This window comes from Paramisgurnus dabryanus, chromosome 19 (assembly GCF_030506205.2).
Source record: "Paramisgurnus dabryanus chromosome 19, PD_genome_1.1, whole genome shotgun sequence".
NCBI lineage: Eukaryota > Metazoa > Chordata > Actinopteri > Cypriniformes > Cobitidae > Paramisgurnus > Paramisgurnus dabryanus.
The window spans coordinates 20071991-20143976 of record NC_133355.1 but is presented as its reverse complement, the minus strand read 5'-3'; the positions used below and the strand labels follow the sequence as shown (position 1 = coordinate 20143976).

At 37.9% G+C, this 71986-nt stretch overlaps 1 protein-coding gene and 1 long non-coding RNA gene across 3 annotated transcripts; one reads left to right on the top strand and one right to left on the bottom strand.

Moving 5' to 3' along the window:
- The first annotated feature begins 13251 nt into the window (after positions 1-13251).
- Positions 13252-16022, top strand: LOC135772754 (uncharacterized). 2 transcript variants are annotated; one of them, XR_010543253.2, is made up of 5 exons: positions 13252-13874; positions 14076-14160; positions 14562-14642; positions 15265-15322; positions 15420-16022. It is a non-coding gene; the product is annotated as an uncharacterized lncRNA (long non-coding RNA). The 2 variants fall into 2 exon arrangements; XR_012335490.1 differs by having other exon boundaries at positions 14562-14837.
- A 21886-nt stretch (positions 16023-37908) lies between these two features.
- On the bottom strand, positions 37909-48810 carry trappc3 (trafficking protein particle complex subunit 3). The gene is made up of 5 exons (XM_065292442.2): positions 48649-48810; positions 45803-45900; positions 44585-44684; positions 41012-41194; positions 37909-40928 (listed from the first exon to the last, which is right to left on the bottom strand). Exons 1-5 carry the CDS (start codon positions 48688-48690, stop codon positions 40809-40811), a joined length of 543 nt encoding a protein of 180 aa, XP_065148514.1. The 5' UTR covers positions 48691-48810; the 3' UTR covers positions 37909-40808.
- Between the last annotated feature and the right edge of the window lie 23176 nt (positions 48811-71986).

Below are 71986 nucleotides of genomic sequence, written 5' to 3'. Positions count from 1 at the left end.
CGGCGCTAAGGTATTCTCAAGTTGGCGTCGCAGTAGCGCCGCCCCTTACACACGACCTGATAGAAACCATCAGGTATGTCAGGCACTGGAGGTGGAGGCATTGTTTACCGAAAGCACTCGGGAGGCCAATGAGGAGACATCCAGATTATAAAACCTAGCAAAGGTGTTCTGAGACGACCAGCCAGCAGCCAAGCATAAATCCTGAATAGATGCGCCTTTATACCAAGCCCATGACGATGCAATAGCTCTCGTAGAATGGGCTCTAATATTCAAAGGGCATCGCACTCCTTGGCTAGAGTATGCCAGTGAAATAGCATCAACCACCCAGTGCGAAAGTCTTTGCTTGGAAACTGGGCGTCCTTTGGTGCTGCCTCCAAAACAAACAAACAGCTGTTCCGCTGCCCGGAACGGTGCCGAGCGATCAATATAAGCTTTTAGCGCTCTTACCGGGCAAAGCTCCCTCTGGACGATCGCGTTAGTAGTCGCCGCGTCATCCGAGGAGAAGGCGGGGATAGAAATAACCTGCGCTCTAAATGGCGTGGATAGCGATTTAGGCACATAACCCGCTTTGGGTTTCAACGTGACATTACAGTCTCCTGGTCCAAATTGTAAGCATTCAGCGTTCACAGAGAGAGCATGCAGATCTCCTATGCGCTTAGCTGAAGCCAAAGCCAGCAGAAGCACAGTTTTTAGAGAAAGCTCCTTCAAACCTACCGTTAGAATAGGCTCAAACGGAGGAAGAGTTAGTGCTTTCAGGACCAAGGCCAGGTCCCAAGACGGTACGGTGGGAGGGCGAGAAGGTCTGAGGCGCCGTGCACCCCGTAAAAACTTCGTTATGAGCTCGTGTTTGCCCACAGAGCGCCCCCCAATATTAGCATGAAAAGCTGCGATAGCAGCAACATACACTTTAAGGGTGGAGGGCATGCTTCCCGTATCCATTCTGTGCTGTAGAAAGGATAGAATAGCTGACACGGAGCAGTTCACCGGGTCAAACTCTTTTTCTTTGCACCACGCAGCGAATACCGACCACTTAAGGGCATATAACCGTCTTGTAGCGGGGGCACGCGACTGCATCAGCGTATCGAGCACACTCTGCGGCAGCGCCGCGTCTGTCAGCGGTTCCCACACACCTTCCACGCGTGAAGTTTCCACTTCTCGGGGCTGGGGTGCCAGATTGATCCGTTCGCCTGAGAGAGCAGGTCTCGTCTCAACGGGATCGGCCACGGGGGAGCCGTTGACAGTTCCAACAGCTCGGGAAACCACGGCTGGTTCGGCCAGTACGGGGCGATTAGTGTCACTGTTGCTTTTTCCTCTCTGATCTTGTGTAAAACTGACGGCAGCAGTTTTATGGGGGGAAACGCATATTTGCTGGCTCTCGGCCACGGCAACGACAGCGCTTCTCCGCCCAGAGGAGAGCTCGTCAACGAGAAGAACAGCGGGCAGTGTGTGTTTTCCTCGGACGCAAACAGATCCACTTCTGCTTTCCCGAACTGACTCCAGATCAGCTCGATAGATAGGGGGTTCAATCTCCATTCCCCTTGGGGAATGCCGTTCCTCGACAGCATATCCGCTCCGCAGTTCATGCTGCCCGGTACATGCGTCGCTTTTATTGAAAGGAGATGACGATCCGCCCACAACAGTATCGCTTCTGCCTGCCTGAACAGCGGCCTGGAGCGCACTCCTCCCTGGCGATTTATGTATGAAACCACCGTAGTGTTGTCCGTCCGGACAAGAACATGATGGCCCCCGATCAGCGTCGCAAAGCTCTGCAGTGCTAAAAAGACGGCTTTGAGCTCTAGACGGTTTATATGCCATAACCGCTCCGACTCCGGCCAGGAGCCCGAAGCCGGGACGCCATCGCACAGGGCTCCCCAGCCCGTTAACGACGCGTCCGTTGTGACTACTTTCCGTCTCGTAACCAGCCCGAGTGGGGCACCCCCGCTGAACAGGTTGGGATCGAACCAGGGTCTCAGCGCTCGCATACATCCGTTCGTAACTGTAATGCGCGCTCGTCCCGATATCCACGCCCTGTTGGGCACTCTGGATCGTAACCATAGTTGCAACGGGCGCATATACAGCAGACCGAGTGGGCAAACCGGTGAGGCTGCCGCCATCAAGCCTAAAAGTCTCTGAAACCGTTTCAGTGGCACAGTGCCTCCGTGGCTGAATACATTCAGAGCAGACGTCAGATCCCGTTTGCGCTCCTCTGATAAGAAAGCCTTCATTGAGACTGAGTCGAGACGCACGCCTAGAAACGCGATCTCCTGCGTTGGAGATAGAGCGCTCTTCTGCAAATTCACACGTAGACCGAGGCTGTCTAAATGCGAAAGTACTGCGTCCCTGTGGCTGATGAGCACCTCTCTGGATTGTGCTAAAATCAGCCAATCGTCCAAATAATTCAGGATGCGAATGCCGCTCGCTCTCAGCGGGGACAGCGCCTGCGTCTATACATTTCGTGAATGTGCGCGGGGCGAGCGCCAGACCGAACGGGAGGACCGTGAACTGGTATGCAGCATCCTTGAATGCAAATCTCAGAAAGCGCCTGTGGTGCGGGGCGATCTGAATGTGAAAATAAGCATCCTTTAGGTCCACTGAAATAAACCAGTCCCCGGGCCGAATGTGGGCGAGGATCTGTTTCAGTGTAGTCATTTTGAAAGCACGTTTGTGTAATGCTTTGTTGATTTGTCTCAAATCCAAGATCGGTCTGAGACCGCCGTCTTTTTTCGGGACGACAAAGTACCGGCTGTAAAAACCGCTCTCTCTCTCTTGCATCGGAACTGACTCTATCGCTTGTTTGGCGAGGAGATTGCAGATTTCCTGATACAAAATCGACTCGTCCTGAGCCCGGACCGTTGACGCTATCACGCCGTTGAAACGGGGAGGTCTGCGTCGAAACTGTAGAGAATATCCTTTCTGAATAATGTTCAGCATCCATTCCGATATGTTGGGAATGGCACGCCATGCATCTAAGCGCAGTGATAGCGGTTGAATGACAGGATGACCTGACCGCTCGTTGCCGCCGAGCGTCTCGTGCGTGACGGGTAGCTCGGTTCTGGGGGGCTGCGCGTTGCTCGCCGGATCGCTGCTCGGGGGCGAGTGACCCAGCGGGACTAATGAAGACCTCTCCGCTCTGTGCAGCGTGTGTGTTACGGGCACAAGAGAGGACGGCCGGGGGGCGGCTGACGCCGCGATAGACAACGGGCTTTTGTGCGGCTCGCTGAGACCGTGCATTAACCCTTCCCGTCCCCGCTTTCTCTGCGACCCGCGCGTCGCGGGGGGGTTCGAAAGCAGGGAGGGTGCGCTGTGCGTGTCTATATGAGGGTGGGAGCTGCCCTGGGGCGAGCGACCCGAAACCAGATAAAGAGGAAAAAGCTCTTTTTGTGAAAAAGTAACATTTTTTATTTCATTCAACACAAAAACATTTAAAGAGACAGTCTCTGCGTCGCCCGCAACAGCCAGGGGGACGCTTGACGAGACTTTCGTTCTCTTGGCGGCGGGCTCGCCGCTCGGCGTTCTCTCTCTCACACCACTCACGTCAGGAACGCGGCTTTGCTCCGGACTGCGGTCCCCCTGGACCCGGTTTCTTGCGACGCTTCCTGGTGGATTCGTGCCAGGGGCTCTTGTGACGCACCACCGGTTCAGGTCTCACTGTCGGGGGCGTCGCCGCGGGGGGTTGCGCTGCCGGCCGGCGTGGCGCAGACTCGGAGCGGTGTCTCGGCGGCGGCGGTCCCGCCGGCGCATGAGACATAGGGCGGCGAGGAAGAAAGTGACTCATGGCTTTAGAACTCTTCACCGCCTCCGAGAATCGCTCCGTGATGGTACCCACGGCGTCACCGAACAGGCCAGATGGGGAAACGGGAGCGTTAAGCAGCGTCTTCCTGTCGGCCTCCTTGAGATCTGTGAGGTTTAACCACAGCTGGCGCTGCATCACCACCATGAAGCCCATGCTGCGTCCGATAGCCTGCGCCGACTTTTTGGTGGCTTTCAGCGCGAAGTCCGTTGCCGCCCTCAGATCCCTGAAGGTACTCAGGTCCGTGCTGCCCTCGTCCAGCGCCTTTAGAGCCCGCGCCTGGAAAATCTGGAGGACCGCCATGGTGTGTAGCGACGACAGAGCCTCCCCTGACGCGGCGTAGGCTTTATCAGCCAGGTGCGCCGTCATGCGGCACGCCTTAGAGGGTAGTGAAGCCTCACCACCCAAGGAGGAGGACGACGGGCAGAGATGGGCCGCCACGGCTTCCTCGACGGGGGGGATATGCAGGTATCCACGAGCCTCCGCCCCGTCCACTTTAGAAAACAGCTCAGACCCGCCGGCGCGAGCGCGGACGCCCTGGGGGGTCGCCCACGCTTTGGTGACCTCATCGTGCAGGTCTGGGAGGAAAGGGGCACTTTTCCTCGGAGCGGCGGCGCGGCGGCCCGAGTCAAAGTACCACGAATCGAGCTTGCTCCTTTGGGGTTCTTGCGGGGAACTCCACTCGATCTCTAAATCCTGCACGGCCTTAGAGAGAATGCGCACCAGCTCTTCGTGAAAGGAGGGGGGGTGGGCGTCAGCCTCCGACGCGGCAGGCGGAGATTGGTCCCAATCTCCGTCAGACGCCGTCAGTGACATCTCATCCTCCTCTGCGGGGACCCCAAAGGAGACAGACTCGGCAGCTCCCGGTTCAGGACGCAGGCTCTCGGCGACGAACTGAACCGGAGAGCGACGGGGAGGGGAAGCGCGGCGTTCCGGCACGCGCTCGCTCTCCGTCGGTGGCTGAGCCCCCACCAGCGGCACCTTGGCGGCAGTGGGAGGCTGCAGCGAGGAGCTTTCGAGAGCGATGTTGAGCCGAGTCCTGAGCACCCTCATTGTGAGCTCATCACAATGAGGGCACTCCGACCCAACCAACGCCGTCTCTGCGTGGAGAAGCCCCAGACATACTATACACAGTTTGTGCGAATCGGGCGGGTCGATAGGACCTCCGCACCGTGAGCACATTCGCGACATCTGGATCGCTAAGAGGGACGTCCGTCTTATCCGCGTACTCAACAGATGTCTTCGTTGCAGGGTAAAACTTGCTCGTGAAGGAGAAAATACTGAAGATATTCGCTCAGGACGGCTGCTATTATAGTGAGAAGGCCACGCCCTCTTTTGCCGTCTTGAGCGTCATTGGCCAGCGCGAGTTTCAACTGCACTGGCGTTGTGCAATAAGGCTTCAGGGTTATCGTGATTGAAGGATCAATCCCCATAGCGTCAGCTAACTGACGCAATGTCGAGAGAACGTTCTCGACAGGGAACCATTTTTACCTTGTGTTGAATAATGGTAGTCTACCCGCATTCACGGACATACAAAAAGTGCTAGACATGCTAAACAGCTCAGTCTCATAGAAATTTCTCTTTTAGAAATGTCAGCCAGAAAACGGCCCAATCTGAAAAACTGATGCTTATGACATCACAGGCATCTAACTGCCCCTCCACTTTAAAATAATTGGCTACATTTTTTGAGTGGCAGCAAAGTCAGCCAATCAGTAATGAGATTGCAAGTTAAGCCAGTAGGGGGAGCCAAATAGGAGCAAAACCACTTGTTTAAAATCCCCCACCCTAATATAGCCTGGTCCAACCAGACTCTCGTACATTCTAGGGATGTGCATCGATGCATCGCGCTCCCATTAAAAAGACCTGTCTGAAATCGATTCTGAATCGTAAGGCTCCGATTCAGTGTTTCATGCACAGCTTGTGCATGTACTACGGCTCTGTGATCAGTAGGAAGTCCTTATCAATCTAAAATCACTACAAGTTTGACTCGTTTATAACGTGCATTTAAAAAAGCAACACTCGTCAAACACAATCATTTAAAATATTCTTTATTATCATGAAAATACCTGAAACAATCTGAAGAACAGCGATATAAATATTCCTTTAGACATTTCCTGGAATAGTGTTTGGTATACTACTTCTTCTGTGGCACAAATGGTGTTTCTAAGCGAGAGCGCCCCCTGGCTTTTGGATGTGCCTGCATTTCACCGTAATTCATTCAAATTCATTCATTGAGAAAATGCGCATTTGCCCGATTAATTGTCACAACCCTAGTACATTCATTTCATTTGTACAGAGAGTCTGGCCACGCTCCATTGCAAAGCGTTACTTCCGTTAAGGAGGGTCCATTGTTGAAGTTTAAAACTATTGGATCTGCCCAGAGTCACTCAGGATCTGCCATAGCCAATCGCTAACGTGTGGTCGTGACGTATATCATGCACCGAAACCGGACGGAAACAACAAGTCAGAATAATCAGACAAACAAAGCTTAGCAAACCTGGTTCTTGCTCCGGCTTTAACTTCTGTATATTCGGCAGTTTTGCAACAACGAACCGAATAGCTTTTCTCACGTCTTTCTCTGCTGCCATTACTGAACTACAACTCAAACTGACGCACGACCTAAACGTCATCGTTCTTAGCCACCCCCCATCTGTTCGCTGATTGGTCCTGCAGATTTTTGCAGGAGAAAACGAAACTCTATAGAGCCATCCCAGACGTACTGCTGAAGCGAAATGAAAATTAAGCGGAAGCACGTAGGAGGGCGGAGCCAGGCTAACCCTAATAGAGCTATCTGAGAGAGGTTTTTAGGAAGCTTCTAAGGCATTACAGACCCAAACAAAATTTTTTTTGTCTACATGTCACATCACAGAACAAGGATAAATACCCGTTCAATCATTCTTTGTCACATTTAAGCTGGGTTTTTACAGGCAAGGTCACGTGTTTCATTTAAACAAGACAAGACACGGTTTTCCACCTTTTTGCGTGAACATGTCACGCATTTCTGTTTACATGTCACTGCCACTGACCTATTTTCTTATCATTGTCGCTTCAGTTTAGGGTTAGATTTACATAAAAAGACATCCCAACCCAACTCTTACCCTAACGCCAGGTGACAATGGTTTAAAAATCATAAAAAATAAATCATGAAAAAAGGTATAAACCAATACTTAAAGTGACATCCTAACGCAAACACAAAATCTAACCCTAAACCGAAGTGTCAATGATTTGAAAATAGGACAAAACAGTAACAAATATGTGACATATTCATGCAAAAAGGCGGAAAGCCATGTCAGTGTCACGCTTAAGACTCACAAATTTACGTGACTATAGGTACATAATTTCGTGATACAGGGTTACCATGCTATATGTCTTCATACAATATACAGTTTACCAAATGTGCACATGAAAAGGTAATGCTAATGTCATATCATGGTGATTCTGACCTTATAATAAAATTAACTACAGGTACAAAACATTGAACAATTTCATTTGATCTGTGACTTTTAGGTAATCAAATTGATCTTGATCTATATTTTCACAATTCATAAATCCCTTTTTTATTGCATAGGGTTGAGTTTGCATTTAACCTTGTGAACATCCTTAAGAGTCTGTTTTTCTTCTAAGAAAAAGTATAAGCAGACCAAAACAGAGAAAATAAATGTTTTCTCCTTTTCCTGAGGCTTTGACAATCATTTGCACACAAATGTCATAGCCTCTCTTTTCCCTTTCTTGTAATGTAGAAACACTGAGCTAATGCCAAAGGCTTGCAGGCTCTGCTAACAGCTCATGCATGTCAATCTTTTATAGATGCCACTGACCTCTAAATAAATCATCGAACATCGAGCGGAGTACAGGAAACCGAAGCAAAAATCATCACAAGATGATAATGATGGACTCCCAGAGGCTTCATACTGGGACTATAGTACATGTTTCATGTCTGCTCCCATGGTTACTCATGTAAGCCCCCATAAAAACTGAGAATGATCCGTCTAAAAGAATTCAGAGTGGTCTTATACTGCAGAGTGATTTATTCAGCAGACTTTAATGTGAATTGTTTTATTGTTGATCCGTGCTTGCGTTCAGGAGTCTGGTTGTATATTGCATGCTGTACATCAATAACACGAGACCTTTAAACAAGTAAACATGCTTTTTACAGGGCTGATTAATTAAAAGAGCCGAAATATGTTATATGTTCTGCAGCCGCATGGGTCAGTTTAGTGTCACTGACCGATAATGATAAGAAATAAATGTACAAAAACTGTCCCTGGGGTGGTAACCTTGTAAAAAGTTCACCTTTGTACCTAACAAGTGCATATTAGTTCGTCAACTTCAAAGAAACATACAGTACTGGAACCTCAAAAGTACCTAACTGATACATATTAGGACCTTTTAAAGGGTAGCGTCCCGGTGTGGACAAGGTTTGTATCTTTATTTGTATATGTACATTGAATGTTATTATAAAGCAGATATTGCAATCCATAAAAGGTTATCTAAAGTGTTGAGCCCATGAGGTTTTTGTTCACAAAGGTTGAGGATCCAAAAGCTTTGCTTGATGGTCAAAAGGTCACCAAGAGGGATATGTGCCCTTTTGTGGTGCTTTGTTTGAGGATGAGTGCCTAAATACACAGTTCTCTACAAAAGTCAACATTTTTTTACTAAATAAATACAATAAAAACAGGACTATTTTAATGGTGTGGAAAAACATGATTCCAACTCTTAAACATAAAGCAGTTAATCATCCGATGATTCTCTCTGGACATTTATTGAACTTTCCACCGATATTCAATTACTCAATGACATCTGCCAATAACGATACATACCAAAAGTTTTGTTTTTACTTCTTGTTTCATATTATTATGTTGTGAACAGTGCAGAGCATACAAGCTAAAATTTTGTTGTCATTGTTACACAGTTCAAAATGATTAGACAGCGTGAGTTCAGTTGATACCAGGATAGTACCTGCCCTGCACTCTAAAAATGGCTGTTTTTTTAACCCATAATGGGTAAATATTGGACAGAACATACCCTGGGTTAAAACTGACCTAATGTTGGGTTGTTTTAACCCAACTGCTGTGTTATTGTACCCCATGGTTGCATAACAACAACCCAACATTGGGTCATTTTTAACCCAGCATGTGTTCTGTCCAATATTTACCCATTATAGGTAAAAAAACCCAGCCATTTTTAGAGTGTGATCATAAGCTTTTTTAAACAGTCGGTCAATGTCCGATAGTGTGAATATTTTCTTTTATCCGCTGATACCGATTATAGGCCTATGGTGCATCCCTAATTGTTATAAATAAATAATCCTTAAAATTTTGAACAGGCATTTCTCAGCAATAGCTTTGGAAAATCATAAGAGATCATCTCTCCAGACACATTTGCAATTGCAAACATTTGTCTGGTATGTCTTTATGACACGCTGGCCCCTGTGGATCTCCCAACAGCAGCACTGGGACTCCCACATTACAGTGAATAATCATTAGTGTCTCTTGGTCCATCTTTCAGCTACGCTAAAAATAAAGGGAGCCGTCTGCACTGTTGTCTGGTCTGGCTGACTCAGACACAGTTGTGTTTGGATACCTGATAAAATATTAGCACAAGGAATTGTGGAGGTTATGATGCAAGAAGGGAATAGCTGTTTTTATGGTACATGGATGTACACATTTATCTGTGCTTACTGGCGCAACATTCAGCTGTTGTCCAGATGTGCAGATTGAACAAAAAGGTTTTACTGGCATGTACACTGTAAATAATTAGCTGTAATTATGCAGCTGGTTACTAGTAACTTACTGTAGAAGCTAAAGACTGAAAATGTTTCATGTTCATTTAACTTTGAACAAACTGTTGCCACTTGCCAGTAAATGACATAAATTTTAAATCTACTTTAAGTTACTAGCAGCTAGTTGCCAGTAAAACCCATTAATACTGTAATTTCTACAGAAATATTTTACAGTGTACTTCACTGACAGCACAGGCATGCCGGCAACCAAATACAGTATATATGACATCAGATACACATACAGTCTTGTTCAAAATAATAGCAGTACAATGTGACTAACCAGAATAATCAAGGTTTTTAGTATATTTTTTATTGCTACGTGGCAAACAAGTTACCAGTAGGTTCAGTAGATTCTCAGAAAACAAACAAGACCCATCATTCATGATATGCACGCTCTTAAGGCTGTGCAATTGGGAAATTAGTTGAAAGGAGTGTGTTCAAAAAAATAGCAGTGTCTACCTTTGACTGTACAAACTCAAAACTATTTTGTACAAACATTTTTTTTTTCTGGGATTTAGCAATCCTGTGAATCACTTAACTAATATTTAGTTGTATGACCACAGTTTTTTAAAACTGCTTGACATCTGTGTGGCATGGAGTCAACCAACTTGTGGCACCTCTCAGCTGTTATTCCACTCCATGATTCTTTAACAACATTCCACAATTCATTCACATTTCTTGGTTTTGCTTCAGAAACAGCATTTTTGATATCACCCCACAAGTTCTCAATTGGATTAAGGTCTGGCCACTCCATAACATTAATTTTGTTGGTTTGGAACCAAGACTTTGCCCGTTTACTAGTGTGTTTTGGGTCATTGTCTTGTTGAAACAACTATTTCAAGGGCATGTCCTCTTCAGCATAGGGCAACATGACCTCTTCAAGTATTTTAACATATGCAAACTGATCCATGATCCCTGGTATGCGATAAATAGGCCCAACACCATAGTAGGAGAAACATGCCCATATCATGATGCTTGCACCTCCATGCTTCACTGTGTACTGTGGCTTGAATTCAGAGTTTGGGGGTCGTCTCACAAACTGCCTGTGGCCCTTGGACCCAAAAAGAAACATTTTACTCTCATCAGTCCACAAAATATTCCTCCATTTCTCTTTAGGCCAGTTGATGTGTTCTTTGGCAAATTGTAACCTCTTCTGCACATGCCTTTTTTTTTAACAGAGGGACTTTGCGGGGGATTCTTGAAAATAGATTAGCTTCACACAGACGTCTTCTAACTGTCACAGTACTTACAGGTAACTCCAGACTGTCTTTGATCATCCTGGAGGTGATCATTGGCTGAGCCTTTGCCATTCTGGTTTTTCTTCTATCCATTTTGATGGTTGTCTTCCGTTTTCTTCCACGTCTCTCTGGTTTTGCTCTCCATTTTAAGGCATTGGAGATCCTTTTAGCTGAACAGCCTATCATTTTTTGCACCTCTTTATAGGTTTTCCCCTCTCCAATCAACTTTTTAATCAAAGTACGCTGTTCTTCTGAACAATGTCTTGAACGACCCATTTTCCTCAGCTTTCAAATGCATGTTCAACAAGTGTTGGCTTCATCCTTAAATAGGGGCCACCTGATTCACACCTGTTTCTTCACAAAATTGATGACCTCAGTGATTGAATGCCACACTGCTATTTTTTTGAACACACCCCTTTCAACTAATTCAACTACTTGCCCAATTGCACAGCCTTAAGAGCGTGCATATCATGAATGCTGGGTCTCATTTGTTTTCTGAGAATCTACTGAACCTACTGGTAACTTGTTTGCCACGTAGCAATAAAAAAATATACTAAAAACCTTGATTATTCTGGTTAGTCACATTGTACTGCTATTATTTTGAACAAGACTGTACATGTATGCTGTATATACGAAAAGCTCAGATACGAAGCCTCTAACAAAAATGAGATGATATTAACCAAATGCTCTCTCCACATATTATACATTCATCAAATATATTCGCTTCAAATTTGCTTAACCGAGGCCTCAGGCCAATTAGAAATACCGCTTTGTTGGCAGAATCCGTTAAACACCACAACAATATTTGAACGACAAATAAGGAATTTGACGAATGACTGTATCCGGTTAAAGGAGGTTTACAGAATATATTAGGATATTGAATTTAGCCTTTAACATTTATTCAGAAAGGACAGTGAAAAGTGACTGGGGACTTTTTTATAAGTGGAATTATTTTGTGTACTTAGAGGCTTTTGCAGAGAAAGTCAGATAGATTTGTTACCAATGAAATGACTGAATTGCCATTTCAATTACTGACTATTAACACTTTCCTTGCCATTGTGAAATGACTGAACCTGCATAAGAGCCTGAGAAAAAAATGCCCATTTACAAGAAATCATGTCAGATGCACTTTGAGGGTTTTGCATCTGAACTCTTCATATCTAAATTCAGTATTATTATCTGAATGAATTCTTAGAAACTACATCATTGAAAAATCTTAAAAAGGCATGTGAAACAATATTATTATTCACAATAAGTGTTATTTTTCAAATTGTTAAAAACTTCTGAGGTCCATTTGGCTTATTTGATTTCAATGTTTCAGAAGAAAATAAATGTTAATACTTTTATACATTTATAAACAATCAAAGTGTAACAGTTTCAAAATAAGGAAGATAATGAGTTTCAAGCTATATTCAATAGACTGTATTTATTTACGTTTCCATTTTTTAAATCGTATTTAAATCGTGTTCAAAAATTAATATTAATGAAAAATAGCCTACATCAGGTCTCTCTGGTATATGTTGACACAGATTAGCAAATGTTTAAATGTACAAAGAAAGCAACGGATTTAGATTTGCTACTTTTTAAAACAAATACCTTAGTGTCCCAGGTCAAAAAGACGTAGTATTTAATGTATTAAAAATATACTTAAAATACAAATAGTATGTTTATAATACATTTGTATTTCCAACATACTTATTTGAAGTGTATTAAAAATACGTTAAATTGCATTTAAACATATTTTTTAAAAGTATACTAGAAGTACACTGGTAATAAATATATACTTAAGTACATTTTTAAGAAATATGCTAAACTTAAGAATATTTTTAATGTATTTATATTAAGTGTACTAGAAGTACATTGGTAATAAATATATACTTAATTACATTTTAAAGAAATATGCTAAACTTAAGAATATTTTTAATGTATTTGTATTAAGTGTACTAGAAGTACATTGGTAATAAATATATGCTTTATTACATTTTTAAGAAATATGCTAAACTTAAGAATATTTTTAATGTATTTATATTAAGTGTACTAAAAGTATGCTGGTAATAAATATATGCATAATTACATTTTTAAGAAATATGCTTAACATAAATGTACTTCTAGTGAAGTTTTAGTATATTTGGATAAAACATATTTTTTTCAAAACATGATTCATTAATTGTAATAAGCTAACATTGAACTTTCCTCAAGCATTTCAACATTATATCATTCCGATTGCATAATAAACTATTTTTTCAAAGATTTGCTTAAAATCTTACGTTTGCTAGTGTTTATGTTCAAACAACACACGTGACACACGTGACTAAACCTGATTGGTTGTTGTCATAGTAACACGTCACGGTGCTATTTGAAAGCAGGGCTGCGTTCAGCCCCGACAAAACGTTGCACAACGTTTATTAAACAGAAACGTTATGCATTGAACACCCTGTTGTGATGACGCAAGAGTTGCAACTACGGTAGCTGAGAGGCCATTCTTTGTGTTCTTTTTTAAATGTTTCTGAAGCCTGATGAAATCGTTATAAATGTGTGTTTAATACTGTAAAATACCCTCGATGTTACAGTCACTGACCTTGCCGTCTAGAATGAAAGACAACATTCCAACTTGAACCCATTGAGAGAGCTGTCTCTTTACTGTCGCGTGGTTTTATACATCTTGCCGCTGATTGGGCTGACATTTCTGACACACCCACCAAACAAGAGAAAACGCTTCTAAAACCTGTTGCATTCCGTTGCACATCGTTTCAAGGAAACATGTCGTTCAACCCGGAAACCGTAGCAAAACGTTGTGCACCGGTGTGAGATTGAACGTGCCCCTGTAGTTGTTCAGTGAGTTCAGTTCACGAGGTGCATGTGGTTGCTTGCGTTAAACGTATAAACTGTTAAATTAGATGGCGACTCTGCATTAAACGTATTTATTTAATTAATCGGCGATCGTATTTCACCAGAGGACTAAGATAAAACAACTCGATTTAAAATATGAGCAGTTTTAGTGGATCTGACGTCGAGGGAAAAAGTATTTCGCTTTTTGTTTGGAGATGAACGAGACAACACGAGGGTAAGTGATGACAGATTTTCGCATTTCTTTATTAAGTTAACTATTAAATAAGTAAACATTAAATTACATTTAACCCAGCTTCTTTATGTAACGTTATGTCTGTGTTACGTGTGGTAATTTGAACATGTTTATTTTCTGACTAAAGTTAGGCATTTCTCTTAAGCATTTCAGAAATCATTAAAACCTTTCGGTTTTTTTTAGCACAGCGACATAAATATGACCAACCAGATCCCAAGTAGACAGGAACAAATGAAGATATAGCGCATAGAAAGACTTATTCTTGGTGGTAAGTTTGTTGTTGCTATTTGTTTTCACGTTTAAGTTTTTCTAATGTTTCTCTTGCAACGCTAACGTTAGTTTAAAATGAATGTTTGAGCTGTCTTACCTGAAAATACCATGATATGACCATATGGTTATTATAACTCCAGTAATGTTCAATGACTAATGTTTATATCAGTTCAATCTTGACAACCTTATTGTCTTTTTGTTTATTTTTAAATGTATTTCTAATTACATATGGACACAAAAATGACATTGTAAGAAGGGATACTTTTATGAGAGATTGTAAAACAGCCTAGGCTGGGTTTGATTATATTATATTGTCTTAAATATATTGTACTCGGGGTAAATAATTCTTAAAACGAAAACAAATCATTAATCATCATTTACCTGCCTGTTGTTTTTCAGATCAACTGCTATTGACATTTTTGAATTGGGACAATTGTGGAGTGATTCGGAAGAAAAACGTTTGCAACACATCCATTCCAGGTGGCTAATTTCTGTCCTTTTGAATTATTCTTGTAAAAACCGTTTGTTTTTATTGTAAAGCTGTAAGGGACTTGGCCTAGTCATCCTTGCATATACCATTTGGCAGGGCACCAGACTAACTTTTTTTACTAGGAGCACAGTGGCCCCCAACTGAAAATTTTAGGGGCGCAACCAGAAAATTAAGGGGCACACACGGTAAAACAACATGCTAACCAAATATTCACATGTCTACTAATTTATACTGTATTACTAATAAATACTTTAATTATAGATTCAGAAAGTACAATGTACTTTTTCAAATTCAGTGTCATATCACAAAATAAAGGTCAAATTTGCTGGTCGCACATGTGCGACCGGATGTAAAATTCAGTGGCACACTCTCAAATTTTGGTGGCCACCATTTGATAGCAGTCTGGAGCCCTGTTTGGCATCATTTCTGATTTCCTTAAATCTCCTTAAACAGAGGTGAAGCTTAAGTTTGCAAGACCACAATAGACAAACAATGGAAAATGATCTAGGTTCAAATAAAACACAATTATCAATGTAAAACATGTCCTGTAATACACACAGGTTGCTTTATTTCATGAGCCTGTTCTAATCCTATCTTCATTCCCACTTTTAGACTGCTCTGACAGATAAAACTGACACACTTGATGAGGACACAGTCAAAGCTTTAAAAGGTAAACTGAGAAGTTAACAAAACTTCCATACATGCATATCTATGCCAATTATTCATTCATTATTGGTTAATTGGTATATTCTGTTTCCTTTTCACAGACCGTGTGATAAAGCAGTCTTCAATTACTACGGTGTCTGAATTGCAAGAAGAAATGACCCTCCACTTAAACATGTGACATCTAAACTGTTTTGTGTTTTAGTTCAGCTTTTTATAGGTTTATCTTAAGTTGGTTAAAGGCGGAGTGCACTATTTTTGAAAGCCAATGTTAACATTTGAAATTACCTAAACAAACATGCCTCTACCCCAATAGAATCTGGACCTTCTTTTGATAGAGCCACCACACACATACGCAACCCCGGCAAGGATGTCGGTTAGTAGACACACCCCTTACTGCTGGTTGGCTACAAGTGTGTTTTGGTAGTCGGCCCAATTTCCTTTTCCAAAGCGTTTTTCAAACATTGTGCACTCAGTCTTTAAATTGCACTTAAAACATTTTTTTTCAGTAACTTTTTATGCAGAGAATTACATTATGATTATTATATAATCATTGCTTATGAATATTTAGTGATTGCATATTCATAGTGTACTTTTCATTAATACATTTAATGTTAATGTTGTACAATTTGATAGAAGTAGCTCTGTAATTGCATTTCTCTGATATTTGTTTTATATGTTTCTCTTTGGTCAAGAGATTATGTATGTCTCTGTGCTTGATTAATTTAATTTAGGTATTTTTGTAATGTACACAACACAATATGAAGTATATTAAATTGTTCTGTATTCAAAATCTGTGTATGTGTCTTAATATTTAATGATTTTAATATAACATTTTAAATATTAAAAACAGCTTTATAATAAAATAGTAGTATAATGCTAATACATTTCTATTAATGTAATGCTAGTATATTTCTAATATGCTGAAGTACTATTAAAGTGTTCTTAAAGCACAGTTAAATTAAGCTTTAAATGTATTCTAACTGTATTTTTAAGTGTATGAGAAGTGCATTTCAAATGAATTTTAAAGAAGTACACTTAAATTGCACTAAATATATTTGAAGTTGTTCCAATTTAACACAATTTCAATATATTAAATATAATGCAAATAGATTAAAATTGACTTTAAATATATATTGAAATGCATTTAATATATTTGAAGTGGGTTCAATATAATACATTTAATATGCATTTAGTATAGTAGCTTTTAAATATATTAAGTATGTCCCAAAAAAAATACTATTTAAATATATTTCTTTTTCACCTGGGGTACTTGAAAGGGAAATAAAGATATCTTTCTTCCACATGTAACTCGAATGCAAGAACGAAAAAACAGACTCGGTTTGATAAACATCTAGTAGTATAATTATCCATCCCTGTTTAGGTCGGCAAAATGACTACGACTGGCTACAGTCCCTCCGCAATCATTATCTGGCAAATAACAGCAGGTTACCTATCAGCAATCCTATCTTCAACAGTTGCCCAGTGGATCATTTAGATAAATGTGATTATAAAAAAATTGAGGAAGCTCATTAACGTTCTGATTTCCGACCTTACTAGATTTCATAGCTTCCAGTTCAGAAGGAAGACACATAACTCTAAAGTCTCTCCTAAAATAACAACTGCAGTTTTCTCCTGGGTCGCTTTGGGATTTAGATAACTGACGTACGTACTTCGAGTGAATGAAGTCATGTGGAGAATGTATTACGACACAACCAGGCACATGCCTGATCGTGAATAAATGAATCAACGGGACTCTACCAATTACAGTCATCAATCCAACAGCACCGCCCTCGGGTGATGTCATTCTTCACTTAATGTTCTCATGCTTACATTGCCTAAGTAAGCTACTGAGACCATATTTCTCCACAAACGAGTCGTCTGTTGACTCCAGATATCATGCTTTTTTCCATAAACAGAAACACAAACCGAAAGCAGAAAAGATTATAAAAACATAAACATTTGTCAACCCTCTAGTTGACAAATTTGCCTTGTTTGCCAAGTGCTTAGCATACAACTTGGGAAAAGTAATAAATCACCAGAAAATAACATTAAATAAAAATAAAAAAAAACTTTATGCTTAATACAATAACATATTCACACTACCATTGCATGGCCAATGCTACATTACAAGTTGTTCTTTATACAGTAAAAACTGTAATGATATTTAATAAATCAAATGAGAAATAAATTCACAAGCATAACCATAAGGCAACATACCTAAGTAAAATCAAGATAACTTTTTTCATGCAAATGTTTTTCTCTTAATTGACGAGATAACTCAAGATAACTCGTCAATAGCGGGGAAAGAGTTTAGAAGATAGTATTTTTGTTAATATATTGAACAGGAGATCAGAAGCTTAATAAAGATTTTTTACAGTCTTCTTGGCTCATTGCACTGCACATACACATTAAGATGTACATTCAATACTCGCATTACATTTTCCACAGCCTTACTGTACCTGCTTTATAGCTCACACATGTAATGAATTATGAAATAAAAATAAAACATTCAAAGTATGTAGGTGGCCTAAGCACATGGGTAAAACATTTACTGGATGCATGGTTTGAATTTAATGACATTCGAGGGATTTGCTTTTTAAGACATTCCATTTTGGGGTTATATGATCTGTGATCAAATAGACTTTTTATATCCTGTATTCTAATGAAGTTTAAATGAAGAAAGAATTAATGACTGATCACATTCACTTTAGGCTAATAGGCACGCGGGCTGTAATTTTAACAGCACTCTTCTAAAGCATGCCAAAAAGTTCAGAATGAAAACACGACAGCAATAAAAACTCTTGAAATAGAGTCTAATAAAGTGCATTGTCTGTAATCTGTAAAACTTCAAAGTGCAGAAATACTTCAGTCACTGAATGTGTATCATCTTGCAATCTGAGGCCTTTATGTGATTAAATAAAATCAGTTCACAGTCTGCCCAATGAACATCTGGAGGAGCGCCTTGATGTATTGGTTCCAGCAAGCGTGTTAAAATAGTCCATTTTCAATTTTCACGTCACACTTAAGATATTTTCATTCATAAGAGCAACAGTGTTTACGCGGACACAGTGGTAATTGCATTCGTATGCGACTCAAGGGAGAGATGTTATATGTGTTTCCACATGTTTAACATCTGATACTTCAGAATAATCAAATGGATGATGCTATTTCACACGTCCTGATATCAGAATTTAAATGCACGGGCAGGCGTGAGATTTTTTTTCCAAATTGTTCCCATCTGCGGACAGTGGCTCGGTCCAATCGGTGCTTTTATCCCTTCAGTTTCACGGAAAATCTCTTTCATTTTTAAGAGATGCAATTTCACACAAGAGTGCTGGTATGAATATCAACCAAACTGTGATTAGGCTACTTGTAATCCAAGATGTGCAGCTGTTTAGTCCAAAAGTATTATTTTTCAATGAAATTTTATTACTTTGATAGATGTAATAGTGCAACGTGATCTCATGAGAATACGTGTGTATTTTTACGTTTCAGTGTGGTTGTACAATACGTACATTAACTTACGCTTAAAACACACTGAAACGTACAATATCAATGTTTTGACAGGACTAATACGTAAGTTATTTACGTATTTACAGCTTTAAAAACGTACAAATTTGTACGTAAGTTATTCATATTCATAAATATTAAAATCGCGGGTATTGGCGTTTCTTACTCATAATAATGACATGTTTTCAGTCATATTTTCTGACTTATTTATTTAAGACAGTTTACCCATTTACCTAATGAAATGATTATGATATTCAGAGAATTTTACAATATTTAACATTTTAAAACTTTAAAATGAATACAATTTATGTATTTAGTTTTGCCATGACACACAAAAATGCGTTTTCTCCAATGCTGTCTTCTATGCAATACGTTATTTTTGCTACTAAGCAATAATTACACCAAAATACAACATAAATAAAAAAAATATTTTTACTTTTATTCATTTGCTGTAATCCACATCTTTAAAATTCATACGACTGCAAGGAACAGATCCAAATTCAGCCCTTTATACAGCGATCTTCATCCGAGTTCTCATCAGCAATTGTAAAGTCAGATCGCGCGTTAATTAATGTGAATTCAAATATCGCGCCTCAAGAAGCTTTACGACACATTGCTTTACGGCAGTGATATCAAAAGCTCATTGGCTTTTTAAGTGCCACGTGACATATTTGCATCATTTCCATTTCCGTTGGTGAAATTAAATAAATAAAACGACAAAAAAGATGCGCAGTTTAAGTGAAAGAGAAGGACTGGCATATTATATGCACGCCAAATTGGAATTTGGCGTATGTATTGCACGATTTTCACACTTTGTGCTATTTATACGCATCTACATGAGACTGGGTAGGAACCCTCCATACATGAACGATTTGGTTAAAATTTCAGAGAACAACTGTATAAAAGTCTACAATCACTTTAAGATATCCGCATAAGTATGTCAGAATAAAATAAAGCAATACAGACAATAAGAATACAGGCAGTGGAAATGTTCACCAGTTCTTTTGTTGGTAAGGCATGCAGAAGGTATGTTGTTTCCTCAAGACAAGTTAGACAAGACAGGCCACCTCACAGAGGAAAGCCGGAGTCTCCACAGGACCATGTGTAAAAAAGAATCCAGGCCAGAATGAAAAGAGGTAACACAAGCCTCCGAGGTGGCCTGATAGAAGTCAGGGGCCTTTTCCCCATCCACACCCACTTTGTGTTGTGTTGAGTGCAAGGAAGAAACTTCTCTGCTCAGAGCCAAGATAAGCAAATATAATGGTGCCACACATTAGGTTACTGTAGGGAAGGAGAAAGAGAGGGAGTGAGTGAGCGAGAAGGTGAAAGAGAGAGTGTGTCTTAGCTTTATCAGCAGTCCAATCGGCTCCTCCTTTACTTGGCATTTAAGAATAGGGAGTCATGCGATAAGGAGATTTCTCAAGCTGAAGTAGCACTAGAGACTGTTTGTTTAAACCATACAGTATCTGTGTCCTATCACATTTAAGAATAACTATACAATAAATAAGCATGGGTTATCACTGAAATACAGATTTACCTCCATAACAAAATCTAAATGGCTATAAGATCACATCACCATAGATATTAGATTAAGTCCACAGAGGCCACAGTTTTAAAATGTTGGGTTGTTTGTTGGGGAAAATATGGACAAACCCAACCATTGGGTTTAATTAAAATAGAAAACATGGACATTTGACCAGGTAACGGGTTGAAGAATTCCAGCATAGTAAAATTTTGTTTTGTGGATCTGTCCTGGAGTCAGTGGCACAATAATGATTTTATTTTGTTTAAACAGTTGTCAAGTACTAATATACTGCTTTTAAATGTTCGCCATGTTACACTGTAACTTTTATATTCAAATCATCACTCATCTGTTTTTTAAACTGTTGACATTTACTTAATTTATTTAGCAGGTGGTTTTATCCAGCTTGACTTAAAATGAGATTAAACTGTTAAAGCAATTCAGAGGCATACTGTATACCAGCCAGTGGTCCAACTTCAGGAAAGGAATTAAGTTGTAAATCTATTCTGGAAATGTATATCTGTGTCAGCCACATGTTCAGGCAAACAAAGGCCCATAAAGATTGGCAGACAAACTGGGTTGAAATAATAGACGTAAATATTAGGATGTGCACATGAGGCTGTATCCTGTTGAGGAAAGGCATCTCAAACTGGTATCATTATCTGACCTGTGGACACAGGGTGAGAAGCAACAATGCACTACTGACCCAGGATGAGCTGTCAATATTTACTTGATGTAGCACAAATGACTTTCCCACTGACTTCCTTTCTCATGACATATATAGAAATATATACAGTACTGTGCAAAAGTCTTAGGCCACCATGCTAGATTGGTTGTTTTTGCAATGTTATAGTGATCATGTATAATTATTTCTCAGTCTCTTTATTAGAATACAACCAGAAAATACAGGAAATGTGTATGTAGTAATAAAAACAGTATAAAAGTATAAGAAGTGTCAAGTATTTAAGGTAAACTCCCCTTTAACTTGAGCAAAAACAGGCAACTGGAGGATCTCTTAAACCTTAATTAAATTAAATCCTAATTTCTATTTCTAATCAAATGACTTCAGGACTTCAAAAAAGCTCAAGATGTGTTTCGTGCCAAAAGAGGTCAACACTAAATACTGACTGATGCCTGAAGAAGATTTTAGTTCTGAAAATGTATTTGTTTTTAATTTTCTGTACATATTTTCTGTATTTTCTGTTTGTATCTTAATAAAAAGAGTGAAAAATAAATATGGATGGACATTAAAACTTTGCTAAAACTGGTGATGGTGGCCTAAGACTTTTGCACAGTACGATACTGAAAGAATGCCACTCTGTGTTTTTTTTTTTTATGTGACATTAACTGATCTAATCCGACAATTCAACATCTCAAAGTAAAAAAAACCTTCACATCTGCAGATTGAATAACTTGCATTAGGTTTACATTGCCAGAAATCCCTGTGCTTTATAACATAAAACTGCCGCATAGTTTTTACAATGAGAAAATCTGAATAGATTACATCACAATAAAACAAAATATTTAGACTTTCTTTGTTTTCTGATCAATTCATAAACTCTCTGTCTCATATTTCAAAACGGGATATAAGTTTACTATCACAAATATCTTCTTTCTTTAAAAAGAAATATAAACCAAAATGATCATCTGGTCTACACGTGAAGAAATGTACCGTCTGCTTGAATTATATTACATATGACCACTTGTATTTTTACTGCAGCAGTATGGTGCCTGGTTGGGTTGTCTGGGAGACATACGTGAAAAATCACAACCTTGTTTTTAGCATGGTTAGGTAACTTTACACTTCCTGCCCAGCATCTCTACAAGAGTTCCCTCAGGTCTATGTAACATGTTCTAGGGTAGACTATAGGGACGGTTGAAACAAGTCATATTTTTTCAATCAGAAACATGCTAAGGTGATGATATTCATACCTTCAAAATTTATTGAGAAAATGTTGCAGAGGCATGCAAGTAAAAAAATTTCATGAACCAGATTTTTGACATACAGCCTTGGGGCCTCACGTATAAAGCATTGTAAAGATTTCATCCTTAAAATGTGCGTATTCACTGAGTGTTTATACGGTGTGCACACATTTATGTTAAGTGTACTTTTATTAATTCTGATACGTGGGTGGAAAATTGCATAAACACATTTTAGTGCCCATTTATGTATGTGTACACATCATTTATGCATCACCCTCCTTGTATTTTTAATTATTCAAAACTTAAAAATCAAAACTTTGAATCATTGTGTTGTTGACTTCTAGTAACACGGTTAACAAGTGTCCAATTCTGCATGCCTAACACATGATGTTTTGGCCAACTTAGGGTTGTTTTCGTTTTGTCATGACACTCAAGGTCACCTTACAAATAATCATAAAACATCACAAATACAGTAAACAGTTAATATGTATACTAGGACTGATAACAATAAAACATTACTCAACACATACTGTCATAAGTAAGTCTTCCTACACTCTAAAAAAACAAACGGTGCTATATAGCACCAAAACAATTGCTTTGGATCGTAACGATAGAAGAACCATTTTAGTGCCATATAGCACCGGTGAAGAACCAGTGAAGCACCAGTGAAGCACCAGTGAAGCACCAGTGAAGCACCAGTGTAGAACCATATAGGGGCCATATAGCACCACATATGGTTCTACATAGCACTATATGGTTCTACACAGGTGCTTCACTGGTGCTTCACTGGTGCTTCACTGGTTCTTCACCGGTGCTATATGGCACTAAAAATGGTTCTTCTATCGTTACGATCCAAAGCAACTGTTTTGGTGCTATATAGCACCGTTTGTTTTTTAGAGTGATAAGCACGGTTTTAGTCTCGATCTGAGTTTTTGGCAGATCTGGCAATCTGGCATGTTCCATTACACCATGCAGACCAATCAAGACTAGAAGACAAACAGTGACTACCTTATGATCCTCCTGAACCGACAAAACATGCCACAAAAAAGACAAAGACAATCAGCTACAAAGAAAAATTGGATCAAGAAATAACTATAAACAGAGTTTATGATCTTATGCTTTAAAAGCTTGCTTTCTATGGCAATTGCCTATTACACCTTTAATCCTACAGTATGTTATACACATAAACAATGAAAACTCTAAGATACTCAATATGAAGACATAAAAGCAAGTACTAAATCCTTTAGCTCTGCATTGTAGGAAAGGGTGGATATTTCTCCCAATATCGATTTCACCTTCTTGTTCCATCACCATTTTCAGACTGAAATATGCAAGTGCAATAGTCAAGTAAATGAGAACAAGAAGTTTATGAAGGAAAATGGCCTCAGCAAGGTTATGTCAGTTTTTTTTTTTTGAGTTATGGAATCTCCTGCTATATTGGCAGGGCTATCTGCCAAACTCACCCATGGAATGAGAGAATGCATCTACAGCTTTCCTGTGGTTTCTCCTCATCTGCAAGTCATAATTAGACCCTGATAGGGTCTCGGCTCCTTGCCCTCTCTTTTCACTGCCAAGTGCACGGCACAGAAAAACATTCACTACCTCTATTTTGCCATGTCCTTCTTGTTCGATGCAGTTAACATTTACTCAGCATGGTGGAGAAAGATCATTCAAAATTTCCAAATGGAAACAAGTGCGGTAAACACATATAGACACACTGTCTTTAGGCAGTGAAGTCATTCTGGCCTAGATCAGCACTGCTAAGAGGATGAGATTTACAACAAATATCATATAATCCAATTGGTGAAGTACCCATGACTCAGATCTGGTTAAGCTGGAGAGGAAATGGTTACTGTTTCATTGACAAAAACTGTTTTTATACCATTAGAGTATAAAGAGTAGAGTAAACTTACTTTTAAGCAAGACATAGGATCAACTGTTTATGTACAAGCTTAAAGCATTATTTCTCATTTCTATAAAATGAACAATTCAGATGTCTTTGTTTTCTCTGAAAGCACCTTAACAGTGGAATCTCAATGTGGCACTGACTTGAATTTCTGCCAAAAGCAGTTGTGAGATTGATAGCCAAAGTTCACTGCTTCTCTTTGACAGCTTTGTTTGTCCTTACTCTTCCAAAATTAGGATAATAGAAGCCAATTATTCCAAACCAGTGACCTTTAAATGTCGGTCTCAACTCAACAGCCATTACCCATCAATTACCACTGACCGATATTTGCTAAGCACACAAGGTCGTGGAGCAGTCTGCCATGAGGGAAACTGAGACCTTATCTGTTTACAAACACTCTTTTCATACAGGTCCTCAAAAATGTGTAAAGCAATGTAAACAAACACAACACTGTTTGAATGATGTGGGTGTATAGTCACAGAAAGACAATTAGGCATCAAAGAAATGACAGGAAAAGAAACCTATGTTGGAGGGGAAAAGCTTACTTCCTCAGTTTAAGGACAACTACACCTGTGAAGTCCACCCATCTTTTCCTGTATGCCATGAGCTGGGTAACACAGGTGCCATTATCAGACAAGAACCCTTGAGATCTCAGAGGAAAGATGAAGCACACTGTCCTGGATATGGGTGGCTCCATACTTTGTCCACTTTATATTAAACAATACTGATAAGTCGGTATATGTTTTCACTAGCAAACCAGCACCAAAACACAACATATGCTGGTCTTGCTGGTATGCTGTTTTTTTCAGCAGGGGGGACCTTAAAATGTCCCCACGAGGTCACAAATTTACTGGTATTCCTATCTCTTTGGGGACAATTGGTCCCCACAACGTGATATTTACCAGGTACACACACACGCACGCACACATGCACGCACGCACGCACGCACGCACACACACACGCACACAGTAGGCAACTACAAAATTATAGGTATAACAAAATGTAGATTTTTTCCAGATCCTACTCTACAAAATGTTAATGGAGATATATTCTTGGAGAATCAAATACCCTTTTAGACTGCCCTGTGAAACCACACTCTACAGTCTGCTTTTCTTCCTTCAGCCTTTCCAGCTCTGTCACTTTATAAAGTTTGCTTAATCTCATGTGGCACAACTGGATTCTAAATTGTCTTACCAGCAGGCCTCAAGTGGTGAAATTTGGCAAAAAAGCAACTCTCCAAATCACTTCAGTAACATTGAAAGGTTTTTGACAAGGGGCACTGTATAGTACAGCAACACCATCATGCAATATAAAAATGCACTGCAATGGGTTGTCACCTCAGCACAAATGATCAGAAGATGTGATCTGACATCAATTGGTACTATCTATTTCATTCACTGCCAAAACAAAGCCAAACATATTTCAGAAATCCTTCTGCTGTCTCAGACAACAACATCTTTGACCTGTGTCAGCCATTGCAGCTTCTCTATGTGCTACGAAAGGGGTGGACTGAGCCATGGTAGCAATTTGCAACCTCACAACTAGATGTCGCTAAAAATTACACATTGCAACTTTACTATTTGTATTGTGTGGTAACTAAAAGGCCAGTGATGTATCGTGAATACTGTAAGTCACAGCTAAAGGGTTTGGTCAAAATATGCACCCCGCCTATATCCTTTAAAAAGGTCCTAATATGTACCATTAGGTACAGATACATATACATCTGGTACTTATATGTACCTTTGAGCTCTAATAAGCTCTCTTTGGTACCAATTAATGATTCACGAGGAATGGGACCCAAGTGCAGGTAAATGTTGAACTCAAAAAAGGGTTTATTTTACACAAAGTAAAACAAAAGTCCACGTGGGGGAAAATGACATAACAAACAGATGATGAGATAACTTGACTTTGACTCAACAATGACAGACTAGTCAAACAAACTAACAGACCAATCAAACCAAAACGATTCAGCAAAGGACAGATCACACTGAGGCCTTAAATAGAAAAAACTACACAAGATAACAAGGAAAGGTCAGGTGAGGGGAGTTAACCAATAATGAATAATTAACAAGAAACAAGGGGGCGGGGCAGAAACAAGACACGGAAGCACACAGCCCAAACAAAAGGCCATGTGCTACCCTACAGAACATGGGTACTGCCACAATCCTGACACATGAATTATGAAGGACTGTGACAGGCTAGCAGGATCATGACAAATTATGTAGCTCTGAGGGTACTACTATGAACACTTTAGGTGCAATGTTGTATTTTTTAAAAGGGTAGAGACCCAGTGACATCTAGGGTACATATTTTGACACTTTTTCTGACAGTGTACTTAAAAAAATGAATATGGTATACTGGTATCCTAAAGCAATAAGCCCCAATAAAGCAGAGGGTTAACCAGTGCATTTTATAACAGCTAAGGAGCGTTCGCGGAGTGCCTTAAACCCCCTTAGCTGTTATAAAATGCACTTTAACACCACTGCTTCGCGAGGCTTATTTATTGCTTTTATAAAACGGTTACTTCATATGCTGATATGCATAGCAGGATTTCATAAAATAAAACACAAATAAGTTGTAATTATATTAGTACAAATGTTTATCTTCCACCAAACAAAGTAGTTCCTCAGAGTCAAGTGTGACTGAAACAAAGCGCAGTTCCCAGGCAACACAGACGTAGCAAAGACACAATGAATTGTAATGTAATTTACACATTAACATTTATATCGTGCAACTGTTGAAGTGATGATCAAATATGCTTGGAAGCATACTGTACATAAATTTCCCCGTCAGCGTTTTCAAAAAAGTTGCCACCCAGTTTTAGTTGAATGCCTTTTAGAAAAATTATCTTGTTTAAATAAACATATATCAAACAAAAGAACAGAACCTCTGCTTTCAAACAAACAAATAGAAAAAAACTTTCATCCTACCTTAATTTGTTCTCTTATCACCTCTCAAATGAGCTAAAAGCTGAGATAATTCCAGTTTTGTGAAGGACTTTTGTAAGAGATCAGATTCGGAACGATCCTCGGAATTTACACAGTGTTTTTTAGTGTTGAGTGAATGCGTCAGTGTTTAAGTTGGGTAAGATCGCCACCTAGTGGATAATAGCGGAAATGTGGATTTGAGGTTTAAGAACTCCTCAGGGAAGCGTTTTCTCAACAATATTTATTGACATTTATCTGGATATCACCATTAATTGTGCAATTGTAGAAAAATTTAAAATATGATTAAAGACTGTGGTGTTTATTTTCATAAATCAAAACGTAGAAGCTGAACCGAGGGGTGACCGGGTTTTTTTTATCACGGCTTAGAACGCGTATCAACCAATCAGAATCAGAATGAAGGGCCAGAACTGCCCGTTTTATAATGTAAAATATAACCTCAATAAAACTTCACGTCTTTATAGTCTGCCTACAGGAAACATTAAAAGTGTTACTTACAAAAGCAAAATCAAACATGGTGACAATTTTATGTACAATCAACCAATGTGTCTGTGTTTAGGTATCCACCTGCAGCATTCTGTTCAGGTAATAATTGTTTTTTTTTCTGTTTATTTTTCATAAAACTTTCTTGAGCTATCAGGCCAAAGCTAAATGTGTGAATTAAAGCTTTCCAGACAATTCAGGAAATGAATTCATACAGTGTGAGAGGTGGTCTGGGGATAAGGCCAGAATAAGCTCTCTTTGGCATTTAATCCCAGACTGCAAACTGTGCAGGTTGGTCTGTTTCAAAAGTTAAGTGGCCTGTCATCTCATCTCTGTGATAGGGTGGATAGAATATCAGCAAAACACTTTACAATGTTTATTCTCATGAACTGTTACAAAAGTGAATAAACTGACATATTTCACTCTTTCATTCATGTGAGAAAGGATGGATACCTCTCCCAAAGTTTTTGGTGTTTGTTTGTCATTGGGAAACAATGTTAATCTGTTTTGTTGATTCAAACAGTGTTACATTATATACAGTATAGTTGCTGACGGTGAAAACATGTTTATCCATGTTGGAACTTTCAACTTCCAACTTCCAGGCGGTACCATCAAATCAATGTTTTGTCAGCTGCTTATAAAACTCCTCATGCATCTTTTGCCTGACATTTATATGTCCTTAATTTAAACATCGCCAACATTTTCTAAGCCATTGAGATGAACCCTTGTAAAACTGGTGGGTGATGAATTTGTGGCTTGCGCCGTCTTGACATCAAAAGTGGCGTGCATTACTTAGCCAAACGATTACCACAGTAGGAGAATAGTTATAAAACATGTCTAGTGTTCAAGATAAAAAACAACTCAAGGCCCAAACAGCTGAAGAGAGAGGAAAAATAATGTGCACACCGACTGCATTTTGAATACGCTGACACATGAACTTCACCAGAGGGAATTCAATTATTCCTTGGTATCCAACAATCTTTCAAGTCCTTTCTGAAATTTTAAATCGTGCTTGCCATCTTCCTTGTGGAAAATGCTTTGTTTTGAGCAAACACGAAAGAATGCTCTCCGTGTCAACTTGAGAGGACAATAAGGTTAAAAGCAGTAACTGGTGGGATTGTAAAAGCACCAAAGCAAGCAATAGTAGAACCAAAGAAACAGCATAAACGAAACAATATGGAGATGAAATGATAAATGTAGACTCATCAAAATCTCCCTGAAATGTTTTCCAAATAAACAAAACGTTTCTTGCCATTGGAAAAGGTTGGAGATTTAGAATGCAATGTGCAAGATAAGGATTGGAAGTCTGATCAGAACAGTACAGCACAGTATAGTTTACCATGGTAAAAAGTACAATATCCATATATTGTAGATGCTCGACCACCTAAAGTTAGTGTAGAGACATAGTTGAGAGATATAACTTTAAAAAGTATAAAATGTTGTTATAACTGCATGATTTTTGTGTTAAATGTGTTGCATTAGTCACATTAGTGCCTGATGTTGTTCATACAGTACTACAGAGCGCATGTAAACACAGAGCACACTATTGTTTGCATACTGTTTATATTGCAGTATCTATAGGTGCTGCCCAAGGTGTGGGAGGACTAATGAAGCCCGAAAAAACATTTCCAGATTCACAGTACATGGTATAAATGGTCATAAAAACAGTAAAAGCTGCCAACACTTCATTATCACCATAGTCAAAATGAGACGTTTCAGAATTGCACGCCTAAAAGTTCAGCCAGCGCTGTGAAACGACCTCGAGTTTTAACCATGATGTTGTGTTCCACTCAAGTTAGCATTTTTATAACATCCCACTCTTTGCATGAAACACCAAAGTGTTTGAATAAACATGCTAAATAGGCAATTTCTAATGCTGATTGTCAAAACCTAGTGCGCTACCTACTGAGACAGGATTTAAGGCATTATAGGAGTGCTTGAATTGAATGTATCTTAATGCAGAACACAATCCCATAATGCATTGCTGAGATCAAAGTTTTTCAAAAGATTGACAAGGTAAATGTTTCATGCTGCACTGTCAGAAAAAAATGGTAAAAAATGGCCCCTGGGACAGTACCTTTTCAAAAAGCATCTCTGCACATACAAATTCATTTTTACAGGGTTCCCACATCTTAGTTAACTTCAAATTTAGGGACTTTTCAAGGACTTTCTGGGTCCAATAACCTCAAATGCAAGGACTAAATGTGGGGCACACTTCAAGTGAGAGCAAGGTTACATTGTGTTACCTTTTAAGATACATTGTTACAGTTCCCTTCCGAGGGAACTCGCGCTGCGTCACTGCGGTGACACTTTGGGGACGCCTCCAAGGTTAAGTGCGTCTGAATGTGTATATCAAATTCAACCAATGGTGAGGCTTAACGACAAATACAGGGTGACGTGGGAGCCAGGAAGTATATCGATATCTGAAATATTTCCAAAGACGGCGTTACAGGGACGCAGGAAGTATAGCAAGGGAGACGCAGCATCTCGTTCCCTTCTCAGGGAACAACAGTTACATACATAACCCGAGACATTTTCATGTGTGAAACACAACTATGCAAAAATGCATTTTGGTATGAATCAACATTCGCATACAGAAGATATAAGCATTTAAAGCGAACAGTTTAGCACGTGTGCTTAAAAGTCTAGAATTTTTATGATATTATCCTACACTACACAGGGAATAATATGGATTTTTTTCCAGAAAACTTCTTGTATAAAATAGATTCAAGCACTTTCAATGACCTGTATCTGTGTATGTATATTTTCAAAAACTTCCCAGGGCCTTGAATTTTTCCCCACGATTCACAAACCTTCAAGGATTTCAAGGACCCATGGGAACCCTGTTTTTAGTACATCAGAGGTACATAATGGTACCTTAAATGTATTAAAAACAGCTTTATCTAAAAGGTACATAGTAGGACTTTTTTAGGGTACTGCCCCAGTGTCAGCTTGGGACCATTTATGACCATTTTTTTCTGACAGTGTGACAATATTACTAAACACTGTTGAATGAATCCATATGCATTATAATAAATTCAGGGACATGAAATGCATACACGTAATGTAAATGTGTGAGAGAGCCACTCTTACAGTACAAATGCTTTGTTCATGTCATCTCAGTAAGGTGGCGAAAGGACCCTGCAGGACTTCACAGTATGGGAACCTTTTTCTAATTAGAAATATGACTGGGCCAAGAGTCATGAGATCAAATTGAACTCAGACATAACATTTAGATTTAGCACAGAGAGTTTCTGCAGGATATGAGCCAACATTTTTTGTATTTTTGGACTGTCTCTGGCGCTCTGTAGTAAGGGTCAGTGTGTTTGTGCTCCTTACTGTCATCACTCACACAAATGTCTCCCTACAATAATCGGACAATGGCACAGACATATGGTTCATATGGTTTAGGAAAAGATATATAATACATATAATACAAAATATTACAGAGACTTCAAATAAAGCTCCTAATCTATAATGCAATATTAAGCAAAACAGTTTTGTTCAGGCTCCCTGCCTTCAATTCAAACACAGAAAACGTTCAATTTGTACATTACTGTTTGTGAAATCAAAGGCTAATCGATGTTTCTTGGTGGCCGACGCATTATTCTCTCATAATGTGTAGCCATTTCTGCACACAATAAAACATAAAGAGATCTTTCAGATGAAGCAGTGCTTCATATAGTAACATCCTCCTGTGAGGGGTCTTTAATGGCATACACGGCGAAAGAATTTGTGCTGCTTACACAAAGGGTCCATCGACTCATTTTACGAATCATTAAACTTAATGGAGCAAAAGTGTATTTAAATAAATATCTCTATAGGCTGTGTTTTCAGCATAGAGAGAACGAAACAAAGATCAAACCGCCATGAATCCAAACATCTCATTTCTATACACAACAAAAATCTGCTCTTCCAAAGAAAGCATTTCAGTGTGCCCATATTTGTGTAAAAAATTTGCCCATTTTAAAAACAGTCACAAAGAATTGTCCTTTCTCAGTTGGCTTGGCACACATGGCACGATGTGTACCCACAAGTTACCCTTAAACTTTTCGACTGTTTCCATAGTGACTCATTCATGGGTCTGCTTGAGCATTCCTTTTCCTTATGACAAAAACCACTTTGGTCTATACAACCCATCCTCTGTTCCAGAACTCTCTTTCGGATTCACTCGGGACACACAAAATCACAAGCAAATTAGTGTTGAGAGGGGAAAACAAGAAACTGAACGCCACTTCCTGCAATTTGGAGATTTGGCCAGTTTGACTGGAAGTTTCGTAATTGTTTTATACATGTATAAAAATGAAGAAATGGTCCCTTCAGCAAATTGTTTGTTTGGAAAATTAATATATGTATGAAAAAGCTGTTTTGTGATTCTTTAAACAAGCTTACAGAAATACGGCTAGGCCTCCAGCCATTGAGTGTATTACAGTGAAAGACTAGGCTCTTAGGAGCTATATAACCTCATTAACTTTCGCAATGGGTTAAAAGGGTGGGCCGGGACCAGGTTTATTACACAATAAAGAATTTAAAACATAGCTGCCTGCTCAAGTGGAACAACCAGCTTTGACATGGGGGAGTATTCATGTCAAGCAGTCTGGTAATGACATCACCAGAAAGCCACGTTTCGGGTGATGGAGTGCTGTGTCACATTTTGTTTGGTTTTTCAACAGAAGTCGTATTCTTCAAAACAGAGACTTTGAGAAAAACACAATTATGTACTCAAAAATGTCATTCTCTGGAAAGCTCCATAAGCGGTAATTAGTTTAGAACACAGTTTGGTTTTCATAGCACTGCACAGTTTGCAGTGTCAATATACAAAAAAGTTGTATGCGTTTCACAAATTAATGCAGCTTTGTACAGATCTGTGTGAGCTAATAGTACGCTGTCGGAGTGCTAAAAAGAGTTGAAGGACTGTACACTAAGCTGACATATTTCGTATGGAAACATAATCGACAATGGACCATTGAATTACATTGAATGGACCTTGGGTGTGCATAAACCATTTCAACCAGAGAATTCTGGCACTTTACTATGGTTACCAAATGCATGTGTGGTCATCTTCATCATACATTTTTAAGGTTTTCATTTCTAGATATTTCTCACAAGGTTTTACAAAAAATTTCAGTTGATTTAGAAAAGTTTAGCTACTCTCAGAAGTAAAAGTGGTACAAAAGTTGTCACTGGGGTGGTACCTTTTCATAAAGTACACTTTTGTACCTAAAAGGTGCATATTGGTGCCAAAATTGTATATATTAGGACCATTTTAAAGGGTACCATCTCAGTGACAACTTTTGTATCTTTTCTGAGTGTGTATGAATGTAGTATATATAAGTGTATATTCACTCAAAAAATTTTACTTTCACTTTTGTCAATTTTACTTTTATAAATATGTATAAAATATTGTATATTTTCAAAAACCTAGCAGGGCCTTGAATTTTTTTCACCCAGATTCACAAACTTTCAAGGATTTCAAGAACCCGTGGGAACCATGGTTGTGATTTCTTAAAAAAATTTAATCAAGTTCATTGAACAAAAAATGTGTCTTGTCATATTTAAAAATTATTTGTTCAGCCAACATAACATTGTTGCATAAAACTAAGTAACAGATTAATAAAACCAATACAGACTTGCATATCATTGGCTGAGGATTTTGCAGTGCAATTGTTCTGGCACCCTCTTGCAAAAGTGTAGCACCATTAGATAGGTGCGTGAGTAAGAAGTTGCCAAGTATGAGTCAATAAACCTGTTCTGCTATATTTTAGAACAAAACAAACAAATAAACAAAAGGTTTGTCATAAATGACATATATTTGCAATTACAGAAAGGTAAATTTGGAACATGCACACTGTAAATATTGATGTGATCAGCAAGTTATAACTAAACATACAGTATTGTGCAAAAGTCTTTAGTTCACCACCAGCGTTGCTGTTTTAGGAAAGTTTAAGTAATCATCCGTTTTTTTATTTTTCGCTCTCTGTATTATACCAACAGAAATATGTGAATAATGTACACAACATTTTAAATAATAATAATTTTCAGTACAAAATGGCTTCTTCAGGCAAATGCCAGTATTTAACGTGACCTCTTTTGGTACTAAGGAAATCTTGACCTCTTTTGAGGAGACTGAAGTCTTGCAGTCATTAGAAATCAAGAGAACCTGCAGGTTCCTGCTATTAATAGGTATGATGACAAAATTTTCAAAACCCCCAAAGCTTAAAATTGATCACATGACTAGACAGAGCAGACATTCACATTTACAAAGATACATGGATTGTGATCCGTTGAGGATTGAGAAAGTTACGATACTTTTAATATTAGAAATCAGAGGGAAAAGTTATATATGGATGTCAATTGACATTGTTATTATTAATTCCATCAGATATTTGCATGAATCTTAACAGAAGGTCGAATTTTGTAAGTTCTTTCAAATGAATCATGAAAATTTACTGTTTTAGTTGAAATGGGCCATTTAGTTGGAAAGAGTTTGTCATATTCAGACTCAGACCCATGGTTTTTAGAACGACGCCTGCAGTTCTGACAGAACGTTCGCTAATCTACCACCACAAACGTGACTACCAAATTTCCAAAATTTTATTTAAATACCTTCTCCTTCATAAGTTTCTATATCATTTCGTCAGTACCAAGATAAAAGATATACATTTTGTCACCTCTACCTTACAGTTGTCCCCCGAGTCTAGCAGAAGCACACCGACTGGTTGAAAGTTACACAAATTTTCAAACAGTTGCTATAAAATAAAAACACCTCAGGACTGAAAGCTCAAAATATCAAACCCTTCTGGTGGTTCTTCTTCACGTATTTATTTTAGTATTTACTAAAAAAATACTACAACCATGTGGCGAGAAGTGGATATTGCATAACAGGCATTATAAAGTAACATGCTGGTTTTTCACCCAGAAATTCGATGCGCGTGCCTGCGATGTCAGCATTGCTACTATCAAGTATAAGGGGAGGTCACACTAGATAATACTTTAGTTTATAATTTTGTAGACTATTTTAAAAATGTTACAGTCCCATTCTGTCTTCCCTTTGTTTTTCCCCAGTCATCTCCCTTTGAATTCAGTTCTTCTTTTGATTTTATAGCAGGCTGCGAACCAACTTCAAAGGGCCATACCGCTACCTACTGTAGTTTCCCATAATCCTTCATTCTCCATCACCTGATCATCTTTGCTCATCATCAGCACCTGCCAAAGATTATCATCATCCAATACTCTCTATTTATAATACTGACTCTTTGTATTTATTGGGGTCTGTTCTCATTAATGTTATGTGTTGTTGCTGCTGCTCCTCGTCTTTCTGTTTATTGTTTAATTCGAATTAAAGTTTATTATTATTATTTATACTCCTCATTGTTTCATCTCAGTCACATACCGTGACAAATAAAGCTTACTAAGTTCCTGGTTGCAATTCAATAAAGCAGTGGTCTTCACTATTTTTTCATGAGAGCCACACTGATCAGTCAATAGGAGAGCCGCTTTTACTCCAAAGTATCAAAAGTTACATCCAGTCATAAATAGCATGTCTGCTTATCAATCTGTTGCAATGCAATAGATAAGAGGGTGAATCATTCTTTGAGACAACTGAGACGAGATGATTTCCATTAATGACAAAAAACAGGTTGTTAATGCTAGCATTCTTATAATATGTGTATGCAGTGCCCCTCCGATCCACTAGGGGGCCTTTCTCTTAATTTTATGCGGTGCTGCACAGAACAATTGGCGAGTGAAATGACTGTGCTGCAAGAGCAATAACAAAGCATAACAAACAGTCTGATCTCACGGTACTTTAATGTCATATGACAATCGCTCTGTGCAAGCGCTGCATGCGATTGAACACGTTTATCGACGTGCATCTTGATATAATGGCTATGGTTTTCTAACAAAGTTAGCGTCTGAAGCAGAAAAGACAGAAAAAGCGCATGTCTGCATGATCATATCACCGTATTATTTACTGCCATGCAAGCCACAAATGAAAGCTTGCCGAGTTGCACAATGAGTAACACTGCAATAAAGACTAAATAAAGGCCTGGGTTCATAGCCAAGGCATAGCTAAAGCCAGGACTAAGCTTAGTTAAATCAAGTTGTTAAAGCATCTATTAAAACATGCTTTAAAGGGACAGTAAGTAGGGTTTTAAGTGTTTTATTAATCAATATCAATGTCTTTATTAATATGTCGTTGTTGGTGTCAAATGACCTCTGCCAGTGATCTGACTTTTCTTTGTAAGCTTAGAATTTCTTCTCTTTACTTACATTGAATGGGTAAGTCCAAGGAGGCTTCCATGTCGTTCCGCCGTATTGATTAACTATAATAGCAGAGAGGGACAAAAAGCACTAGCCTACCAATGTGTTTCCACAACGCGTTTTCATTCAGAACACTTGAAGCAGCTGCAACGGACAAGGAGATTAGTGATTACATGACGGCTACCGTAGTTGCAACACGCATTTGGAAAGGCGAGGTGCTAGAGAGCACTGTTCGTTTGAATGCAAAATACAATTTCACCACTAGATGGGGTAAATCCTACTTATTGTCCCTTTAAAAAGGTTAATGCTATACACTGTAAAAAAATTCCGTAGAAATTACAATGTTATTGCAGCTGGGTTGCCGGTAATTTACCGTAGATTTACATTTATGTTATTTACTGGCAAGAGTTTGTTCAAAGTTAAATAAATGTTAAATATTAACAAGTCTTTATCTTTATAGAATAAAACTATACAATAACAGCCTCATGCAAAGCATTCTGGGAACCAGAATTCATCATAAACCTTTTTCTATTTTTTGCTTCAGATTTTGTTTCCCAGAATGTTTTGCTTGATGCTGTTTTTTTTAGTTTTACTCTGTAAAGACAAAGACTTGTAAATGTTTAATGTTCATTTAACTTTGAACAAAATGTTGCCAGTAAAACAAATAAATTTAAATCTACGGTAAATTACCGGCAACCCAGCTGCAATTTCTACGGAATTTTTTTACAGTGTATCTTCTCAAGACAAATCAATGACACTGGCTTATTTTAAAATCTGTCAGTGCAAGTTTTTTTTCAGTTACGACAGCTAAAACGCGCCTTAGTCTAGGACTAGCCTTAAGCCTTTTCTGTGAAACCAGGGGTAACTGTATTTTTTGTATTTGGTATGCGTCCAGCTTTTGCTTTGTTGACAGCATGGACTCCAGATGGCATGGATCTCCATCAGCAGACTCAGTAAAGCATTTCTTTATGGCCCTTACTTTGTACACAGGGGCATTGTCACGCTGAAACAGTAAAAGGCCCTCCTCTAATGTAAATGTTTTTCTAAGCAGATTGCATGTACGCTTAATTTTAAGCACCTGTAAGTAATGCTTGTTGCTGAAATTGCCAAACACGTGATCGGGGGTGTCTGCATACATTTAACCACATATTATGTGTAAATGTACAGAAACACACATTACTGTAAAGGAATAAGAACGTATAACTAAAAGTGAAGTAGTTGGATTATTCCCATCATGTTCTCTATTGGACCGGAGATTAAATGGAAAAAGATGGCCTTTCAAGAACTATTTGAACACATTGGCAACAGGTCCAGAGGTTTCTGAGTGAGATACAGAAGTTATGCTCCATTTGTCCCAGATGTGTTTAATTCAGATCAGCATTCTGGTAATCATGGGAAACTGGAGGTAGCACATTTTACATGTTATTAAAGTGATGACTTATTGGTAATTTAAAAAAAAAAAAGGTTGATAAATCACATAATACAAGGTAGTTAAGATCGTGACTTTCTTGATTTTACAAACAAACTGTTTAAGGAACAATGAGAAAACATCAGTTTGACATGTGGCATTCCTCAAGGACCTAATTTAAATCTTTTCTCGACGTCTCCGAGGTACATCAGCCATGAGAGCTTGTTGTATTTCCTTAGCAGATCCTTTCATTTACTGTTTCTGATTTAATGTTGATCCTTACTGGAAACCGTGCACGTGCTGCCGATGCCGCAAGCCAGAGAACATCGTCCGTTCGTGTGCCATTCCCTCATTGGTCCAGAACAGCTGTGGGAGACTTGGACACCAAGTGATGGCTCTCCAATGGCAGGTCAAATTCTCTGTGCTCTGGGACATGTTTGTTGTTCCCACAAGATGTTTTTGAAATGCATTAGATCCCGGCCCACTCCATTTCATTTCGGTGACCTCAATCTCTCCCTCTGCCAATCCTTTCACCCTGGCAAGGCTTGAAAGTGGGGAAACCAGGGAGAAAGAGAAAAGCGAAAGACGGAAGAGTGGATGAGTGGGATTCAATAACGGTGAGCCAGCAGCATGCCATGGACAGAATTTTATTGTTTCGGCGTGCCATTCATCATTTGCTTTTGATACAGACCACATGGTTGTGCTTAGGGGGTTCAAATGAGATGCAATGTCTCACTTGTAGCACACCTTTACTGCTTGTATGCAAGATACCATCCTTATAATAATTGGGAAACACTTTACAATAAGGTTGGATTAGGAAATGGATTAACTAACATGAACAATGGACAATTCAGCATTTATTAATTCTTGTGCATGTTAGTTAACGTCAGCAGTTATTCATGTTTGTCCATGCTGCATTAACTAATGTTACAATGTTTGATTTTAATAATGTGTAAATGCCAAAATTAACACTAAGATTAAAAATTTTGTAGAAGTATAGTTCATTATGTTAGCTAATTAACTAATTGTTAACAAATATAACCTTATTGTAAAGTGTTAGCAATAAATGTACATTTCACCCGAAAACGGGATTCGGATGACAATGAGGTGAGTAATTGATGACAAAAGCTTAATTTTAGGGCATGGGTCTTCAACAGAGGGTCCGGGGCCTATTGGGGGTCCGTGGTGGTATTACTGGGGGTCCTCTAAATATAATTTGAAATCAAAATAATTTTTTTGGAAAAATGAATTAATATGCTAATAACAGAAATATATTATAAAATTTTACTAAAATGTATCAATTTAAAATGTAATTGTTATGTGTCTATTTATACAAAAAATATATACAATTGTATGTATTTGTAACATAACCATCATAACAAGATTTTAAATCCAGTTTTAATTTGATACATGTACTGGGGGTCCCTGGTTCTCCTCTCTATCTATTAAGGGGTCCTTGGCCTGAAAAAGGTTAAAAACCTCTGCCTTAGGGTGAATATAAATATGGGCCAGAGGCAAACCCTAAACAAATTTCTCTCATTTGTTGTCGTTGACCTTTTTTATAGACATGTAGGAAAAGAAGAAACAAAAATGGCTATAAAAAGCAATCCCTTATTGTACAGAAAAGCACAGAGCACATGAGTCTCCAAACTCTCCATCAGCAATTTTAGTATTGACTTGGCATGGTGATCACACGGATGTAAGTAGCTCATAGAAATAAGGATGAATGAATACGGAAAAAGACAAGGGGGAGGTCATATTATAGTCTGGAGTCCGTCCTTATGCTCATACTGTATTGGTTGATAATGTATGCTGAACCAGAAGGATACTAAAGGAGAAAACGTTAAATTGTATTGCATTGTTATGGAGAACAAACAGGGAATCAAGACATTCCTGAGTACATATGGTGGAGTGATACAGATTTTCACGCAGTACACAATCCCAGCTGTATGCACAGGTCTAAATGATTTACATTTAGTGTCCGTATAAAACCATTTCCTCCTCTCTTTCCAATATACACATCACGAAATCACATTGTATGCATAATGTACAGAAAACGTGCTTTTTTCCACTCTTATCTTGATTCAAGTGGGTGAAGAATTTATTCGCTAAATAATTTCCCAACCCCCGAGAAACAGAAACAGTTGATACGCCCCATAAGCAATCAAATACCGAATTAAAGAGAGACACTAAAAATCCATGAGAAAGAGAAGTGAAAACAGACCACAATGCTCAGAGCTACCTCTAGTGACTTGATGTCATAAAACAATTACAAAATTAATGTATTTTTCCAAAAGCAAGCTTTGAAAAAAGTTAATGTTTATAAAACTAGGTGCATAAGCTAATTCTCATAACCTGATGGGAGAAACTGCATTTCCAATTGTGATTGACGAGGTGTGGAATACTGGGAAAAGATTCCAGATCATGAATTGTCAACGTGACGTAAGGCTATTAACAGGTGTCAGGAATGGAGTTCGAGTCGTGCGGAGAAATTAATGTATTATAGCGAACGACCTTCTCGTTGCACGCTCGGTCTGCACGACCGTGAACTCCTCGGTTAGACCATTAAAACCTACGAGCTCCTAAAACAGTCCCGTCCTGCACACGCACGGGTGAACCCTCAGGTCCTGATTGCTTCCATGTTGCTTGAGTAAACATCTGAGACGAATTAGGCCCTTGTTATTGTTGTTTAACTTTAACCGCATGGTGCTGCTGCTCTGTAGAAATAACAGTTCCACCACAACGCAAAGGGCTAGTATGCGACAGCCCGCGGATGACGATTGGGGTCGGCGTGACACTTCATTACATACGTGTAGTGGGACCTGCACACACAGGTTCCATTATCTACATACTTAGACCCTTCCCAGGCTCCCCTTAACACCACCAAAACACGTGCGTCTCCCACCGCGGCATGCAAGACTGCGGCTCTGTTAGTGTTGAACATGGGGCCCTTTCTTTAAATGTTGGTTTTAGATTAGCAATCTAAAACATGTTTTCGACACAAGCGTAAAAGGCATGAAAACTCAGCGGTGATACGGTTTGCGCTAATGAGTGCTTTACTGCAACTGTACGACAATATTATTCTATGTCAAAGGCCCATTGAGTGGAAAAATGAGGGACAGGGTCACGCTTGTTTGTAGTTAATGATTTATTCAATCTTATTATGATTTGCGGCTAAATAAATTAGGTCTTGTGAAACATATGTCCATAAAAAGTACAAAAAAAAGATACAAATGTTGTGTTGCAAATCATGAAAGTAAAATCATGGACCAGGTGGTGAAAGGACCACAACATCCTTGGTAAAGGGGGAAAACCATGAAGTAAATGAGTGGATACCTACCAGCTCCAGGAGCAGAGAAAACCTTCATCATTGCAAACTCCAGACAGCTTTCCCATTGCCATATTTTATTGTATTTTAAAAATGGTGTTGGTTTAAATGCTATTGTTGTTCTGTTCTAAATCACAATGGTTTCTGGTTCCCACCCCAAGTCTATAAAGTTGAAGAGTCCAATGTCTCTTAGCTTAACCACCTCATTCATCCCCAGCTGGCAGGTTCTCCTCGATCCTTTTGATGAACTTCATGCGAATTTCTGTTACATTGTCACCTCTCAAAGTATCCTGCGCGAATCGCACATCCACCGCCATTTGCACCTGCAACAGTCGAAAGAATGAGGTTGAACGGCGACTGAGGGTCACACACTTTATCTTACAAACTCTCAAAACATACTTCTCACCATTTCAAGAGCTCCTCTTAGCACACCGCACAGAAGGCTGGAGTACACCAGGTTACTGTGGTTATCAGGAATTTCTACAAAGTCCACCAGAGGGTTGCTTTCAAGAATAAGAGAAAACTCATCTCCAGCAGGACTCCAGTTGGTTACGCTTGGGGTCACACCCAGGTACATCTTGAAGGCTACCTGTTAAGGCAAAAAGGCGTTTGTGAATTTGCTAACCCTTGATATCAAGGTCACATTAACCTCCTAAGACCTGGATGTCAACAATTTTTGCACCATAATACTTAATTCTGTGTAACTGGAACCTGTTGTACACAAAACATGGTCAAATACACGTCTTCATGTTCTAAGAAAAAAATATGTGGTTATTGTATTTATTGGTTGTTCCTAACTCCAAAATAGCTGGTAGAAATCTGAAAAATAAAAGACAAACCAAATCTCTGGTGTTCGGAGGTTAAGTGATTTTGCAAAGTTGAGAGATTCCTTTAAAGGGCACAGAGAATGAAAAACCATTTTTACCTTGTCTTTGTTGAATAATGGTAGTCTACCCACATTCACGAACATACAAAAAGTGCTAAATATGCTTAACATCTGAGTCTCATAGAAATTCCTCTTTTAGAAATGTCAGCCAGAAAACGGCCCAATCTGAAAAACTGATGCTTATGACATCACAGGCATCTCACTGCCCCTCCACTTTAAAATAATTGGCTACATTTTTTGAGTGGCAGCAAAGTCAGCCAATCAGTAATGAGATTGCAAGTTAAGCCAGTAGGGGGAGCCAAATAGGTGCAAAAGCGCTTGTTTAATATCCCCCACCCTAATAGAGCTATCTGAGAGAGGTTTTTAGGAAGCTTCTAAGGCATTAAAGACCCAAACAAAACATTTTTTTGTCTACATGTCACATCAAAGAACAAGGATAAATACCCCGTTCAATCATTCTATGTCACTTTTAAAGGACTGTCAACTTTTTGACAATGAAATGAAATCAGTGCACAGTTTCAAGACTTTCTAAGCTTGGATTCTGATCAGGAACTAGGTGCTGTCATCAGTCATCATTGATTCACCGTCACGTCCTTCCAAATCTGTTTGGCTTACTTTCTTATTTGGGACACAGGTGGAGGAACTCCATGCTGATCAAGAAATTGAGTCGGTGAACTGATCTCAAAACCAGAGAACTGAGTTTGATTCGTAAATGAACAATCACTTAAACTGGTTTTGTGAAAATAATTGGTTTAATCACAAATTGGAAATCGGCGCTATGAAGGTGCTAAGGAAAGCTATGATGGATGTAGGACTGGGCACACATCTTATCAGTAAAGCCGGTTTGGTGATTGGTAGTAAATCGCCATCACCTGCTTTTAGATGAAGCTGCATTTACTACACAGAGCTGTAGTTCTCTGACAAGCGATTAGGGATGGGTAACGAACATCGATACTTTTATGGTATCGAACGAAAAACTCAGATCCTATTAGTATCAAAAAATGATTTTTGTTTTGGTGCCAAATTTCGGTTTCAAATGCCAAGCGGAGAGCATGGTGAGCCTGTACTTGCATGTAAGGACCAAAACCAGGATTTGTTTTGATTAAGGTAAAAAATCAAAGGATTAAGGTATCAAAATTGGCACTGGATCGAAAGATTTTAAACAATACCCACCCCTACAAGCTATGCAATATCGCATTCATTAAGGCAGGTGATTCGTCCACAATTGTAAATGCGGCTCTGTATAGTTCGTGTATGCGCATAACAATCTCATCCGATATCATGCCCAGCCCTACACTGTAAAAAATGCATTTCTTACTAGTATTAGTGTTTTTGTCTTGTTTTCAGTAGAAATATCTAAAAGTTCTTAAATCAAGATTTATTTCTTGATAAGCAAAATGACCTAAGGAAATAAGTCTACAAAAAATATACAATTTAAGTGAAACTGTGATTAAAACAAGCAAAACTATCTGCCAATGGGGTGAGGAAATTTTTCTTGAATTAAGTGTTTAAGAAAAAAAGTTCTCTCACCCCATTGGCAGATATTTTTGCTTGTTTTAACCACAATTTCACTTAAATTGTATATTTTTTTGTCTAAAACTAAATTTATGTCAGAGCCAATGGTTTAGGGGGCAGCGCTCCGACATGTGGTGCTTTCGCACTTTCGGCTACCCCAGTTCGTTTCCCGGCTTATGGTCATTTGCCGATCCCATGCCTCTCTGTCCTCCCTGTACTTTACTTTCCTGTCCTCTTCTCATTCACTGGTAATAAAGGAAAGAAAATGTAAAAAAAAAGAGATTTATTTTCTTTGGTCATTTTGTTAATCAAGAAAATGCATCTTAATTTAAGATTTTTTAGATATTTGTACTGAAAACAAGACCAAAATACTAAGTATCAAAGTCATTTTTGGTGTGTAGGTGGATGTTAAGATTTTCAGATAACACCACCAGCAACTAGCAACTGTTGAAGAACGTGATCCTGTTTATTTCAATAAAAGCATGGAGACTTTCAGCATTGCGGGCGACCCAAAGTGGGCGTGTCCAGCTATGTGACAAAGTTGAGAACAGTTCAACTTTATGCAAATGACGAGTGACTTTCAGGTGACTACCAATGAAGCAGTGAAGTTTACGTCTTCCGTCTTTTGTCATTTAATGAAAAGACGGTTACTCATTTGTTTGTAGTTGTTACTAGGATAACCAGCATTAGGAACGCCTCCTAACGACCTCATTGAAAGAAACTAGTGACACACAGCAACAAAGTTGCTGCATGCACATTAACAAGTGACATGGATCACTTGAATGGTGCTGTTGAAACCTCTTTAAAACTTTAAAGCTCTAGTTTGAATCCTTTTACATTTATGCATTGGCAAACTCTTTAATCCAAAGTGACTTACATGGCATGACGTCTATACATTTTTTGGCAGCATTTGTGGATTACACCCATGATCTTTGTGTTGCTATTGCAGTGCTCCACCAATTGAACTAAAGGAGCCACTCATCATAATTGCATGGTAAAGATAAATCAACACAGCCTTTTTTGTTCCCTAAAAAGAAAGAGAGTCATTTGGGTTTGAAAAGATTTAAGAATAAGTAAATGCAATCAGTTTTGTGTGAACCATTCCTTTAACTTCAGACAATGTCACGCACATGCTGGAAAGTGAGGAATGACAGAATGAGAAAACTGAGTTATACACACACAGACAGAGAGAGAAAAAGAGAGCATGCATACGAGTACAGGTAACAGACAGAGAGAAAAAGGCCAATTCTGCCAATTCTGTCTGTGTGAACGCTACGCTCAGGATGAGATGCAGTGTTTCGTAAAAAGCACAGTCTGTTTCTCTACTAGACCAAAGAAAACAACCACAGATGAACACTTTGTGTCTGTGGGCCAATTGGCGTTGCGGTAGCATAGCGTGCACGTTTCTAAAGCTGTGGGGCTCTGAAAAATGGTGGAAAAATCTCAAAATCTTAAAGTAAGTGGGCTTCTGCAGGCTGAGGATTAACATTGCGCATTAACATGCTTGCCCACTTCCCAAATCTCTTTTTTTGGCCTGAGGGAGGTCTCTGCACACATTTCAATAAGTACTCATGTTACCTTTGCGATGACATCAGCTGTTTCTCGAAAATCGTGACATCTCCCAACGCTCGACCGAGCCAGGAAGTCTTCAATCAGGCGAACTCCGATATTGTATCCCCTTCGAAGGATAGAAAAACACAGAAAAAACGTCACTGATCAACTAAGTTCTCATCAAAGTGCGAGTATTTTATTCACCCCTATTTCATCCATCGGCAAACCCAATAGCACTATAATCGCTTTTACTTTCAAGGTCTTAGCTTAAAGCTTCCAAATTCAGCTTTCATGACTAAATTCCAAAAGAGAGAAACGAAGTGGACTTGTTTGGCCTGAGAGAATCAAATCTTGCTTTTTCTCGTATCGTTTTTGATTCAATCTTGAAAAGATTGTATTTCAGTAGTGTTGCCAAACCCAGTGTCAGTGAGACTACTGGATTAGTTCAAGGCATGGTTAAAATGATAAGACCACTCAGCCAAAGATTACATGCTGCACACTGATTTTCTAAACCACAAACAACCAGCATATCAGATTTCCAGCATCCACACACTGCTTTTCCTACCATATAAAAAAAAGACTGCTTGAAAGAATACTTATATTATAACACCTCAGTTATCGTCTTCATCTGAATCTACTATAAGAGGGCGAGAGGGCTTGAGAACCGTGGAACATAATCATGTTCGTGATAAACTAGGGGTGTAACCTACAGCTGCACTGTTCATTGAGGAAAGCAGGGTGGGGAGGGAGGCCATTTATTTAAAAAAATCCAGAATGGCACATTTTATGTTCTCAATACCACACAAACTGGATGACGCAGTGCAATCACCACACCTACTATACTAACAGCCCGAATATAGAAAAACTAAAGTTGGTGATTTATGGAAAACCTGGACAAAATTACCACTACACTTTTCAAGAGAAAAATATAGCCATTAAAAGTAGCATTTTATTAGCCTGTTTTACCTTGCTTTACAATCTGCATTTAAAACATAAATCTGAGTCTAGTAAATGTCGACTTGACAAGACACAAGAGTGGCCTACATTGTTGTATACTATACTCCCATCTGAAGGTAATTTAACAGTACTTTTCTAATTAATATGCTTCAAGTTTTATTACCTCATATTAATTGACTACAATGAAATGGCCATTTCGTACTTTGAAAAATGAATGTGTCACAGAATGTATCATAATAATTAATATAATACATTTAAAAATAATATGAGCAGGTGAGGGAGACTTACATTTTATCCAGTTGTTTGTTCACCTCCTCATCATTTTCATAGTCCTTACACAGTTGAGTGACAAGGGCTCCATATGTCAAAGTGAATAACTCTGAATTCTGTTTAATAGACAGACAAGCACGACATTTATCACATAGCACGTGCATATGATCTGATAACCTGATAAAGAATGACATTGAATTGTAAAAAAAAAATTAAGTAAAAAATGTGGGTCAATAGCAATAAAACAAAACCTTCTGTAATCCAGAAACATATTTTTGGAAGCTACGTTGCTGATAACATTTAAAAGGAACATCGTGTTACTAGGGGTGCACCGATAAATGACGATATACACTAAAAATATGTGGCTGTTAATTATTCTGAATCGCACAGCCAATAATATTCACAGCTGTTTCATGTACTACAGCTTTTGATCAGCAAGTCCTTATCGATCTGAAATCACTGATAATTTAAGTTGTTTATAGCATGCATTTGAAAAAGCAACACTCGTCAAACATACTCATTATACATATTCTTTATTAATATCTATGGTCATAGCTACGTGTATATGGTTCTTCATCTGCAGCGCATATATTGAGTTTCTGCATGATAGCGCCCTCTGGCTTTTGGATGTAGTGGCATTTCACCGTAATTCTTTGAGAAGCATAGCAAGCATCGTTGGGCGATATATTGGTGCACCCCTATGTGTTACCTATAGATTTCTTAATTCATAAGCTTTTTCGTAAATTAAATGTTATGCATAGAAATTCAGCTTTGAAATTGAGAAAATAACAGTACACAGATATGTTTACATGTTCATATTAGGTGCAAAATAAACAAGACATTAGGGATGCTCCAATTGATCGGCCGCTGATCGGCATCGGCCGACAACGGCATTAAGAGATGTGTGTATTTTCTATGAGAACGCACTCCGGTCCTAACAGCGTGACACGTCTTCACATCCCCATCAAACAGCGTATACAACACACATCTGTAGCGGACAACTGAATCCTCATGCCAAATTGTATTATTTGCATGCGTTTAAAAGTTTGGACAATTTAAACTTTAATTTCCTCACAGCTGCTCTTGTCTGCATACACCTGACGTGCGCGCACACAGCAACCTGTCATCAGTGCACATCTTAAAGCTACAGTAACCTAATTCATCTCTTAATAAAATCACTCTCTGCTCTTGACTGAAGTACTGTTGTACTTCATACAAATGCGTGTATATTTAATTCATACAGTGAAGACTGTGAAGTGTTTTATTTTCATTACTTTTAACATACATCTATTAATTAAAACAATAAAATACCGAATTACTGCAAGTAATATAACAAAGGCAACATCTGTCATATTACTTTATCTAGAAAAATATTAACAGTTACAGTCATCAAAGAGCTTGCATATCAGCTTGAAGAATTGGTATCAGCATTGGTATCGGCCGACCACAAAGACATCAAATCGGTATCGGCTGCAAAAATCCTGATCGGAGCATCCCTACAAGACATCTGTTATTCATAAACTGTGGTAGAAAGATTCACTGTTGCTTTAAAATTCCAATTTCTTTAGACAAGTAAACAGGAACAACTGGAATCCAGCATATTTATAAATTAGCATAAACTGTGAAGTCCAAAAGTCTGAGAGCACATAGGAAATCTGGGATTCAGCTAGTTTACAAAATCCAATTTAACATTACAAACAAACAGAGAGTTTTGGAATTTGAATATGTTAGGATGCAAATAAGGAAGATATGCTGAACTATGTCTAGATCAAAGGTGTAACATTATTTCATATGTCAGTGCTACTGTAGAAAAGGTCAGATGATGTTTTTAAACCACATTTTGAACATTCTCAAATCATCCTGGAATGACAATGATCAAGGTGTCAGTCCTTAAAAACCCATTTGTGTATGCATAATTTGGGAATCTGAAGAGAAGTGCAGAATATCATATTTGTTTTTTGTTTTTTATGTAAGTGAAAGACATTTTTGTCAATGTTTTGGCATACTAGTTTATAGATAAGGTTATTCGTAGGGCTAAAATACTATTACTAAATGCTATAAAACTTTTAATTTGATTTCATGGGACTGTAAAAGATTATTCATTATTTATTTGTATTATTTATTTATTTATTTGAATGATTATTATTTATTTTTGAATAAGGAACATGCTAAATATCAGAAGTTTAATTTGTGATATCAGACTAAGGATTTCCACTGTATAATATGATGTACCGCAAGGTACAGTATAATCAATCATGGGTCTGAATGACAGCATACAGTGTACTTCAGCGTCCTCTGGCGGCAAAACATTGAGTTACAATACAGTCCAATTGAACATAAATGGTATTTTCCACAAACGAAACAATTCACCACCTAAATCATCGTTTTGTTTTGCGTTTAATTTTACTCTCAGTACTGTATTAAGTTGATATAGTAATGGCTAATATGCAACTTCTAAATGCGACATAGCACTAACGTTACTATTACGACAGGCATTGCAAAATATTATAAACAATATTATGCTTTAAAAACCATTGAAGCTAAATACTGCAATTATGCATATGCTACCTAATCTACTAAGAAGGATGTTTATTTAACAAGTCTTTATAATTTCTCATCAACACCAGGTTAATTCAATATTTGATTTGCTGACATGCAATACTTTTTTGTCCACTTCATGGCCTAGATAAAAATACGAACACACAACTACGCCACACATATGCTACGCTACACTAGCTATACTATACTTAGTAATAAAAGCTTGCTCAGTTGGAAAAGAACAAGCAATCTACCCAATAAAAACAATAGCTTGTTAGCTAGCTAGCATTCAGTGGATATCTACTGAAATACGACACACTACTCACCATCTTCTTGCTGTCTGTGGTTCTGTTCGATTGCCTGGACATTTTGTCTTATATTACAACTGTCTACAGATAGATTACAGGTAATATTTTATTTATTTGCTTCGTGGAATGAAAGTCCCGTGATGCTGTTCCTGTCACAGTACTGGATTCACGTCCGGAATCACGTTAGCCATGTTCGACGTCATGTAACGCTGCGTAGACTTACCGACGAATGACATCATAGTACCGCGATAGCAATTCATTAGCACTAGCGAATTCCAGATTAGACTCGCTCTCGCGGAATTGGGGTGTCATAATTTCAGTCTGCGCAAAAACGAAGACATGTCCTTTTCCTCGCCGGAAGTTGTGTGCGGAGTGGAGTAGTGGACTTTGCAGTTCTTAATAGTTATTCAACACGTTTTAATCATTAAAATGCAGTGTAGTTATTTAAGAGAAAGTCTAACCAAGATTAAGGTATGCTTCTTATTTAATAAACCCCTGACAACATAAACAAGAGAATCTGTTCTACAGGCTGATTTAAATGCAAAACCGGGACATTTTATTTCCACTAGATGGCTGTGCAACGACGTTTAAACGGTAAGATGAAGGCTGTGTTTCCAATCTTTGAAGGTTAAAAATTTTATAAATGTACAGACATTATGTTGTTGTGGAATAATGCAGTCATACATGTAAATTCTTCTGAAAACGCAACACATGTTCGCTCAATTTGTCACAATTTGTTATCACATATGCCATACCACAGGACAATTATATGTCTTATTGCCCAGAGATTGCTCTTTAAAGGGGACATTTCACAAGACTTTTAAAAGATTTCAAATAAATCATTGGTGTCCCCAGAGTATGTATGTGAAGTTCTAGCTCAAAATACCAAATAGATAATTTATTATGTCAGGAATAATTGACGATGGGCCATTGAATTATAAGAAAATAATGCACACCCAAGGTGCAATGCTATCCCTTTAAGAGTAGGCTATATGCAGCTGAATATATAATGAAATATTCAATAAACTGGACGTTTGATTTTTAAAGTACAGTATTTTGGAAAATCCGAGGCCAGTTTGCATATTTTTCTCAGGAGAAGAGAAGATTATGGCTTACAGGGAGAAACAATTGAGATATTAAAATAGATCTCATTTGTATTTTTCTTTCTTATGGAAAATGTTTCACTGGATTTTTAAGTCAGGTCTATATTTTACCCAATAATTCTGAAAAGTGCAAGGATATTATTATATTATTTTGGCCCTAAATTTATCAGAAAGTAGTTTTAACTTTGTGATCTGGATTTCATCAATTCCATAATCTGAATATCATAATCTGTTACATGTTTTAGCACATTTCATCACAAAATAATATTTTGGGGAGCACTTGAGCTATCATAAATTTCTTTAGTTGTTTTTATGTCCCCAGGAATGAGATGCGAGGTGTTTTCTTCAAAAGATTATTTGCAGAGGCATTGAAATTGAGATTTGGACAACAACATTTAATGTCACGCTGTGCTGACTTAGTTGAATTGGCCTGGGGAGAAAAATTCTGTTTCTGGCTGTTCAATAGCAGCTGTCTTATATACTCTCATGATGTTTTCTTTCTCACACTGTTCATGCTGGAAATTATGGATAAACTAATTGGAATGGATTGGATGTAGAATAAACATACTTACACCCATGAGGAAAAATACTAGTACATATAGCAACATAATATTAATACCCACTAGTGATGTTGTCTAGATGATGTCTTTTCTATCACATCATAGTATCTATCTATCTATCTATCTATCTATCTATCTATCTATCTATCTATCTATCTATCTATCTATCTATCTATCTATCTATCTATCTATCTATCTATCTATCTATCTATCTATCTATCTATCTATCTATCTATCTATCTATCCATTGGTCTATCCCTCAGTTTTCCAACTTACAGTGCATGTCAGTGGTCTTTTGGAATGTTGCTTAGCAAAGAAGCAACAAAGAACTGACTCACGTCCAAAATTGTTCACAAAAGCCTCTGGGAAGATACTGGCTTTATTTCTCAGGATATATTACAACAATCTTTAAAAACTGCAGCTGTAAAGTAAAGCAGTGGCTATAGGCTAAAACTTGATCTGGAATAGTTTCAGGGCAGCCAGTGGCATTTGGAAAATCAATGAGCTGTCAGTTCTGTTTTTAGTTTTATAATACACTATGAACATTTCAAAATGCAGAAATGTAATCACAAGGCAAGACGTTAAAGTTAAATATTAAATGTAAAAAGATTTTTTTTGACCTGAGGGAGGTGTTCTAGCAGACCAATCACAGTGCTTGTGGCTTATCTACTGTAGAATTGGGGAGCTGCATGCAGGCCAGCTGACAGTCTTGCCTGGGCCCGGGACAAGATAATCTTGGAGGGCCCCTCGGCCCCCCTACTTTAACAAGACATTTGGCATTATCAGATTCATGACCCATGAATATTGCATTATTATGCATTGTATTCAACATTTATATAGTAAATAAATGTAGTTCTGACACTATATACTTACACAAAATAACTTTTATTTATATAACCTCAACCCCCTCTTTTGAAAACCTCTTTTTTCTTCTTCTCTTTTCTTCTCTTTTCTGAGCACCAGACTTGTGCTGAGTCTGACCAGATATTTTGAGCGTACTGAACTTCAAATCAAATGAAATAATAAAATTTTGATCAGTGGCCAAACCATTTTTGTGTTGGGCGGGGGGTTTCTTGACCACTATTTCAAGTATAGGAAGAAAACAAATAAAACGTTTTTTTATGTATCTCAAATACAGTCACGTCCATAAATATTGGAACAGAAGCACATTTTGTGTTATTTTAGCTGTTTACCAAAATGTATTATAGTTACAGTCATATTATGAATATTGGCTTACAGTGCACACTCTCAGCTTTATTTTGAGTATTCACATCCATAATGGCTGAAGGATTTAGGAATTACAGCCATTTAATATGTAGTTTTATGGACAGGTATTGTCTATTTGTTAAATAATTTCCTCATGAATGACATGTTAAAGGTCTGGAGTTGATTTTAAGTGTGGTATTTGCATTTGGAAGCTGTGGCTGTGAACCCAAATCATTTGATTCAGGGACATCTCCATGCAAGTGATACAGACCATAATTAGGTTTCAAAAACACAACAAATACATCAGAGAGATGGCAGGAACATTAAGAGTGGCCACATCAACAATTTGGCACATCCAGATAAAAAAACAACAGAGTGGTGAGCTTAGCGACATTAAAATCCTGTATGTCTAAGTGGGATAACAGTGGTGGATGATCGCATTATCCTCTCCATTATAAAGAAAAACCATCATAACTATAACTGGAATACATTTTGGTAAACAGCTAAAATAACACAAAATGTGCTTCTGTTCCAATATTTATGGAGGTGACTGTATTAGATTTTTTTCCACAAATATGCCTATTTTCTTTATTTTTTAACAATTTCAGTGTTTCCCACAGGATTTTGAGAGACTGTGGCGGCGATGACGTCACACGCCGATTAGCATATATGTGGCGTCATTGCGTCGTGTTTTACTCTTTAATCTGTCACATTATATTGCATTTTAACACAACTGAATGCTATTTTTACATATTATTTGTTCTGTTGTCTATAAAATAGTGACTAAACAGGACCCAGTAACTACCCAGTGACTCATTGTTAATGTGTGTTAATGTCAATGTAAATCCAATCAGCTCTTTCTTTAACTGCTGCTAAAAACGCGCCCTCATCTGACAAAATCATCATACACTTACATTGAGGCTGTACTAATGTTGCTCTTCTCATCAGTGTTGTTGCGTTATGAGCGCTTTTTATTTTAAACACGAGTGGTAGTTTTATTGTATATCAACGCGTATAGCGCAGACAATTTGTTGCAAATTCAGAATATGAGAGAATACACGGTTAGTGTTACTTCAGAACAAGTGCACGAGCATACCGCATCATAGGTAGGGAGAGAGCTCGGACACAGACTCACACCAGAACGGGTATGTGTGGTAATGATTGCTGACCTTTTGTTAAGTCACTCATGATGAACTCGATCAGCCATCTTCTCTATCAGTGACATCCGTGACTGTTGACGTTTACGCGAAAAAGAAAGTAAAAGGAACGCGGAGTTAAAATACTTTTGACTGTAGAGAGAGCCGCGCTGCTTGCAACAGGAGAGAGAGGGGAGGGGCGCGCGCTGTTGAGTCGCTGCATGCAACGAGAGAGGGAGGAGGGAGGCGCGCTGAGCGCTCACTACAATGAATATAGTAAAATTGAAATGTAAATGGTAATCATGAAAAATCTAGTTGTGGCGGCCAGTATTGATTCTATGGCAGATAAATCAATGTATGGAAAACACTGAATTATTCCATAGGTTCCAGTTCTGGGCCCCCCCTCATCCTGGGCCCGGGACAACAGACCCGTTTGTCCCCCCCTGTCGGCGGGCGTGGCTGCATGTCAGGGTGACTATGCACTTGACGCAGAAGTATGAACTGGCCTTTATAATGCTCAGTAACACTGTAAAAAGTATTTTGTCATTCTATTTAAAAAAAAAAAGATCAAAAGAAAAGCATTAAATCTGTTTCAAAACATGTTCACGTTAGTGCTGTGTTCAAAATATCGATACGACGATACATCGTCATGGATGCCTGACGATGCGCGCATCGATACAGCACCTTCCGTATCGATTCGGATGTACTTTTGAAAGTAACGTGACGAATTGCTGTTGATCCGTGATCCATATGGAAAGGACGCATGTGTCCCGCGGAGTACGTAGAGTTAAAGGTGGTGGGGTATACTTTCACTTTGCGTGTCTGTCTCGCTGGCGCACGTGTTTGCATAGTGAGCCGTGTACTCGCGCTCTCTCTCTTGCGCGCGCATTAAAGTCAATGAGTTCAGTATGAAGGCGCAGATATCTTAGCCTATACTACTGCAAAGGGCTTTATTAGCCATGCTCTAATAAAACAGTAACGCATTTGAGATGAAACACGACAAAGATTTGCATGTGAAAAGTGTACATCTTCAGAAGAGATACAGAGCTACAGGGGCGTCAGTTTGTGTTAAAAAGTGGTGGGGACAAAGGATCAGATGAAAAAACATTACAGCAGGACTGGAAAAATATTGAATAACGGCGCATCAAAAATGGGCATAGTGTAGGCCGGTCAACAACACAAAAATACTCAGCATAAAACCCTTAACAATGTCGACTGCACATAACAGTCCCTACAACACCAGATCAACCCAACAGCAGCAGCATGTTAAGTCAATGATTACAATGAAATTCATTATATATGTAGGAGAAAACACACTATAAGCACACAACGCAACATATGTGACCCTGGACCACAAAACCAGTCGTACACTGCAAAAAATGATTTTCAAGAAAAAATGTTCTTTGTATTTTTGTCTTGTTTTCAGTAAAAATATCTAAACATTCTTAAATGAAGATGCTTTTTCTTGATGAGCAAAATGACATAAGAAAATAGGTCTAGTTTTTAGACCAAAAATACCAAATGTAAGTGATTTTGTGCATAAAACAAGCAAAAAAATCTTCAACATTTTTCTTAAACACTAAATTCAAGAAAAATTCAAGAAAAAATTGCTTAGCCCATTGGCAGATTTTTTTGCTTGTTTTATGCACAAAATCACTTAAATTTGATATTTTTGTTCTAAAATTAGACTTGTTTTCTTGGGTTGCTTTGCTCATCAAGAAAAAGCATCTTAATTTAAGAATTTTTAGATATTTTTACTGAAAACGAAACAAAAATACTAATAATTTTTTTCTTGAAAATCTGACTTTCTTTCTTAGTATTTTTGTCTTGTTTTTAGTAGAAATATCTAAAAATTCTTAAATCAAGATGTATTTTCTTGATGAGCAAAATGACGTAAGAAAATAAGTCACATTTTTAGACAAAAACTATACAATTTAAGTGAATTTGTGCCTAAAACAAGCAAAAATATCTGCCAATGAATGAGAAAAATTAGCTTAAATTAAGTGTTTAAGAAAAAAGAAATCTTATTTTTAGATTTTTGTCTTACCCCATTGGAAGATATTTTTGCTTGTTTTAATCACAAATTCACTTAAATTGTATAGTTTTGTCTAAATTTTTTTTAGATATTTCTACTGAAAACAAGACAAAAATACTAAGTACGAAAGTCATTTTTGCAGTGTAAGTCGCACAGGTATTGTATGATTTTTCAGAACATTTTAACCAAATGCTTTCAAAAAGTGGTGGGGACAAAATCAGCCATTTCAAAAAGTGGTGGGGACATGTCCCCAGCGTCCCCAGTGTAAATGACACCTATGCAGAGCTATAACTATAACTGTCACATTAACAATCTGATTTCTATTAAATAGTATTAAGTCTGACTGCATGTTTATAGATATATTCATAGATGTAGAATAATGAGAGACAAGAGGCACCATCTTTGTAAAACTGCTTTTAAAAAAACATAAGTTAAGTACTAACTCTGGGATTTTAAATATTTCTAATAGCTAATAAATTAATGGCAAAAACACAACTGTTACAACACTGCTTATTCAATGTACAATAAACAAATAATAATAAAATAATAATAATAATGTTACTAAATTCTGAACAAAAATGTAATTCAAAATAGTCTTGTATCATGATGCGCATCGTATCGGGACCCTTGTATCGGGATACACATCGTATCGGGGAATTGTTGGCGATACACAGCCCTAGTTCACGTACTGTTTAATATATACAGGACAATCAGTAGTGTTAGTTTCTCAGTCTTGACTTATTGCATTATCTACAGACTGAGTAAGCCAGAATTCTAGCTTATTCTCATGTGCTATCATTTAGCCTTTTTGGGCAGAGTAATGAATCCAGGTTTCCTATCTGCAAATGTCAGCAGAAAACTAAACAACAGGTTCTCATTCTATGCAGGAGACTTGCCCTGTCAGATAAAATATATAGTATGCAAACTTTCAAGGTCTTAAATTTTTTTACATTTATGGTTAGATCTTTTAATGCTTCCAAACATCTTAAATTCAAAACATAAAATTTCAGAATTATTAATTGCATGTATTTACGTACCTACAAGCTTTATTTTGTAAAAGAAATGAATACTGATTCCAGATACTCAAAGTGGAATAGCGTAAACACTTCTGGGGTTCATACAGGTTTCTGCTAGTCTAGATCAGACAGTCCTGTGGGCAACTGCCATTGGCTGAACTGGATGTCTCAGATTGGTGCATTGGAAGGGCATTGCATTAGGCAGCACAACAGTTCTGGGTTTGATCCCCAAGGATTACATACAGTATACTGATAAAATGTATAGCCTGAATGGACTGAATGTAAGTTGTTTTGATAAAAGCGTCTGCCAAATGCATGAATGTAGTTTCGTGGAGGAGAAGGTAGTTTAACATCTGCACAAGGCATTGCAAAGATTATTTCTTACAAGTATGAGTTCAATTCTGAAGACTCTTATCTTAGAGAGCCAGATCTAAGACACACAGCTCTAAGCGAAGACCAGAATCTTTAATGTTTGAATCAGAAACAATGTATTTCCTTAAAAAAAGACCATCTGTTTGCAAATGGACTGTAAGACTGGATGAGTTTTTGAATAACAACATACAATTATAACACAAACTGTATGTTTAGTTGCCACCTCAACCCAAATCAATGTTCAAACCGTGTTCAAAACAAATCTACTTGCTATAGCCGAATCTCCGGTGTTTTGAGTGGGAGTCCTATCAGACCTGAGTCAGGTTTTCCTAGAGAGTTGGATAGAGAAAGCTTTGACAGTCACTGTCTGAATCTTTTCACAGTCAATCTGTATTTTATATTGAGAGCACAGTTCATAAGGGCAGAGTGAGTATAAAGTGAAGAGAGTATGAAGTTGAAAAGTATGAGACTTTAAATATGAGAGATGCTTTGTGAGAAAGTGACTTTATGAAACAAAGGCTGCGTCTGAAACCCAGGGCAGCTGACTTGTTTCCTCTCTGTCTCACGAGGCAGCATGAAGGCAGCTCTGGGAAACACATTCGGACAGCCTTTGTAGGCAGCGTAACGGATTTCTGCTTGAAATATAAACTGAGAGCATTTTTCTGATGACTAATCGTATATTTGAAAACTGTAATACTAATTTCTCGCTATAAATGTAATCAAAATGTGTAAAAAGTGAAAATCTAACTTTATTTACACTAAATTAGTGATCCAGACGCTTTTTTGGCTGCCATTTTATTTTTTCCAACTTGACCAGGCTCAAAAAATCAATTCCCCGCGCACACACACACGCATAGAATTGTGAAACAAGACGATAAAGGTATCTCAGTCAGGAGTCAGAAAGTAAATTCGGAAGTGCCTTTATGCCTTGGAATGCTGCCTCCGAATGCTGACGTGAATTGAGCGCTGCCGCGGCAAACGCGCAAGTTTAAAAGTGTGAACTTTGTCGGAAAAACGCGCCGCGTTAACCAATCAGAAGCAGGGCTCGACATTAAGGCTTGTCCGGGACAATTGGATTTTTTGAAGGACAAGTGTAAGAGAAAATTTGTTGTCCAACAAGTTACATTTTAAACAATGTTACTTAACATTATGTGCCGTTAACGACAGATCAGAACGCGCAGCGCAAACACCGAGTGGAATATTGAACAGAGAGACACACACACGTTTACATGTTACTGTTATTGTTACTAAACAAGGTGCGCTCGCATGAAACCTGATCGCCGAACACGGAGGGGCGGGACGGCATGGAGTGGAGTGATGTTTCTTCAGGCTCCGGTGTGAATATAAATGACAGACACTTCAACCGCAGTCCGTATTTTTTCTATTCTAAAGTTCGGTAAAAACACATAATGGGCTTAAAATCTTGTTTAAGAATCTGTTTAATAATGAGAATCTCTCTTTCAGCGCGCCTGTGTGTGTGTGTGTGTGTGTGTGTCTGCGCCGCGCGACAGCCGTTTGAATCTGACAGAGTTCGTCACTGTACATTAAAAAATCCCACACAAACATTACAGCGTAGATGCTAGGATTAAGATTGATTTATATATAACAGATTATCTAGATACATTTACCCTAATACGTTTTTTAAAACATTTTGATGTTTTAATGTTTTGCTTTAGTGTTTTAATGTCAGACAATCATTGAAATGTGGAAGAAATGAAGAGAAAGGCAGCAGATATAGCATCCTTCTTCAGAAAGAGTAAGAAGTCAAATGAATCTTAGTAAAATACATTTCAGTGGCCTACAAAATTCACGTGATTTTCTGGTCTCTATAGTTTTTTCAGCAATGGGAGATATAAATTCTGGTTTCAAAGTAAATTTCAAAAGTTTTATTTGATTAAATAGTTTAAAAAAACTTGAGGTTGAATTAGGACTATAAATTGTATGTTAATCTCAATTCATTTTTAATTGAAATTAAAGTATTGTAGCAATTGTAAGTTATACATGTACATCATTGTGATTAATGCACCTATAATACTTAAAAGTATTTTAAGGTTGGATGATAGAGATTTTATGTTCCACCCCAGAGTAACTGCTGGCCCCTGCCTGGCCACCCCTGAAAAATCCCCTGCTCCGCCACTGATTAGCAAAACACAAAAAATACATTATATTATTAATCTTTACCCGGACAAGTGACTTTTGTGCATGGACAAGTGAAGCATAAATTTACTTGTCCGAAGGACAAGTTCCTCAAAAAGTTAATGTCAAGCCCTGAGAAGCTTGCTCTAGTAGTGACGTGAATCACAGAAGCCCATCCAATGACGCGAATTTCCGCGTGAATGTCTCAATGACTAGAATTTCACGCACTAATGAAGCGAGTAAACTCAAAATGTTCAAGCGGCAAACTAGACACGGTAGGCGCAAATTTGACGCCTCAAACGTGGCTGGTGTGAACCCACGGTAAAAAAAAGATTTTCTGGTTCAACTTAAAAAATCTGGTTGCCTTAAATTTTGAGTTCATTTAACTTAAAAATATTAGTTAATTAAAGAAAGTTGTCAACTTTCCAGAAAGTTGCCAGAAACATACAGGAGTGTAACAGATGATGGAAAGTGTACATTTATTTGCTAAATTTTACATTTGCAAACCCGCTCGTGTGGATATTTATACCTCAATTTGCGGCTCTTTTGGGGGTTGCGTCCACTGTCGCATTTATGGTCTATTGCGGTCTCATTTAAGCAACCATGATACATTCCTGTCTGCTGTGAAATTGATAATCAATTGTGGATATTACACACCCAGAGAATGTTATGCACATTTGCACAGAAGTAAATCAAAGTATATACAAAATTTCAAACCGCCTCCCACTGCATCAGGGCTTTGATCTAATCGAAGGCTATTCTAAATGTCAAAGTCTTATGCTTTTGCCCTCTGAGTCTGATGTAGTTCATCTTGAACCAGCAGACAAAGCAGACTAGCTGAAATTTAGGGTGAGAAATCGCAGAATAAACACAATGTATTCCAGAGGGAAGCTCGAAGAGAGTGTTAGACCTTGTTTGGACAACTGGATAAGTGATACAGCACCATGACCGAAGCCTACATGATCTCTGTGATGTGGGAGTTTCTGAACAAAATGTTCTCTTTACAAAACAGTTTATCATGTATAATATGAAAGCACAGATGCAAAATTCTCTAAGTGAGTCTTACAAGTTTTTTTTTTAATAAACTCTTGCAGAATTGCATTCTGCTTACATTTCCGTTTTTGGTACAGCAAACTCAAACCAGTGTAGTTTAAACAGAAAAAAATCACATATTTGTTTATCACCTCATCATAACTACATTGTGATTTGAAATCCAATGTAATTGCAGAGTTTTCTTGGTAATGCATCTCTGATCAGATTTTGAGTACTTTTGTTGTGATTCGGACATCTAATGTAATTCAAGATATAGAAAGTGTGCAATGTGTACTGTAGCAAGACGTTTTAAGTCCTCCCCACACTGAAAGCAACTCTCATTTTCTGTTTGCGAAACATATGAAGTGCTCAGATGCAAAACCCGCTAAGTGTGTCTGGCATGATTTCTCTATAATTGGCATTTTTTATCAGACTCTTAATGAATTCTGCCTTAAAATCGCTTAAGGTAGGGATTAAGCAGATTTGATGCAAAATTATAAATGTCAAGAGCATTCAGATAAAATCATTATCTTATTTTTGACGTTGAGTGGCTTTTGCATCTGAACTCTTCATATATAAGCTGGAAATTGACGAACTTCTAAACAACTGAATCAGATTTCATCACTCAGAATCATCTCCTAATGATGAGATTCGAAAACAAAATTAGATTTGTGTGCCGTGTGAAACCACTAATGCAACTGAATAGTTGAATAGTGCAAAATGTATTCAGCTATATTTGTTAGGTGATTGGTGAAGACAATGCTCCGTGAGCACTGCTGTCTGTGACAGCACCCCACTGTTAAATATATTATCAGCCTGTCTTGATGCCTACCAGGTAGTCTCCAAAACATGATTACCGACTTTGACTGCACTATCAGATACATCATAAACCCAGATAAATCACTTCACAAAGGCTTGCTATGCGTTTGATAAAAATCTTAGCCTATAGGTGGTGTTAAACTTTGATTAGAACCTTTGATTGCAACCTACCTTGTGAATACTTTCTTTCAGTTGTCAAATCTCTATCAAAATAATGTTATAATGATCTAACAAAACCAGAAACAACTGTTTTGTGAAAGTTAATTCCCCAAGACTCGTTTTAAGATGAGTGATGGTTTGTACACCCCCAAACTGCATACGACAGAGACATATTTACCTCCAGTTGCTATGAAATTAAAGGAGAAGTTGCCACCACTAATATAGCGGTGCCATTGACTCATGATCAAGGAGCCAATGTGCGGTCTAGTAATTCTTTAATGTGTATGCTCTTTGCCTGCACAGTGCGATTGTGCCTTTTTGATTTTCTGTGCTGCATTATGTTGTTTTGTTCACCATGTCCGATACTAAAACCAGCGCAACATACTTTCCTGGGAGAAATAACAAAATGGGAGGGGGTGGGAGATAGGTGTGAAATACAGGATACTCCCGGTAAAAACGGGAGTGTTGAATGGTATGCTTTAACCCAGTGGTCACCAACCTTTTTACGCCAAAGATCCCCAACCTCGGCATTGATGAAAGGAAAGATGAATTAATGATTTTTCTATTGAATGCCGAATTTGAAAAATTTGACTTTGGTTCATAAAAGAAAAAAAAGCAGCTGACTGGCAGCAGGGCAAATTAGTCGGCAGGCCGCCGGGAATTGTCAGGGTGATCCCGATGATCCAAGCCTGGATCAACGTACTTTTTTTCTTACTTGCGGTATCTACAGGGAAAGTGTCAAAGATCGACCGGTCGATCACAATCGATGTGTTGGCGACCGCCTTCCCAACGGCTGGGTTGACCCTTGACCCAATGCCAGTTTAAAAACCCAGCATTTTTTAGATTATTGTAATTGTACTTTCAACTCTCTAGATTTAAACTCTTAAAAGTTGAATTAACTACACTTCCACCTTAAACTGTGTATTGGTTGTATGTTCTTAGCTAGAACTTTATATTTAGATTCATTTATTTTTGTTAAAGGCAAAATATGAGATCAAAATTTCCCATCCAACAACAATTGTGTCCCTGTTGGTAGGAGACAAACATCTAATCAGTTTCAGGTTTTTAACCTGTGAATCAAGTTCCTGACTAAGTAACATAGGAAAAACAACAAAAATGTTAAGTGTGTAGTGACCTATGACCTTTATATATGTTTATGAAAGACCCTAATGAATACCACAGGGACAAGTATGTATGTTGGATGCAGAGAAAAGAAAATTGGCCTTGTCACTTCTGACCTGGGTCATTAGCATTATTCTGTAGAGTATCTCAAGCTAAAACTTGACTGAAACTTACAAAGCTACAAGTAAAAAATTAAATAATAATAATAATAATAATTTGAACAGATGGAAGAAAATGTGTGAGTTTCGATTTGCTGGCCATATCTGATCACTGCATAACTCACATACTTTTATATTTTTGTTTTAATAACTAGTAAAAATAAATTAAAATAAGGTGTATACAAACTGTCTGATAGGTAGGTTATATCTAACTATAACTATAGATTTAATTACTGTACTTTCATTACTTGCAGTGCCCCTTTTAAACAGAAGCTAACATAATATTGAATTAGGTTGTCCATTTTCATGCTACAGTAAACTAATAACATTTTCAATTTTGCCCGCTACATTCATTCGATATAAAAAACCCAGCTGTATTTTCACAGCTATCGTCGATTAAACCAGCTGTTGAAATAAACAGACTCATTTTGAACACATTAAAATCATGGCTTTGTCTATTTCTGCTCAGTATTCCTTCTAATGTCCTATCATAAAACATGTCCTCACATTTGGCGAGAAAGACCCAAATTAATTGGCTTTAAGGTGTACTGTATGATTTATGACGCTGTACAAGCTGATGATAATGAACAGCACTTGAATGAGTTTCTGTATTATTGGCATCCATTGTAAAGCAGCTTAGCGAAAATATATCTTTTGTTTCCTGATCCCTGGTCCAAACCATTAAAACAGCAGGGCATGTTTCCTTGGGATGTGCTAACGCCCACGGATTACAATTAGAGAGATCTGCTCCTCTTTCATCATCATCAATCTGTCTAAATGATTTCTCGCTCATTTTCTCCCCCTCTCTCTTTGCCATATAAAATCGTCCTCCGAGGTTCCACAGCCTACTCGAGGAATGGGCTTTTTGCTCCAAAAGGTACATTAAAACGATTATTCACTAGAAACATCATGTTCCCTAGAATGCACACAAGTCTAACAGATATGGTACGTGTGATTATTACATCATTGTTCTTGTAATGATAAAACAAAACAATCTTAGAGAGTGTGAAATGGTTAAATTATATTTTTAATGATTTCTAAATGGTATAATAACCTTTTGAAATTATTTATGCGTACAGTTTTGTAGGTATGTGTATAACATTTTCAGCAGCCTGGTATAATGTATAATGTTCATTTTTATAAATACCTAAGAACTTAGTATAAAGAAAAAAGTTACTTGGAGATTACTAGATTAAAAGTTACAGGTTAACACTAGTGATTTTCTGTGGCTTTGGATTATTCCTGGCAGCTTTGTTTGGGCTCTTTTAGTTTATTTAAAAGTGATATAAGAGCATATAATTCTTATTTTACTGCTTTCATTTTGTCTCTGAACACCTGTTTCTCAATTTCCTAAAAATGCCTAAGAGCTATTCTGCTAATTGACTGTAGTAAAAAAATAATAATAATCTAGGGGATGCAATTGATTAGAATTTATAGAGTCTCTTGTGCCGGGTCTACAGTTATACGCAATTACGCATGGCGGTTGGATTTTTTTATTATTTGATGTATTGGTTTTTCCTTACAGTCTCTTAGCCAGAGACTCATTATATTAAAGAAGGGAAAAGACAAAATCTGTTTTACAAGGTTAAAGATGGAGTGCACAGCTAGTGCAAACAAAGTTTAATACATTTTTAGGTTTATACTATAAGGTAGATATTTCAAATTCAATAATTCGACAAATACATAACATAATGATAACAACAAAATTCTCTGCATGCATTCGTTGCATTCATATCCATTACAATTAAAAAAAAGGTTGTTTCTAGTCAACAATATACATATTTAATGTGACTGAAGTGTGTAAAAATTACATTTACTCACTAACAAATGTGAATAATATATTTTCATGGGTTAATTTATATTTATTGTCCAGAGTAAAAGTGGACACACTTCTCACCATGCCAGATTTTAAAATCTTGCAAAAAAAGTATGACTAAAACATTTTTAATGGGTTTCAAAGCTTTTCCTTCTTTATTGCCATTTAAATGCCATATTAAATCATGTTCTTGTTAAGTAAAGAAAATTGGTTTGTCACCCTGAAGCAACATTGTGCAGTAGAGGGTAAAGATTTGACCATTTATGAAAGGCTTTCCATAGTCTAAATTATCAATGAATGCATCCATTATAGAGGATATTTTTGTCATATGTCATGTTTGTGTCATATTATTCATATAGCTTAACATGTATATTCAGATTTAATTAGCCAATGCTGTAGAAAGACTGCATGATTGGGATGACATGTTGGGCTTTCATCCACATTTTTTTGTGATGCATTTAGTTTGCTTGGAAAGGTTGCTGTTCAAGCCATGCAAGGGAATTGAGCCGTTACTTCATTTACTGTATTGTACTGTGCAATAATAAGCCTGGATCCTGTACTGTCAGAAAAAATGGTCAAGAAATGGTTCACTGGGGCTGTACCCTTTACACCTTTGCACCTAACGCTACAGTATTAGTACCCCTAAGGTACATATTGGTACAAAATGACTACTTGAAGTCATTCTAAATGTTCTCATGTATGGCCTGATGTTGGTTTGCCACTGTCTTTTCCACAGATGCTAAGCCTTGGTGCATTTAGTTCTTTCATTATTGCATTGCTACTTTGAATGTAAAGTGTTTAACAGAGCATTAGGGTTCAGTTATAATGTGCTTAATGATCATTATTATACTTGTTGTAGTGCGAGCTTATATGTAATTATACATATGCTATGTCCTTTAGTAAACAATTGAAGCTTGAAGGACAAAGAGTGTACTATGCCAAACCCCCCCAGTGGTCCGCCAAAAGATGACCTAAACTAGGCAAGTGTTTATACAATCGTCACTTATTTAAGTAGATTTTTAATGCACTTGTGAAACTGTGATATCAGTTCTTGCCATTTTGTTTTAATAACATAAAAATGGATCGGTGGCTAAACCAAAGAAGAGTCAAAAGAAAAGATCAAGCATCAACTGAAAGCAGCTAAAATCCACAGATCTATTAGTTTTGTAATGTACTAGTTTTTGTTTCATGTGTAAAATCCCTGTAATTTCAGTGATTTTGGAAATTAAGGGGAACATTTTTTTTTAGCATTTTATTGTTACCATTGTTACAACCATAAACTTCACATTCCCACCCAGAGGCGGCGCCAGGGAGGAGCTAGGTGGTGCTGTAGCTCCCCCTATAATATCCATAGCACCCGCCCAGCACCCCCAAGAAATGTCTGTAATATTTTATATGTTTATATTTTAATGTCATGTTTGAATAGTCTTTTTCATGTTGTTAAAAAAGGAATTAAATAATAATTTAAAAATATAAATTTTAGTGTAAAATAACAAGGCCCAAACAGGTGATCTTCTTTGGCCAATGGGCGCAGCGCCTGGTGAACCTTTGACCTTAACGCACGGCAGTTTGTTTTTGATAGCAAGTTTGGAAATTTAGCAAAGACCCAATCAATCAAAAGTTGTGAAGACGTCTATGGTAAGTGCTTGATTTTCCCCAGCTGTTGGCTATTACAAATTGAATTAATTTGGTGGTTAAAGCAGCAGAAATCTTGGCTCTTCATAGTTACATCTATAATGCTCCAACCATAGGAATACTGCTGATTTATCATTAGATTAGTGTTGGTAACTGGCTGTGCGATTTCGTGATCTGAGCATAAGCGTGCACAGTTTCTGTTGGATTGTGTTGTTTGTTGATCCGTTGACTTCAGGGCTTGACTGTGACAGAATTGTGAAATATTATTTTCAGAGGTTTACATTTGCAGTTTTATGTATATTGTATCTATAGCCCTTGTGTTGAATACTTTTACATAGTCGCGAAAGGAGTATATGTCAGTTAATGCGGGCGTGTACGTTACGCGTGTATATAGACTCTTTTACTGTTTGTACACAATTACGACATGTCAACGTATGCACGCGCATTTTGGCAACGGAAGTATGGCGAGAATCAGCATTGAAGCAACACAGACAAAGAAAGTTATTTTTAAAAAAAGTTGACTTTATCAACATTTTCAACACAGCTACCAGATCCGTGTACTATAGTGGAGTGGATAGAAGACGTTAGCGTATATACGTATATTAGTATACTATGTTAGTGCAACCAAACGCACAACCAGACATTTTGATTCTGGGAAACCGTTTTAATAAACTTTCTGAGTTGCTAACACGTTAGAACCAATGGGGAATAACACCACTTCTGTTGCCAAAATGCACGAGCAGGCTATTTGGTCACTACCTGTAAAAGGGTCTCTTTATATATATATATATATATATATATATATATATATATATATATACCAAGGGTGGTCCAATGCGACCTCCATAATGAAACATCCCCAAAATTCCAAGCACCTTCTCTTAAGTGTTGAGCATCCCCATAGCACCTGCATCAGAAAATCTCTGGAGCCGCCACTGTTCCCACCACCTCAGTTTTAAATTAATGGCTCTTTTGAATGACATTAAGTGGGACCTAGGCTGTTATACTATGTTTAATAGCAGTTTTTTCACATGTGCAGTTTGTTGTTCATATTAAGCGGCAACTCATTTCACATTTACTTTTTCAAATGAAATAAAATTAATATAATAATTTCTGAACATAGCATTGCATTTGTGTTTAAAAAATTAGTTTTTGACTTAAAACAGTTGCATATTAAACTTAAATTTAGCTTATCCTTCCTATTTTGTTGTTTTTTGGGGGCGTGTTAGAGTCGGATTCTGTTAGGTGGTCCTCAGAAAAAAATTGGAAGATAAAGTGGTCCTTGGGCTGAAAAAGTTTAAGAAACACTGATCTAGATCAGCATCTGAGCTTGTAAAGAGACCTCATACTCATTTTTAGACTAGTCAAACAACATTTCAACATGCTAGGGCTAGACATTCGGGTTTGAGAGAAAGCTCCCATGCTTTTGCACTCATGTCCAGGGCAGGTGTTACAAACTACAGCCAGCCGCTTTGCTTAGCCAGGAACTGATTAAAACGATGAGGGGTCAAAGTGCCAAAAAAAAGTAATGAAATACTAGTACACAATGTATTCGAAAACATCAGAAAAATTTAGCTTTCAACACACATGCAAAGTTGTAAACATTATTCATGTAGCTGGTTTCCAAAAAAAAACCTCTGGGAAAGTTGATCCTGCAGGAATGCTATGCCTAATCCAAAACTATTTTTAACAGCATTTTATCACCGAGAAACTACTGAACATGAAATGTTTATACTTTTTAAACTAGTGAAGGCAAAAAGTGATCAACAATAGCAAAAATATAAAAATTATCGAAATAATGATGTTGTAGGACATACAGTATGTACATTTTAGTCTACAATACCCATATCAATCCACCCACTTGGATAACTGTAAATTTAAAGTGTAAAACCAGAAAACCAAATGAAATACACAAAATCTTATCAAGATGTTTGGTTGTTATTGGTGAATCTTTTATGTGTACGGCCGCTGTGTATCTCTGACCAGTTTAATAACCTTAAATGCGTACCTGTTAAAGCTAAGGTCAGTGTTACTTGGAAAGGTAGTGGATTTTTACTTGTTTTACAACCAGTAAATGTGTGAATGTATAAACCTTAAGCTTCAACCACTGGTGCCACATGTATGCCATGCCCTACAGAAACAAACATCAAAATGGACTACATCTTTTGAACACACTCCAGGATGTTGTGAATGAAGGGTAAAGGCTACCAAGGTGGGGGGCTATAACTTCCTGATTCACACACGGCAAAAAGAGTGAGACAGCTGTCTTTAATAAGATCTTTATCTATAAAATCCTATGCAGTACCCAACCACCACTGAACAAACTGCATGATTTGTACAACATGTGAATCACATTACAGTTCATTACAGCTAAAACATGACACAAATGTTCAGGGCCACAGCAGGAGATATTAATTCAAGATTAACATGCTAGATAGCTTAGCTTGACATGAATTGTGGTTGTGTTTAAATGTCTACCTTCTTCTGCTTAACAATAATAATCTAATCTGATCCAATAAAAATAATTTGCAGAGATTTGCAACACTAGCACTGACATTTTTATTTGACATTCAAAGTAATCTGACAATGTGAATGAAGAACAACACATCATTTACTCCGAGAGTCATTAACATTGAGATCATTCAGCCAGGACATATTAACATGCAAACATTAAACTGCATTTTGTTTATTGCTTTAATTGCTTAGGAACCACTTTGAAATGATTTGTGGAGGAAATTTTTTACAAGGTGGCTTGCTGTGACTAATGAGGACTTTTAGCATTTGATCATACAGCAAACAGATATGCTTACACCACCCCTACAGAAGAATTGGATAAAATGGTAAATATGGCATTGATCCCGGTTAAACCCTTTAAAGAGAGAGAGATTATATGTAATGTCTTAAAAATGTTCCATTTTCAGTAATATCCTCTTTTATGAGTGCTTTTAAACCTATCTATTTGCCATTAGGTGATCTAATCTTCCAGAAAATTGGCACAGTTATCATTTTTATTTCATGAATTCATTGAGTGTTTGCATTACCTTACTATACTTAAGGGAATGCAGTTGTTAGTAAAAAAATAAAGTTTCAAAGTCTATCAAGATTATACCTTGTAGTAAAGCTGTTATTTTCCTAATTGGTATAGAGCAGACAAAGGACCACAGAGGTTTTTCTTTAGACCTGTCAGAGGTTACATTTTCTTGGCTTTGTCACGTATGTTTGTTACGTCCCCATGGAAGTAAGAGCTTGTTTGGATAAAACTTCACTGGGGTCAGAGGTGAGAGGCATCAATGACATCACAGTGTAGGTTTTCTTTCTCTTGTTTTTTCCGAGGGGCAACCTTCCGATCTTTCTGATGAAGCCAATACTGAAGTGACTTAAACTACAATTCATCGGCTAGCCGCTAGAGGCTGGCTCCAAAAGGGAGTCAATTCCCATAGACCCACATAAAATTAGGGTTGTGCAAAAATATCGATACAGCTAACTATCGTGATACAATTTTTCACGATAGTGTATCGAGATTTCAAACTCTACTATCGATATATAAAAAAAATCTAATTCTGTGTGCGTCAAACGACCTCCTCCGTCGCTGCTGTAGTTTTCGCTGTCCAGTTGTCTGTCGGATAAATATTTTTTTTTTGATAAAAAAAGAAAAAGTATTTCAACGTATCGCAACATGCAACGTATTGCATTGTATCATGATAAGTATCGTATCGTGAGGAGGCCCTTGCCAATACCCAGCCCTAGTTAAAATGCCCAAATTTACAATAGTTAATAAACATATTACAAAAAAATATGTTTACTAATATGTTTACAGCCTGGTACAAAAAGTATTTTTGGTCTACATAGCTTATTTTGCCCTTCATGACAACTGTGAGAGGGGTGAATTTTTTTGTAACTCGTTCGTTTAAATTTTATTAAGCCTTAAAGTTCCGCATAATTAGGGGCGTGGCCACTTGAGTGACGAGTGAACAGCCACTGCTGTCACTAGAGTCGAGCTAGGCGGGCGTAGTTTCAGCAACCAGCCACCTCAGCTTCACCCACGTCCCGCCTCTTTACCCACTTTTGGTTATCCGCGAGTGATGCGGGGAGACGCGCGGCCAAGATGGAGATGGCATACACCACCTACTATTGGTTTCAAAAAAGCTCTTCATAAACTTATCGGTGACGTGAAAGACACTTTGTCCATATTTGTTACAGTCTATATTTTTTTCCTGTAAATTTAAAGCTGCCTTCTTAAAGCTGCAAGCTTTAAATGAGCTGCAAGGACTCTAAATGATCCCAAACGAGGCATAATGGTCTTATCTAGCAAAACGATCCGGTTGTGATGTGCCAACGTGACCCCACGCAATACGTCATGACGTCAAGAGGTCACAGAGGACGAACGCGAAACTCCGCCCCAGTGTTTACAAGTGTTGAGAACGAGGACCGTTCCTACGTTGTTGTATGTCAACTGATACTAATTAATGTCTTTGTGGCAGTTTATTGTTTACAATGGTCCGCAAATGTGCGTTTTATATATGTAACAAGTGACCTCTCTACGTCACTACGCATTTACGTTAGGTCGCGCTGGACCGGATTTAGACGAGAAGTTGTGCTTTAAAAGTGTATATTTGTTATTTTTTATTGTCAAAAATGACAATCGTTTGGCTAGATAAGACCCTTATGCCTCGTTTGGGATCATTTAGAGTCCTTTGAAACTCCGTTGAAAAAAACTGTTACGTGTTGAGTTAAGTATTAAATGTTGGGCTCTATTAAAGTCCATTAAAATGAGAAAAATCCTGCAGTTTTCCTCAAAAAACATAATTTCTTCTCGACTGAACAAAGAAAGACATCAACATTTTGGATGACATGGTGGTGAGTAAATTATCTGGATTTTTCTTTTAAGAAAATGGAATATTCCTTTAATATCATCTCAATCTTCCAGAGTTGCCGACTGCAGCTTTAAGCTGGGTACAAACCAAAAGATTTTTTTAAATCTTATCAGATTTTCAAAATGTGAGAAACCACAAACATGATGAAAAAACAACAACAACTATTTAACAAGTTTGTTCCTATACTGTGTGGAGTGCCGCTATGTAGTCATGACAGCACACCGTGCACCATCAGATTAACTTCACAAACAACGCAAGTCTCAGCTCAGAACACAGGAAGTCTTGCGGAGACCTCCCAATGTTTCTTGTGTCCAAACGTGACTTCACAGTAAACAAACATGGCAAACAATGGACATAAAAAATGGCATTAATACAATGAACTGCTTTTTTATATCTCTGATGTCCATCTCACTTTGGACCGTGCATGCTGCGCCATGTAGTTGGTATGGTTTTATCTTTCATCTGTTTGCTTTCTGATTGTGTATCATTTCGTTTCACGTCACAATCTACAGATTTGCTATCGGAACAGTCACTGCGTGCTTCCGAGCAAATTCAGATGCTCTTAGCGCACCACAGAACCACAGAAAATCTGTTAAGATAATCGGTGCAACCATGAAGACGATCGGGACTCTACCTACACTGTCAGAAAAAAGGTACAAAACTGTACCTTTTTTGTCGCTGGCGTGGTACCCCAATGTACCGTTTTGTACCATTACAGGTATATAAACATAATACAATGTTGTACCTGTTGAGGTACATCACAGTTCCTTAAGGATCTATTGTGTACTTTTAAAGGTACAGTTAACTGTTTTGTACCCCTAAAATTAAACTGGTACAAAATTGTTCCTTAATGTACACAATTGGTCATAAGGGTATAATATTGTACCCCATAAGGTACAACATTTCCATGTGTTGTATACCCATAAAGGTACAAAAAGGTACCTTTTAGGGTACCAACAACTTTGTACCTTTTTTTCTGACAGTGTAGGATTGTCTTTGGAAGGTGGAAAATCGGCCAAAATTCAGCCCGAAATATCTTGTGGGGTGTACCCAGCCTTAGCTGATGCTAAACATGCCCTTCTTTATCATGACACCACAGAATACTGTAATGATTTTAAAGTTGCTTACTTATGAGGTTGTATGTGAGGTCAGGTCATTTGAGTTTGTTTTTATTGAGCACCACAGAACAGAACGAAATGAATATTAGAGTAATAAATGTTTACAGTAAATGACAGAAGATGAAATTAAATACAGTACCAAGCATGCTTTACCTTTTAGTTATATGCCGGCTGGGGTAAAACATTGTGCTAAATTTAATTTATACAAAAACAGGGACTCGGGCCAATAATGACTTGTTCTTGAAATTAAATGGACTGCTTTCCATCAGCTTTCAATGCTGCAAAGCCGGTTTGTTTTGCTGCTACTTTACAGAGTGACAAGTTCGGTGAAAAAGACATTATCAGGTGACTGATATAGCCCTGAAGGCAATACTCCACACTGAAATAACAAAGCTGTCCCCACTCTCCTGCATGACTGAGCCATTTTGACAGGCCCAAGAAAGAAGCCCAGCCCTTTCTGTCCTGATAGAGAGGCCAGCTTGTGTCACTCTGAGAAAAGACTAATTTGTCTGATTTAGAGCCTTTGGGGAGCTCAGTAACATATCAACTCTCTGAGGCAGGCTAAACTGAGTAAGTCTGCTAAAAACTCCCTTTTTTATGCTCTTTTCTTTTTTCCTATGCCTTATCTACTGTTGTACGAATTACACATGCTGAAAAATGAAGAGAAGCACTTCATTTATATAAGGTTCAAAATTGATCTTGTTATAGGTCATAAAAACAAGAAAGAAGTGAACTTTACTCTGTCTTTAGAGGATCACATCTTCCAGCCAACCAGTTAATGGCTCAGTAGATTATTTTTCAAAACTGAGAACTGAGAAGTGTCATCAGTCACAGATGCAACAGTATGATATAATATTGGTTTTAAAGTAATAGATAATAGATTTTTGGTTTGGATAAAGGTATCACTTTAAGGACTTATTATTGAAGAGAGGTCTAGCTGTCACATTTTTTTAATTGAGTGAAAATAAAGTAGGGTCAATTTAAATCAATGTCAGTGTTGATGCCTGTTGTATCTTAGCTTTGTTAAACACATGTTGGATTTTGCTGTAACAATATAAG

Coding starts and splice junctions, on each gene's coding strand:
- trappc3 (XM_065292442.2), bottom strand. CDS start 48,690: ATGTCCAGGCAATCGAACAGAACCACAGACAGCAAGAAGATG. Junction 45,901..48,648: donor CCACAGACAGCAAGAAGATG/GTGAGTAGTGTG, acceptor TCTATTAAACAG/AATTCAGAGTTATTCACTTT. Junction 41,195..44,584: donor CAGCTGATGTCATCGCAAAG/GTAACATGAGTA, acceptor TTGCCTTAACAG/GTAGCCTTCAAGATGTACCT.